Below are 71,496 nucleotides of genomic sequence, written 5' to 3' on the forward strand. Positions count from 1 at the left end.
ACACATTCCCAACAGGTCTGTAGATATTTTAGCCGAACCATTTAACCTAGCGGCAAAATGGTCCAACTTAAGATCCAAGCATCCGAAGGCCATGGGCTCTTCACGAATTTGCTTCGCCTTGGCACAAGCTTCACAATGACGCTACATGCCTTAGGAAATGAAGATTGAAAAGGATCCATGTGGCTGCACTGTCACATGTTTTAATCATGAGTGTACAAGAAAAGGACTTCTTTCTCTTTCGCTCACTATGTTTTTAGCTTTAAACATGAGTACAAGAAATGTTCTTTTCTTTCTCTTTCACAAATACTTTTCTTTCTCTTTCGCTCAATTTGTTTTTAGTTTTAAACATGAGGTATGTTTTTAGCTATCCTCTATACGTACTATGGTGCGAAAGTGGGAGACTTTCGCACTCGGGTAGCTTGCGCAAACGCATTAGCCATCTCTATAAGCCTCGGCTCATAGCTCTTCACCCCTCCATAGCAAATACCAAATGGGACTCCTAGTTTACCACATCCAGCAGGTAATACACTGATTCATGACAAGCCACCAATGGCAAGAACAGAGGCAACACTTCCATTTGGTGTCACAATAGCATCTCCAATCCGTTAGCTGACAGTTTGTTCATCAGTTCTTGGATTCCGGAATTTCGAAGGCACCAATGCCAGTATTGTTTTCAGACACGAGGAAGATAAGTTGCCTGAATTCTTTGAGCCTCTCCTGTAATAATTGGATCCTGAGTAAATTTTACAAGATCTCACTATATGACAAAAAAAAACTTTTGCAAGTTATACTTTCAGAAACCATTTTTCACAAAACAACAGTTTTCCTTCATATATTTATTTATCTATTACGAAACAATACACTTTTAAGAATACATGTGTAGCTCGATATTGTTGGTGCTAGTTTATTTTTGTGGTAGGAAAGAACACACTAAAACTTATGTTAACATTTATATTTATACACGTGAAGCATATGCTCCCTCTGCTAGGCCATCACATATTCCAAGGCTACGAAAGCGAGATTTAGGAAATGAGGATCAAATGCGATCCATGTAGCTGCACTGTACACACGTTTTAAACATGAGTACATGAAACCACTTCCTCTCTCTTTCGTTCAGTAAAATACGAATTTCTAACCTCTACTATGGACTATGGTGTGAAAGTGGGAGTCTTTCGCACTCGAGTAGCCTGCTCAAACACATAAGCCATCTCCATAAGCCTCGGCTCATAGCCCTTCAACCTTCCAAAGCAAATACCAAATGGGACTCCTAATTTACCATATCCAGCAGGGACAGTGATTCCTTGCAAGAACAGAGGCAGCACTGTCATTGCACTACTACACATTTTATTTTGCACAGCATTTCACATAAAGGCTTTGAGGCGGGCGTCATATTTGCCCGCCACGGTTATTCTGGGCCGGCTGAAGCCAGCCGGACAACCGCCTAGCAGGCAGTATAAAGTAACCGTCATAATTAATATCTATTAACCGTGGCGGACATTGTAAGCTAACCGTCACGGTTAATACCTATTAATCATGGCGGCTACTTATAATAACCGCCTCGATTAATAGCTCATTAACAGTGGCAGTTTCTTAACATTGCCCGCCTCGGTTAAGTTCGGGCTATAAACGCAGCCGCGCCCACCCTTCTTCCTCGTGGCTCCTCCACCATTTTTAGGGTTTTCATCTCAAACCCTAAAAGTGGCTATTTCCTAGAGAGGGAGGTTTTGCCCTTAGATTTCATGTGATTATTTTTCAGCTTTTATCCTATTGTTTATTTTATTTCTTTTTTTCTTATACTATAAATAATTATTAAGTTTGTTATATTTTATATTTTTATGTTTGTATTTCTTTTTCGTTTTTACTATAATTAATAATAATGATTGTTATATTTTATATTTCTTTATATTTATATTTTTTCATTCCTCTTTTGTCGTTTATTTCTATATATTTTTTATTTTCTATTTTACTATTTTACCTTACTTAATTATTTTTTTTATGTTTATTTTTTTATTTTTTATTCTATTAGATCCTATTTATATAGTATAGACATATTGTTCTATGATGTATTTTGTGATGTTCACGTGATGTGTAATGTCATGTTCTATGATGTTTGTTATAATGTTCATGTAGTACACATGTTACGTTCTTTGTTTTTTTTGTTTACGTGTTACATATGTGATGTTCTGTGGTGTTTTTTATGTTCATGTGATGTTCTATGATGTATTTTGTGATGTTCACTTAGTATACATGTGATGTTCTCGAGGTATCCATGTGATATTTTATGATGTATTTTTGTGATGTTCACGTAATATACATGTGATGTTCTCGTAGTATACATGTGATATTCTATAATGTTTTTTTGATGTTCTCGTAGTACATAGATGATGTTCTATGATTTTTTTGTGATGTTCACACAGTATACATGTGATATATTTAGTGATGTTTTATGGTGTATTTAGTGATGTTTTTTAGTATACATTTGATGTTCTATAGTATATTTTAGGATGTTTGAAAAATATCCATGTGATGTTCTTTTAAATTTTCTCTATTACGTGTTTTTATTTTTTTTCCATATGATTTACTCTATATTTTTATTATTTTTATTTATGTTATGTATATCTTTATTTACTATGTATATTATAATACCAATTTTATAAACCTAAAACTTGAAAATTGTTCAACTAAACCAAGAATATTATTCTATGATGTATTATATTGTATATGTGCTATATACGTGATGTTTTTATGTGTTTTTAATGTTCATGTAACACCCTAAAATTTACCCCTTTTGAAATATAGATAAAATTATTTAATTTTGTATTTTAGTGCTCATGAAAATATAGGAAAAATAATATTTTTCATTAAATTAAAATTTATCATAAGGCTTAGCAATATTATTATGCATACATGCTGGTGCATATGTTTTGATGTGATGCTTGTTGCTCCTTTATGTGTTGATAGTAAGAAAAATATTTAAAATACGTTTAGTAGATCGATCTTCCATATTCGACACGTATTTATCTTTTATCTACAACCAAATTCCTTGTTTCTAAGCTAAATTTTTATTACGACCTTCCTAAAATATTTTCTTTGTCACTCAAAGCACTTCTTTTAGTTCCTCGTCCATCAAGCACTCTCTACAAATTTTTCGGGAATTTTTTTCAGCTTCTGTTCTCACTTTTTTGTGAGCATGATCTAATTTTTAGATTCTCCAAACAATCTTCTCATGAGCTCCAAAAGCTTTATTTGGGTTCCCCATGTTCTATAATATCTCTGAGAATTTTTCCCGAATTTTCGAAGCTTTCGGAGTATTTTTCGTGGCTTAACTACTAATTCTAAACTTTTCTAGAATTATTTTATCAATGAAAATAATTAATTCCGAAAATAATAAATCTCTTATTATTTTTCCAACTCAAAGCCCATAATAAATCCCAAAAACCATGTAGTTATTTACTAATGGGTTTTAATAATTAATTAGGCCTATTAGTAAAGATGAAGGTTGCAAATCAATTAGTACCATATCGCTAGTTGACGTGGAGGTGGGGAGTTTTTCTCCCTATATATATGTACTAACCCCTTAGGCAAAGCACATCAAAGACTATCATATGGAAAGTCTCTAATTTGAGAATTCCTAAGGTAGTAAAATAAAATTTATATTTTCTTCTCTACAACGTGATCGCCATCGTATCGCCTATACACGACATCTACGAGCGGTCGGCTGCTCCGGCGTTGCTGTAGCTCCAAGAAAGCGTCACTGCCGGTAAACCTACTCTCTGTCCACCAACGTAAGCCCCAATCACTTTATCAGTTCGGTTTTAGATTAAAAATACGTTTTCACTATTTACAGAATTGCCACTGACTTTCTTTTGGCCGTAAAATATTCATCTTAACTCCGTTTTGACCCATTCAAATTGCGTTGGATTCGTATTAATGAGCTCTACATGTTAGTAACATTTTTTCTCAGTTTGAACTTTTTAATTTCGTGACCTTAATTAATTAATTACTTTTCTATCCAAAATCTTAGAAAATTAATAACTTCTCCGTTTTAGCTCTGATTTTCGTGATCTTTACGTCTGCGAGATCGTAGCGCCGCGTAGAATCATTTTATAAACTTTCCATACTGTTTTTATATGTATGTTGTCTATATTGAATTGCGTGTTGTTGATTGATGATCGAGATAGACGGTGAGCCGTACGTTGTTGATTAAGACCAAGCTTTTAAAGACATGCAGGCTCAGGAGAGCTTTGATCAAGGCAAGTATAATTGGAGATTATCCTTGTTACCTATACACAATTAATACAATATATATCATATGCATGTGTCCACCTTGATGACCTTAGCAAAATCATAGATGATTGTTATCCTGAATTCCTTGATACCTATTTGATACGCATTTGGGTAGTTCTTGCTAGTGCTTGATTTTAACCCATGATCTTGTAACATGAATGTTTGGATATACAATAAACAATAAAATAAGCTTTCTAGCAACTTGAATATAAAGGGTGGAAAGAACTCTGGCTTTTGCTGGATTGATCTTGACCCTCCATAAGGACTTATCCCTTGGTAAAAGCTGGGACAACTCGTACAACCATGAGGGCTATATGGCTCTGGCTTTAGTCAAGTATGAGTAAGCTTTTCTAGCTTGTTAGCGGTTACCCAAAAGGGCGCTAGAGGGGCTGAACTGTTTTGGGTATAGTGTGGCATATAGGCTGCGAGTCATTGTGCCATCGGAAGGGGGGCTCTATATCTGCGCGCGAAGGAAACCTTGCGGCCCTAACTTGTTAGACGAACCTTTGAAAGACTTCATAGTGAACCCTGCCGCCTTTTCTTGGAAGTGAGCTAAGAGGTCGACGGGCCTCGGGCGAAAGGGTAAATCATGACTCATGGGTAAAGATGTACAACATCTGCAGAGTGTTAAATCTGGTATACTAGTCGTGCCCACGGATACGGGCGGCCCGGAAAACTGCCGGAATAGATGGACACTGATGAACATGATTAATGATGATAAATGATGGATTATTATATTGTTTATATGTGTTATCCTTAATTCTTGTATACATTGATCATGTGGTTATGAAATTAATTATGCTACCTTGATATTTGCTATCCAATAATTAAATATGCTATCTACATATAAAAGCTAAATGCAGTCAAACCAGTGTCAGCTTATTGAGCCTCATGAACCCCTGGTTATACTTGTTGAGTACGATATGTGCTCACTCTTGCAATTTCCCCCATACCTCAGGAGGAGTTTAGGCTTGTGATCAACCAGTCAGTTGGATCCTGTAGAGTGAAGTTAATACCCGAAGTTTGGAGTTGTCTATCCGCTGTTTGCTATCAAAGGTTATCTCTTTTACATAATATTATGTACGTTATATATTTTATGCATTGTCTTTTGATATTACCCCTTACTTGTAGCTATATGTGAGATTTGACTTCTAAAACTCATATATGTTGCATATCTAGTTTTGTCCTTAAAATCGAGTATTACAAAGTGGTATCGAAGCAATGCTGACTGTAGGACGCAAGCCTAGTTAGAAATTTGTCGTCTTAAGGTTTTCGAATTGTCATAAAATCCTTTCTCTATAAACCTTGGTATTTTCATCCTTACTATATCCCTATCCTTGCTATTTGTCTCCACCTTGTTGCTTATTTATAAGTACATGTTCTCACCTTCACTCCTTGATTCAGTATGCTCTTAGAACCTTTTCTTACTCCCTTCTTGCGTCTTTGAAACATAAGTTTTAGGATCTTTGCCCTTAATGAAGAGAACGATAATATCGCAAGTTGAGTGAAGTGTGCTTAGTTGGTTTGTTCTTATGCTTATGTTTGATTTGGATCTTTGTAATGATTGCAATGATCTTGTGGAATTACTTCACAATTTCATTAGTTTATAGACCTAAGGCATAAGGATTAATGAAATAAGTAGTTGGGTTTGGCTATCTCTTGTTTCTATCCCTTGCTGATTTCTGGAGCAGTTTGCAATAATACTGGTGTATCTAAAGGTCCGATCGTGCAAAGTTTATCAAATTTTTCTGGGAACAACTAGACTTCAAGATCTTTCTCTGACCGCAAGAATCACCCTCATAGCTATTATGGTTTGGAAGTTACAAAAATCACAAGATGATACAGATGTGCTGTCTAGAATCTGGACCATTTTCGGGAACTTGCTGTTTGAGACAAATATAACTATAGAATTTGGAAACGTGTTCTGTAGAAAAGTTATAGACGACTTTCTAAGCTTTCCAACAGTATAAGCTGGAACTTATTTGGCTAAGTAGAACCTGAGATAAGATATTTACAATTGGATGTTTCTGTTCTGTATCAAAGTCTGGACAGTTTTGGTATTCCCTATTTTCGGCCAAGTTAAAGACAGAATCTGGGAAACCATTGTATACGAAAGTTGTAGAGGATTTCCCAAGATTTTTAAAAATGTAAGGATCATCTCCAGATGAGTTAAGTAGCTCGAGATATAATTTCTGGAATTTACTGCACCTTTGCTGAGACATTATCAGGAAGGATATTATGTTTGGTTATTTTACCTATGCTTAAAGACAGAACCTAAGGAGAACTTCTACATGAGAGTTGTAGGGAATTTCATAAGTTTTCTAACGATATAATCTGCAACTCTATTGGATTAACAGAATAAGAGTTATACCTGTTTTACTACGCTGGTATTTTTCATATCGCGAGGAAATTTCAGGATACCTGTTTGCACCACTGTACATAAGTTCTTTGGGATGTCAGAAGTTCTCAATGTTAACTTGTCTGGAAATTATGCAAGCTACCTTTCTTGGTCCCCTAGTTGACTTTTCTTAAGAGAGGTAGCCCAATTAAAGAACTACAAGGAGAAGAAGCGGTTAATAACTGGAACATCTACAAGGACATCAAGTGCTTGGTATGTTGGTTTGTTTCAAGATATCATTCTATTTGGAGTGTGCTAATACCAATGGAGGTTTATGTCATTACTGATACTCATGGATTAAGAGTTGTGTATGAGGATCATATGACACCAAAGTCTACAGAGTTGTATGTATAGTGTGAGAATGAAGCAACTTAAGTGTGATAAAGGTACCGATAATTGGAACTTAGTGATGAAACTAACCATGGATCAAGAGACTCGGTACAGCGAATTTAAAAGACTATATGATGTGTAGCATCTAAAAAGGATAGGAGAAATAAGTTTAAAGAAGGATCGTACCTACTACACTAGGTGTCTCGTCAATATTTTAGAAATACTTGAGAGGCTACTTGGAGTAAGAGATTGGAATCATTGCTATGAAGATATAACTACTCAAGAAAGTGAACAAGATTCAAAATCTACGTCTCTTTGATAACCGTCTTCCGAATCTCGAGGATGAGATTCATCTTAAGGGGTAGAATTGTAACACCCTAAAATTTACCCCTTTTGAAATATAGATAAAATTATTTAATTTTGTATTTTTGTGCTCATGAAAATATAGGAAAAACAATATTTTTCATTAAATTAAAATTTATCATAAGGCTTAGCAATATTATTATGCATACATGCTGGTGCATATGTTTTGATGTGATGCTTGTTGCTCCTTTATGTGTTGATAGTAAGAAAAATATTTAAAATACGTTATTCGACACGTATTTATCTTTTATCTACAACCAAATTCCTTGTTTCTAAGCTAAATTTTTATTAGGACCTTCCTAAAATATTTTCTTTGTCACTCAAAGCACTTCTTTTAGTTCCTCGTCCATCAAGCACTCTCTACAAATTTTTCGGGAATTTTTTTCAGCTTCTGTTCTCACTTTTCTGTGAGCATGATCTAATTTTTAGATGCTCCAAACAATCTTCTCATGAGCTCCAAAAGCTTTATTTGGGTTCCCCATGTTCTATAATATCTCTGAGAATTTTTTCTGAATTTTCGAAGCTTTCGGAGTATTTTTCGTGGCTTAACTACTAATTCTAAACTTTTGTAGAATTATTTTATCAATGAAAATAATTAATTCCAAAAATAATAAATATCTTATTATTTTTCCAACGTCAAAGCCCATAATAAATCCCAAAAGCCATGTAGTTATTTACTAATGGGCTTTAATAATTAATTAGGCCTATTAGTAAAGATGAAGGTTGCAAATCAATTAGTACCATATCGCTAGTTGACGTGGAGGTGGGGAGTTTTTCTCCCTATATATATATATGTACCAATCCCTTAGGCAAAGCACATCAAAGACTATCATATAGGAAGCCTCTAATTTGAGAATTCCTAAGGTAGTAAAATAAATTTTCTTCTCTACAACGTGATCGCCATCGTCTCGCCTATACACGACATCTACGAGCGGTCGGCTGCTCCGGCGTTGCTGTAGCTCCAAGAAAGCGTCACTGCCGGTAAACCTACTCCCTATCAACCAACGTAAGCCCCAATCACTTTATCGTTCAGTTTGGAAAACACAAACAGTTCGGTTTTAGATTAAAAATACGTTTTCACTATTTACAGAATTGCCACTGACTTTCTTTTGGCCGTAAAATATTCATCTTAACTCCGTTTTGACCCATTCAAATTGCGTTGAATTCGTATTAATGAGCTCTATATGTTAGTAACATTGTTTTCTCAGTTTGAAACTTTTTAATTTCGTGACCTTAATTAATTAATTACTTTTCTATCCAAAATCTTAGAAAATTCATAACTTCTCCGTTTTAGCTCTGATTTTCGTGATCTTTACGTCTGCGAGATCGTAGCGCCGCGTAGAATCATTTTATAAACTTTCCATACTGTTTTTATATAATTGGTGTACTGTTCTAATTGTAGCCTTGTTTGCTTCGTGTATGTTGTCTACATTGAATTGCGTGTTGTTGATTGATGATCGAGATAGACGGTGAGCCGTACGTTGTTGATCAAGACCAAGCTTTTAAAGACCAGCGGGCTCAGGAGAGCTTTGATCAAGGCAAGTATAATTGGGGATTATCCTTGTTACCTATACACAATTAATACAATATATATCATATGCATGTGTCCACCTTGATGACCTTAGCAAAATCATAGATGATTGTTATCCTGAATTCCTTGATACCTATTTGGATACGCATTTGGGTAGTTCTTGCTAGTGCTTGATTTTAACCCATGATCTTGTAACATGAATGTTTGGATATACAATAAACAATAAAATAAGCTTTCTAGCAACTTGAATATAAAGGGTGGAAAGAACTCTAGCTTTTGCTGGATTGATCTTGACCCTCCATAAGGACTTATCCCTTGGTAAAAGCTGGGATAACTCGTACAACCATGAGGGCTATATGGCTCTGGCTTTAGTCAAGTATGAGTAAGCTTTTCTAGCTTGTTAGCGGTTACCCAAAAGGGCGCTAGAGGGGTAGAACTGTTTTGGGTATAGTGTGGCCTCTCTCTGTATGTGTATAGGCTGCGAGTCATTGTGCCATCGGAAGGGGGTTCTATATCTGCGCGCGAAGGAAACCTTGCGGCCTTAACTTGTTAGACGAACCTTTGAAAGACTTCATAGTGAACCCTGCCGGCTTTCCTTGGAAGTGAGCTAAGAGGTCGACGGGCCTCGGACGAAAGGGTAAATCATGACTCATGGGTAAAGATGTACAACCTCTGCAGAGTATTAAATCTGGTATACTAGCCATGCCCACGGATACGGGCGGCCCGGAAAACTGCCAGAATAGATGGACACTGATGAACATGATTAATGATGATAAATGATGGATTATTATATTGTTTATATGTGTTATCCTTAATTCTTGTATACATTGATCATGTGGTTATGGGATTAATTATGCTACCTTGATATTTGCTATCCAATAATTAAATATGCTATCTACATATAAAAGCTAAATGCAGTCAAACCAGTGTCAGCTTATTGAGCCTCATAAACCCTGGTTATACTTGTTGAGTATGATATGTGCTCACTCTTGCAATTTCCCCCATACCTCAGGAGGAGTTTAGGCTTGTGATCAACCAGTCAGTTGGATCCTGTAGAGTGAAGTAATACCCGAAGTTTGGAGTTGTCTATCCGCTGTTTGCTATCAAAGGTTATCTCTTTTATATTATGTACGTTATATATTTTATGCATTGTCTTTTGATATTACCCCTTATTTGTAGCTATATGTGAGATTTGACTTCTAAAACTCATATATGGTGCATATCTGGTTTTGTCCTTAAAATCGGGTATTACGTACAGTTCACATGGTGTATATACATATTTTGTGATGTTTCTAGAATGTCCACATTATATAAATGAGATGTTTCATAATTATCTTTTTTTGTGATCCATGTTTCACAATTATCTTTGAATATTTATATAGTATCTGTGAAATGTTCTACGGTATATTTAGGTTGCTTAAGTAGTTTATTTGTTTTTCTATTTCTGTGTGATGTTCTTCGGCTTTTTTCTTTCCTTATATTTTATCAATTACTTTTGGTTACTACCTTTTTTATATGTATTATCTCTTACATATATTTTTTTATATTCCATGAGATGTCACATGGTGTAATTTTTTTTTCTAAAACGATACTCTTGTTTGATGAGATTTTATGCAAAATATTTAAAATAAATGTGACCATATGTAACGTGTTCATATGTTCATGAGCTCGTATTATACATAGCTACTAAAGAAGCATGCATGCATCTTCGCGCGTGCTAATAAATAAATACTCTGTATATAAGAGAAGCAAGCAAACATTTTAGCTTGGTCCATCATGCCGGACAACTTGTATATATGGTGTCAATATATTTTTCTCTAAAATTGCATACTCAAATATATACGTGAGTCGACTATACGGTTCAAAGTCTTCATTCAATGATATAGCTTGCTGATATATAAAGACCATAAGCTAGTTGATTTATTAGTCGTCGATTATTTATGCTACAAAGAAAAAAAGAAAACCGAAACTATGTACGTGTACACGTGCGTACTTGTGAAAATGCGTACAGCCCACCGTCAAATCAGTCTGCCCGCGCGCGCCGCGAGTGGCGCCAAAAAAAATTCGCTGCCGGCGCATGGATAGGGACGGAACGGCCGGACTCTAGCACAGCCCGGGGCATAGATGTATGGATGGTTTGTTAAGAGACTATCTAAATGTTTCTTTAGGTAGCTAGCTATTTTTGATCTACCTATATTTTACCTCCAACTCCAACAGCACTACCTAAAACATAGCTCCTAAATTTATTTTAACAGTCTATGACATAGATGACCCACATGACATCTTCTTTCTTGTTGCCATCGACCAACTCGGCCATGGGAGGTGGGGCCGCTAGCTGCCCTGGGAGCCGCGCCGATGTGAGGGGCTCGGTCGAGCCGGTGGGAAGGGAGGGGCACCATGCCTCGCAGCCGCGTGCCGATGCGACGGGAGGGGTGCTCCGTGCATGGGAGTAGTGCACCGGTGGGAGGGAAGGGCGTGCTATCAGGAGCTCCGTGCCTAGGAGCAGCGTGCCGTGGGAGAGGGGGTGCGCTGGCAGATGGAGCGAGAAAGGTGCCCTGGTGGGAGAGAAGGGGAAGCACAGTAGGTCGCCGCACCTGGGAGCACGCACGCCGTCGGGAGGGGAGGCCGCCAGGGAGGGTCGCCGCGATGGGCAGGACCGCCGCCGGGAAGGGCGGCCGCCAGGGAGGGTCATCGTGAGGGCCGGCGCAGGTGAGGGCGAGGCGCGGACACGAGCATTGTCGAACGATTCTCTCTGCTTCACGAAGAGAGAGACGACGGAAGAATAGGTAGTAGGATTTGTTGGTCCAACAGATGTAGGTATTAGAGGGGAGAATTTGTTGGGCCAACAAAAATAGGTAGCCAAGTAGGTAGCCTATTAGAATGTGTTCTCTGGCCTCCACTATCTAAATATAAGATAGGTAGTGAGTTTAGATAGTCTGCTGGAGATGCTCCTGTAGTGTTTTCGTCGTTTCCTCCTCCCCTCTGCATCGTGCTCCTCTCCACATCATGCATGCTGGAAGTCTCAGGCTGCCCTGGACCTGGACTACCGTTTCTTTTTTCCATCCGTAGAAGAGGGCCGTGTTTAGTTCCGCAACGAAAAAATTTCACGATATTGTATCACTTTCGTTTGTTTGTGGTAATTATTGTCCAATCATAGACTAACTAGGCTCAAAAGATTCGTCTCGTAAATTTCAACCAAACTGTGCAATTAGTTTTTATTTTTGTCTATATTTATTACTCCATGCATACGTCTAAAGATTCGATGTGACGGGAAATCTTAAAAAATTTAGGTTTTTAGGTGGAAGTAAACAAGGCCGAGATCGACACAAAAAAACTGCCTAATTCCTCAAACCAGCAACACTTGCACCTCATCCACGTGAAGCTCGCCATCATTGTCGGCACGAGGGGCGCCACAGCAGCCCTGGCTCTAAAACCTACTACGATGCATCTCTTCCTCCTCGGCTCCTCTTCTCGATCCACACCGCCCCAGCAACGTCGCCACCACCATATGCGACACCCTGCAACCAAGAGCCGGTGTGAAGTCGCGGCGACGACGATGACACCGAGTGGTGCCACAGTGGCCACGGCCTAAGCTCCTGCTGAGATGCCTCCTGGCATGGCACACTGGAACTAGATGGCTCGCCTGCCGCCTTTGTCATTCCCATGGCGTGGCATAGCAGCAGCGCCGGTGGCTCGCAACCGCACCCAGTGGCGAAGCTAGAGCAAATTTGAGGGTGGTGCAGTTGCCTTGTGTGGGTGCATAAACATGTGTGCTGAGTGGTGCATATATGGTGAAATTTTAGTCAATCTCACTGTTTTTATATTTCTTGGGTGGTGCATTAGCACCCACTGCTACCTACCTACCTTCGCCCCTGACCGCACCACCCCCGCCTCTTCCTATAGTAGGAGATGCCTGTGCTCTCTGACGTCCATGGGTTGTGGCACTGCACCACCACACTGGACCAGCTAGTGACTTGGTTGTGCCCACAGTCCTCCTGTGGCCCTGCCAGACCGTCGACCCAGTTGCGCCCTCAGCCCACCTGCACCCTCTGCTGGTCGCACAGCATGGCATCGCACCGCCGCCTACACCCTCTAAGGGTTAGTCAGAATTTCTGGATTTTATCTCCTTTTTTTGAAAATGTATATGCATGAATCAATTAAGATGTTTGGTTCATACATGAATTTTTGTCCTACTATGTGAACCTCAACCTACTATGTAGAAAAAACACTTCATAGACGCTTGTTTAGGCGCATCATAGATGCGTCCGCGCGCGTCGATAATAACATGTCTGTAATAAGCCTTATTATAAACACGTAGAATAAGCGTTTGTAGTAAGAATCTAATTATAAACGCGTGTACTTAAATGCGATTGTGATTCAAATGAATATGTGTCTGTGTAAATAACATAGTTCAAATGTGTGTACCCTCAACGGGTATGTAGTAAGGATACTACTACAGACATGTTGGGTGAGCGTGTATGTTTCAATGACCATGGTGAAATCCTAAACTAAGTTTTGAACAATTGATGAAACCCAAAGTAATAATCTCTATGCTAAGTATGTGTAGACTAGATGAGGTCGGTGCATTCTAATTGATGGAGCAAGATGAGATGATCAAGGTGATAGTGATGACCAAAAGATGATCAGGTGCTCAACTTAGAAAAAGAAGAAAGAGAAAACAAAATCCCATAAAGATCAAGGCAAAGGTATTAGTTAGAGTTTTGGTTTTGGTGATCGAGACACCATAGAGGGTGTGATCATACTTAGGATAGATAGCCGTACTATAAAGAGAGAAATTTTTTGGCTAAGCGGGTTATCAAGTGCCACCAGGTGATATTGTTTATGTGCATACATTTAGAACCTAGTGAGCTAATTTAACTCCTTTGAAGAAAATAATTGTGAAAATACTAACACACTTGCACACGATGGTTTACAAATGGTGGTGTTGGCATATTTACAAAGGAGGTAGAGTTTGACAAGTACAGAGGGTTTGGGTTTCTCTCCCCCTCCTCGGCGGGATTTGGTGTTTTTGGGAAAATGAAATGCCTATTTTTCATTGCGCCAGAGGCAAGATTTTTAGAGAAGTCATGGGAGTGTTTCTCACTGAAAAACACTCATCGGACGCTGCCCGTAGACTGATGTGTGCTAGCATTTTTGACGCAACACACAGTGTTGCACCAGCACGTCCGATGCTCTAGCACCAGATGGGGCTACAACTTTGGTTAGTGTCCGGTGAGCAGTGACGTCAGGAGAGTCACGAGCGAGGTTTTTCGATTGGTGTCCATATCAGATGCTAGCTGCGTCCTATGGCACCCGATTGGACGTGTATGATGTGTCTCCATGTATTGCGTTCGGTGAGAGGTAGGTGCGTCCGGTTGAAAGCCCTAGTTTGGTTTTAGATAATTGATGAAACCCTAGTACTAGCCTCCATACTAAGTGTGTGTAGACTTAATGAGGTTGGTACATGCCAAGTGTTGGAGCAAGTGATGATCATGGTGATGATGGTGATGACCATAGATGATCAAGTGCTCAACTTGGAAAAGAAGAAAGAGAAAAACAAAACCCTATGGAGATCAAGGCAAAGGTATTGCTTAGGATTTTGGTTTTGGTGATCAAGACACCATAGAGGGTGTGATCACATTCAGGATAGATAGCCGTACTATAAAGAGGGGAATTTTTTGGCTAAGCGGTTATCAAGTGCCACTAGTTGTCATTGTTCATGTGCATGCTTTTAGAACCTAGTGAGCTAACTTAACTCCTTCGAAGAAAATGATTGTGAAAATGCTAACACACGTGCACATGTAGTTTTACACATTGTGGTGTTGGTACACTTTGAGAAGGAGGTGGAGTTTGAAGGGTAGAAAGAGGATTCGGCGCTTTTTGAGAAAATGAAGTGCATATTTTCTATTGCGCCGGTGGGAAAATTTGGATAAGTCGCGGGAGTGCTCACCGAACGCTGGCCACTGAGGCACCGGACGCTGTGTCTGTGCGTCCGGTGTAGTCAGTGCCTGGCTCGGTTAGGGTTAGGCACCAGACGCCAGGCACCGGACGCAGGTTTGTCCCTGTTTGAGCGTCCGGTGGTATGCGTCCGGTGTGTGGTCCATTTGCGAACCTCCCTGCGTTTAAGTCCGGTGAGCACCGGACGGTTCGGTGCTAAGCGTTCGGTGACCCCTCGATCGTGCAGACCTCTCTGTGTTTAAGACCGGTGTGCACCAGACTTAGGAGCGTCCGGTGCTTTGCAGGTTACCGTTAGACTTCGATGCTGAGTTTCAAAAAGCTAACACGTGGCTGACTTTGGAGCACCGGACGCAGGTGTTGAGCGTCCGGTGCTCCCTGAAGAGCGTCCGGTGACCCCGTGTTTCGCCCAGTGAAAGAGCCAACGGCTCTATTTGTTTGAGGGGCCTATAAATAGTTGTTGGTCAGCTTGGGGCTCACTCTCTTGACATTCTTGACTACTAGACATCATTGTGCGCCTAAGCAAACTCCTCCCACTCATCTCCTTTATAGATTAAACATCTTTGTGAGATTGGGAGTGATTCCAAGTGCATTTGCTTGAGTGATTGCATCTAGTGGCACTTGGGGATCGATTTGGCTGCGGTTTTCTTGTTACTCTTGGTGGTTGCCGCCACCTAGACGGCTTGGAGCAGCGGAGGAGCTTTGGCACGAGTTGGTGATTGTTCGTGGCCATCTTCAGGTGATTGTGAGGGGTCTTGTACCTTCCCCGGCGGAAAGCCGAAAGGTAACTCTAGTAAAGTGCTCGTGTCATTGAGTTACCTCACTTGTGGGTAGGTTCTTGTGGTGTCATAGTGAGGACGAGGTTCGTGTTACACCTCTTAGCCACCGAACCACCATGTGTTGGTCGACACAACGGGGATGTAGCGTGCCGGCAAGCACGTGAACCTCGGGAGGAAAATTGGTGTCTCAGTTGTGTTTGATTGGCATTCTCCCGGTGCTTGATTGTTTATATTGGTGATTGGTTCATCCCCTACACAGCGGTATAAATATCTCATCCTATCTTTACTTACCGTAAACTAGTGTAATTAGTTTAGTTGCTTTCTTTGCCTTGTGTAGCATAGGTCACTAGTGTAACTTGTAGAGACTTAGTTCTTGTGTGCATAGTGATTGTAGCAACTAGAATTATTGGATAGGTGGCTTGCAAACACCCCTTCAGAGCTAGAGCAAAAAGCTTCGCTTTGTTATATACTAACCTCTTGGTCTAGTAAGTTTGTAGAGTTTTAAAATAGGCTATTCACCCCCCTCTAGCCATATTAGGACCTTTCACCGGTGTGTGACACTTGACGTGTCTGATGCCTCCTGACCAACGACTCATGTTTAACTGAGGACCCATGGCAGCAATCAAGAGTTGCTGACAGAGTAGCATCGGACACTAAGGCACGTCCGATGCCGATGCATCAGAGCATATGACGCCCTCGGTAGAGGCTATTTTTCATAGCCTAATGGCTCTATTTGTTGGGACCCTTTTAAATATGTGATGGCCAGCTCTTGGGTGTCTCTCTTGGCACTTTGACTTACTCGACATCCTTGTGAGCCTGGAAAAACACCTCCCACTCATCTCCATCATTGATTCAACATTTTTGTGAGATTAGGACTGAATTCAAGTGCATTTGCATGAGTGATTGCATCTAGTGGCACTTGGAGACTGTTGTGGCTGTGGAGTTTTTGTTACTCTTGGTGGTTGCACCTCCTAGACGGCTTTGAGCAGCAAAGGGGCATTCGCACGAGTTGGTTATTGTTTGTGGCCATCTCTTAGTGATTATGAGAGGTTCTTGTGCCTTCTCCGATGGAGCACCAAAGGCAACTCTAGTGAATTGTTCGTGTCATTGAGCTACCTCACTTGTAGGTTGGTTCTTGCAGTGTCCTACGTGAAGATGAGGTTCGAGCAACATCTTTTAGCCACTGAACCACTAAGTGTTGGTCAACACAACGAGGACTAGTGTGTCGGCAAGTACGCGAACCTCAAAAGAAAAATTACGTATCTCAATTGTGATTGATTGGCATTCTCTGGATGATTGATTGGTTCATATCTTGGTGATTGGTTTATCCCTTATGCAGTGTTATAAAAATTACATCTCACTCTTTTACATTTCCGCAAACTAGTGTACCTTACTATCTTGTATAAAAACTTTAGGTTGCTCTCTAGTGTAAGTAGTGACTTAGTCATTGATTGAACATAGAGATTATTGCAACTAGACTTGCTTGGATAGGTGGCTTGCATCTCTTATAGAGCTAGAGCAAATTTGCTTACGCCATTTGTTATACTAACCCTTTACTCTAGTGAGTTTGTAGTAAATTTTAAATAGACTATTCACCCTCCTCTAGCAATATTAGGACCTTTCATATGGTGCAGATACATGTATTCTACGCACATCTGTAGTTAGGATACTACTACAAACGACTTCTATAAATGTGTTTGTATGAATGACCATAGTACCGATACGTGTACACTTCATGTGTTTGTACTTAGGATACTACTACAAACGATTTTATTATGCATCTGTAGTGAAGAGCATATTGCAGACTCTTATTATGTACTCCCTCCGTCCCAAAGTAAGTATCATTTGCGCTTCCGAAGAAATAACTTTAACTAAATATATAGTAAAAAATATTAATATTTATAGTACATAATTAGTATGATTGGAAAGATCTTTACGTCTAGTTTTTAAACAAATTTATTTAGAGACACAAATATTGCACATATTTTATACAAATCGAGTCAAATTTGTGGCACGAAAACCTAAAACGACACTCTTTTTGGAACAGAGGGAGTACACAGGTATATAGTATTATCCTAACCATAGACGCGTCTAGTCTATAGAGACCCATCTATAGTAAGGAAAATACTACATATGCGTTTCATTCCTACATGTCTGTAGCCTAAAAAATATCCCCCCCACAACATTGATATACACAGATATCATAGAAATAACATATATATACAAGATCAATCAAGCTGTTCATCACATAGTACACAAATTATTGTAATTATGTTTGCATACTAAACTGAACTGTTGAGCACCCCTGTATGATATAATCTTCAGTTGCCCAGACAAAAGTGCATGAGATCAGGACCAGCAATCAGTGGATTTGTGCTGCCTCTGTTACCTTCCGTTACCACCATAATCATGCCAGCAATTTCCAAAAAAAAAGCTTTACACATGTCCTCTGAGATACCTCTGCATATGCATAATCTTAAATGATGTCCACATCTCAATAAGAGAAATTTTTAGGTGGTCTCTGTGGCTTACTGATACCACTTTTCCATCGTTAACATTGCAGGATATTAAGACACTTGTGTGTTGTTTCATCCGAACACCACACCATCTAAGCTTTAGGTATCACATAATTAATTATAGCTGTGACACATCATACACAGATCTGAAACACCATTGCACTGTGTCTTGTTCTTATGCTCTGTTTATCATGTTGTGATACATAGAATGAAAAAAAAGTCCATTGAGCAAACGGCCCATGTTTGTGCACCCAGGTTAGCTATCTCTGTATTTCTACCTTCAAATTTCCCACTTTCCTTTTCCCACGGATATATTAGATCTATTTAGTATCTGGTACTTATACCGCTACCGGCGGCCAACAGCAGGGCGAGCACGGTGGCACCACAGCAGGGCAGGGTCGCGGGTGGGGAAGGAGCTCGTGGGCTGCATCGTCGTCCTCGAATCTCTATCGCGGATGGGGTCGTGGGTGGGGAAAGGTTTGAATCTCCATGGTCCTGTGTCGTCGTCCTGCCCGCGGAAGGAGAGTCGTAGATGAAGCCGCAGAGAACTAGAGAAGTCACCAAGTACATGCCTAGGTGGTGAGGGAACGACCACGCGAACTAGCCCAAACCAGGCTCCACAGAGAACGGCCGAATCCAACATTCAACCCAGGCCAAGCTTAGGTGGTATGGTATGGCTGGCCAACCCAAGCTAGGCCCTAGCCCCCTTATAGGTAGCCAAACATGCTAAAATTGGCTCCACTAAGCTAGGCTAGGGACTAGCCACCCAACCAAACTGTAGAAAATTAGTAGAACACCTTACACCCAATTAGGGGGGGTCGTGATCTCTGTGGAGGATCACGCGCATGGAAGGGGATCACGGCTACGAGAGTTGATGAGCCGTCGTGGAGTCGGCTGCGCGGGTTAGAGCAGAGGAGGGAACCTGAACTCTAGATACCATGTGAAAAAATTAGGAGAACACCTTATATATACATAGTCAAGATACAACATGAGATACAAGTAATATGATATACATGTGTTAAATTATACATATCTCTGATACAAACATGCTCATAAGGAATGATATTTGCTTGATCCCAACATAATCTCTTCGATTTTTTTTTTACAACAAATGCCCTTGTCCCATGTAGTAACTGTTAGGCTAATATCTGAGTGATCTCATCTCCTCGGATACTTCCCCTAGGGTCTATCTTAACAGCTCGAAGGACGAAAGGAGGTTCCCATGAAGACCGGTTTCCCCACGGGCCTTCTCCCCATGACTCCGTATGTGTTTGTGAAGACCAGTTCCCTAACGGGCATGCCCCCCACGACTCGATCGCAGACTTGATTACTTGGGGGAAGAGTTTCCTCTTACCCCGACTCTATATAAATAGCCGATCAATGGAATAAAGAAATCACACCCGAGTTTATTACTTTCTCTCTATTCTCGCACTTTACAATTTTACTCGCAACAGTAATGACATCCAAACGACCAAACCTGACAACTCTAGGTGTTGTTTAGTTATAGCAATGTAAATGACAATACGAATGGGATCAGATTAGGCCTTGTTTAGTTCACCCCTAAGACCAAAAACTTTTCAAGATTTCCCGTCACATCGAATCTTGTGGCACATGCATGGAGCATTAAATATAGCCAAAAACAAAAATTAATTACACAGTTTGTCTGCCTAGTTAGTCCATCATTGAACAATATTTACCACAAACAAACGAAAGTCTACAGTAACCTAAAAATTTTCTTTTCGGCAACTGAACAAGGCATCAGTTTCAAATGGTTTCAGGGAACACAAAAGCGGTGACTGTTTGTTTGATTTTTCTCGCAACTGCAGGACAGGGTGTGGTAAGTGGTAACACTTCACGAGGTGTGTTCTATAGACCCTAATCATTCATATCGTGATCCGTTACAGATAGATCCAACCAAACAGCATCAATGGAATCAGATCAACCTGCTAACTGATAAGGCCAGTCTCAATGCATAGTTTCATGGCACAGTTACCAAGACTATAAACTAGGTAATCGAGCCATAAAAGTTTCATGGGGATGAAAGTCCTCTCTCATCTGATGAAACTCCTTCATTTAATGACCCTGTCAAGTCAGCAATTTTGCTTATGTGGCACCTTATTTAATATGCATGACACTTTCATGAAACATGCATTGAGACTGGCCTAATGATCCAAAATACCAAAACCAAACAACACCTAAATTTGTTGCCACAAAATATTATTTTTAAATTTGGGGAAGGGACGAACAATTACTGAGTACAGAGTGGTCGAGCCCATAGTGGAAGTGTAAAACCGAGAGAGTTTTCCTGTATGTTATTATGAAAGTTGCACCTAGCCGTTGTCTCTCTAAAAAGTTAGTCGTCCCTTCCGTGCCATCTGCGAACTTTATTCGTGCCCTCCATACCATTTCATCGATGTTCTATTTCGATTTTACGGTTTGGCAGCTCTGTCAGGTGGGCCCGAGATAACAAAATGTCGTTGTTGTCCTTTCAATTACTGGCATGCGACAGACATCCTCCTGCTCTTCTTTCTCCTGTTCTGCTGCGTCTTCATCTTCTGGAGAAAAGACAAGAAGGAAAGCTCGCACCCCAAGAAGGGCGCCAAGGAGGTGACCACGAAGACTGTCGGGAAGGCAGGCTGGGGCAAGGTTTTCTTTTTCGGTAGAAAATTTTTTCCGACACCTACAGATAAATAAGAAATTTTGGAAATTTTGGGAATTTCGAATGAAATTTAAATAAATTCAAATTGATTTTTTTAAAAAAATTGGCATCATTTTACTGGAAAAACTTTATAATCTATCACTATCACAAATTTATATAATATCAACGAAATAACACAATATATCATTGTGGTAGTACAATGGGCTGATGGTGGGCAAGTGTCACGGAATATGTGAGTGAGAAAATTAAATAATTTTGAAGGAATTTAGGGCTTTGAAAAGACGAGAAGATATAGTGAGTCATTTTATTGTTGTTTGGAATAATTTTGAAGCGAAACATGAGTTTAATCAAAAATTTAACCAATATAATTTTTTTCGGACCTCACCAAAAAAATACACGAAATTTTGAAAATTTCGGCGAAATTTCACCGGAAAAAGAAAACCCTGCGGCTCAGGCACTGACACCGGTGGGGACGGCGGCGGCAAGTTGGTCCACTTCGACGGGCCGCTCTCGTTCACGGCGACTGCAGAGATCCTGGGGAAAAGCACGTACGGGACGGTGTCCAAGCTGAAGAAGGCCAACACCAAGACCGACATCTACAGCCTCGGGGTCTGACTGGCAAGTCGCCCGGGGACACGACCAACGGCCTCGACCTGTCGCAGTGGGTGGAGGAGTGGACCAACGAGGTGTTCGACCTGGAGCTCATGAAGGACGCGGCCGCGGGATCAGAGACCGGCGAGAGGAGCTGGTGAAGGCGCTCAAACTGGCACTGCATTGCGTCGATCCTTAGCCACCAGCGGGGCCGAGGCGCAGCACCTAGCACAGCAGGTGCTGCGGCAGTTTGAGCAGATCAAGCCTTCAATTGCTGTCTCTGCCGCCTCGTCCTTCACCGGCGAGCCGAGCCACATACTACCGCGACAGCTACCAGTGTCACGGACGAGACAAAATCTACAGTTACAGAGTAGTCGCGACTGTCCGCTGCAGTCACTTCATTGCAGACTGAAATTTACAGTGCTCAGTTACTTCAGGTTTTTAATAAAGTAGACTTCAGAGAGTGTATTCGTGTTTTTCAGTCTGTACAGTACAGGTGTAGGGATTAGGAGAATTTTGGTTGCGATGTCATTCTTTTTTTTACAAGAAATAACTTAATTATCAGCAGCAACGAGCTGCAATGATTGTTACATTGATTAAGTCTACAAAGTGTAGAACTTGAGTAAGAGGACATTCTATTTTATGGTGTTCATGCGAGCATGAATACTGTATATTGTTGCTCTGAACAGTCCTATGTAGAAAGGCTTCTCGTGCCAGAGTATCAGCTATTGAATTAGAGCTCCTTTTGACTTTGAAGATCTTGGGTTCCCTGGAAATGATATGGTTGGAAAATGTTTGGGTGAAATGCTTGATTCTCCAATCTGGGGGGTCATTATGGTGTGTTTGATTGAAGAAGTGAACCAAAAGTTCACTGTCCGACAGGAAGCTGACTCTATCAATGTTCAATCTGTCAATGATAATGGAAGCCAAAGCAAGGCTTGCAGCTTCAGCCATTAAGACTGATGAGCAGGCTTCCAATTTTGCCTTGATATAGATTCCTTGAGCTGGTTGTACTCTCGTGTTAAGAAAGAAAATTCCTAAGCCCGCCTGTCTCATAGACATGTTTGGTTGATCCGGCAAAGTGGAGGCATCTACATAGCATCTTGGTGTTTGGAGTAGAGCTGGATTGTTGGCATGATATGTGTTTGTCAAGTGTAGTTGCTGCATAGAAATGTTTATACCTATTGTAGTCATCGTTGGAGGCTCAGGGGCTCGCTCATTGTTCGTCATGATCCTCTGATGAGACTGATCACCTGCAGTAAGATAACTCATACCTTGTTGACCAAGTAGATTTGTATCATTGCCAGTGGAGTTCTCGATAATGGGTGGCGTAGGTTGTTGATGCAGTTGCTGTTGGTCGTGGTTAAGACACGGTGCCTGTTCTTCCTCGGTCTCCTGGCACTCGTTGTTGATCCATCGAATCATAGCAGCTGCAGCTGTGTGTACCTGTATAGGGGTCCAACTTTTCCTTTGGAAGCAGTTATCATTTCTTGCTTTCCAAATAAACCGTAAGGTGATCAGCATGGTGGATAATAAGTCATCATTTATATCATTTGTGATGATAGTTTGAAGGATCAATTGAATTCCATCATTATCAGGAGGTAGAAGCTCAGTTCTTAGGGAAGGAGTAAATGAGAACCAAACAGCCCTAGGTAGACTACAAAGGAAGAAAAGGTGAGCATCGTCCTCAATTTGCCCGCATGTTGTACGGTAGGTAGTAAGTCGACCGGCATGATTAAGTTTGTTGGCTTTAACAGTAGTGAGCTTTGCTAAGAATTTGTTATAGATGAAAGCATAAGCTTTATTTTTGTCTCTATGGCTAAAAATAATCGGATGACCCAGATGAATGGTATTATGGAGTAGATTGGGAACTGGAAAAATATTCTTAATTTGGGTCTTGGTGGCATTATCAACATTATGGCGGAAGTGGATGGAAGATTTACTCATGTTGGGAGTCTGACCAGAGCTGTAGTAGAAGTCATTAAGAATGTTGTTGATGGTAGTAGCTTCATAAATAGTGGCTTCACCACATAAAATGAGGTCATCCGCAAAGAGTAAGGATTGAATAGGAGGGCAATTGGGGCCCAAAGTGATTCCAGTAAGATTGGCATTATTCATTGCATCATGTAAAGCGATGGACAATTCATTAATAGCTATTGCAAAGAGAAAAGGGGAAAGGGGACAACCTTGGCGAATACCTTTTTTGGAAAAAAAATATCCAGTGGGCTCACCATTGATAAGAACTGCCATCGACGGAGTAGTAAAGCAAGCTCGTAGAAGGTTGATAAAATGCTGATTTAAACCAAGACGTTGAAGAGCTTGCGTTAGAAAATCCCAGCTTAGTCTGTCAAAGGCTTTTGCTAAATCGATTTTAAGAAGCTGCAATTCCAATTCTTGAGACCAAAAGAGTGAATAATTTCTTGAGTGATAATAATGTTAGAGGAAATATGCCTATCCTTAATAAAAGCCGCCTGCTCTTGATCAATGTAATTAGGCAGATGGGGTTTTAACCTATCAGCTAGAGTTTTAGCTATAAGTCTGTAAATAACATTGTAAAGGCTAATAGGTCTAAAATCTTGAGGAGTAATAGGCTGCACTTTTTTTTGGATGAGAGTAATGTAAGTTTGATTGATTTCAGTAGTAAGTAAAGCAGTCCTATAAAAGTCACTTACCAGGTTATGGACATCGTTAGAGATCCAAGGCCATGCCGTCTTAAAGAAAGCTGCATTGAGGCTATCTGGGCCTGGGGATGCATTATTGCGCATACCTTTGATGATACTGTGCAGCTCCTGCAAATTTGGAGTTGAGTTAGTAAAGCAGGAGATGTCGTCTGCCGCATTGGTGTGCCTTGAGTCGATGGTTTGATGATGGTGGTCGATTTCCTCTCCTTGTCGCATAGAGTGATGATGTGATGCCTCCTGAGGTTGAGGCTGTTGTGAATGAGAGGCTGTCAGTATCTGCAATGAGGAGGTCTGTAGAGATTGATGATTAGTCTCATTAACAGCAAACAGTTCATGAAAATAATGGAGAAGGGTTGAGGCAATTTGGTCAGCAGTAGTGGAATCAGTGCCATCGGGATTGTGAAGATAGGCGATTGTATTTTTTCTATGCCTTTTGACAATGGATTGATGAAAGAAGGCAGTGTTACGATCACCAAGCCTAGCCCAGTTCTTTTTGGCTCTTTGAAGATGGAATTCTTCATCTTTGGTTAGAATATTTTGGTGCTGAAATGCAAGGTGCTGCTGGAGGTCGTAGTCCTGTTCCTGTGGTGGTTCGGATGGCTGGCTAAGCATTTGGCTTTCAATGATATTAATCTGGGTAGAGAGATTAGGCTTGGCCATCCTCCATTTTCGAAGATCAGTAGCTAAGTATTTGGTCTTTTGGTGAAAGGGGCGATTGTAGGATTTCATCCAGCTCTCTTTGGCCACCTGCATATAGTCCTGTTCCATAAGCCACCAGTTTTTAAACCGAAAAATTTTGTTATTGTGATGACGAGTAGAATCAAGCATAGTGAGGATGGGGGCATGGTCGCTACGCCTCATAGGTAGATGATACACTGTTGTTCTCGGATAAGCCATACACCATTCAGCATTTGCCAAGCAACGATCAAGTCGCTGAAAAGTGGGAGTTGTACTGAAGCGCTTGTTTGTCCATGTGTACGCCGGTCCACTGTACCCCAAATCCAAAAAGCCACACTGCTTTACATAGTCACAAAACATATTAATACGTCGAATATCAGCTTTACCCGAACCACATTTTTCATTAGCATTCATGAGTTCATTCATGTCCCCCATAGCTAAGATAGGAAGGGTACTATGATTTACCACAAAATTAAGTACCCTGGTCCATATAGTAGTGGTGTTACGGTGATGAGGATCACCATAGATACAAACTAAACCAAACTGCTCAGAAGTAGTAGTGCTATTACACAAAGCTAAAATATAGTGGTAATTGTGATCTATTATAGTGATGGAAACAGCTTGGGTCCAAATTAACCAAAGACCACCTGACTGACCCTGCGCTTGAACTACGAAAGCATCCAAAACATTAAATCGATTAACAATAGCAGTACGAGAAATTGAAGTATTTCGAGTTTCAGATATGAAACAAACCTGAGATTTGGTAGATGTTATGAGACGGGCAAGATGTTGCATTGTTGAACTACGCAGGGAGCCGGCTGATCCCTGGCAGTTCCATGAGAGCAGATTCATGGTGCACCCGACGCCCTTGAGGCTGGCGAGTCTGTCCAGAATAGGCAGGCCCCCCGACAGGAATCTCAGGGAGGCCATGGAACTGATGCGGAGGCAGGTCGTTGGCGATGAAGATCTGGCTCCTCTCAGTCAGTCGAAGTAGATTAGGATCCAACGCCAGTAGAGTTGGATGCAGCTGCAGAGTGGTGCGTACGCCTCCAGATTGCGAAGGTAGTCGAGCCTGAGTGTCGACATAGTGACCCGACGTTGTTCGTCGTTGCTGGAGCGGGGGTCGATGCAAATCTCCGAGGGTGCAGAACAGAGGCGACGGTGAATGGGCCTGGCGTTGGCGGATGTCAGCCGATCCGGATCGAGCACGGACCAGCGATGTCGGAGGGTGTTCTTTGCAGATGGATATGGGTTCATTGCGCTTGAATCGGTGGTTAGTTTGATGCTTCCATCGATGGGAACGCGGGCGCGGCGGCTGGAACCAGATCGGATGCTCCGCCGAGACATCGAGTAGCGGAGGCGGCCAGGGGGTCCGGTGGTGGAAGCTGCAGCGATTGCTGGCGCCTGCGTAGCTCATGCCTGACAGCCGACGGCCGACAACTTTGGGTGAGGATTGACAAGGCATGCAGGTTTCGCTGTTGCCCGCTGCCGTTGACAGCGCTTTGCTCTGGAGTGGCGACATTGGCAAGCTAGAGGCAAATCAAGATGGGTAGTGACTTCGACCCCCGCAAATTCCCGTCTGATGGAGAGAAGAATCCACTGGACAGTAGAGCGGGCGTCGATCTACTATTGGAGTATAGCAGATTTGGATTTGGAAGGAGCTTGAAGTAGATTGACGGGGATGATTTGAGGTAGGAAGGGGGAACACGACATATCTTAACTTTTCTCCAAGAAGAAAAGCTGCAGATCACAGAGGAGCCTGAGGAAGCTGATGGTCAATGGCAAGTTTAGATCGAAGAAATTAGATGGATTAAAGCGATGGGGATCGATGAGGGAAATTGGGAGGTAGGAAGGTAAGTTACGGCATAACGCCCAGTACTACTCGGAGCATCCCATACAAGGCCTCACTTTGATGATTTCAGGCTGGGCTCCGTTGCGATGTCATTCTTTAATTCCTGAATTCGTTTGTACCTGCCAGAAGCACTCCATATTATCGGAAGATGATTTGGGAGTGCTGGCTTCTGATTAAGTTTCAGTAGAACCTTTGCTGCTTTAAACTTTTTTCCTTTCGAGAGAAATGTCCAATTCCGGGGCTGTTTGGTTTCCAGACATAATTTACTAAAATTAACATAGAGTAAATATAGCAAAACATAAAAAGTGTGGCAAGAAAATTTAGAGCCTTTGCCGCCAACTCAATAGTGACCGCGGAATGGCACAGAGGAAAGAAACAAACTTTATCACCCTACTGTACACAAAAAATAGGCAGGTCATTTAGAACAGCTGTGAGGCACTGTTAGCATCAAAACTTGACGGAATGGCATGGAGAACACGAATAAAGTTCGCAGATAGTAGAGAAGAGACGACTAACTTTTTAAAGACATAGCGGCTGGGTGCAAATTTTATAATGGCATAAAAAAGGCTGTAAAACCGAAGCCGTCCCAAAGTCATCGTCTACCCGTCACCGTCTTCTCCGGCGGCCGCCAGCGGGATCCCTTCGCCGGCACCGTCTCCGCTGCCTCTAGACTGGAGACGACGCCTGTCTCCTCGCCACCCTCAGCCGAGTAAGAGCTTCCTCCTCGCGGATCCAACTTCATTTCGGCATCGATGTGAATCGCTCGCTCATTGCTGCAGTTTTTGCATTCGTCCCGGTGAATATTGTGTCGCTTCATGTGGCCGCTCCTAGAATTCCATCGATCTGGGCTTCCTTGTAGCCGTATGTACTGGGATTGTAGTATTTCGGACCAGCCGAAAATTCTCACCCATGTGGGATTAGTAATGCTTTCTGTACTCCGCTCGTGCCAAGAACCAGGCAATAGGTTTTACAATTTTGTAGCAGCTTGTTGTTCACCACGGTCACTATAATTCTTTCTGTGACTGCTTGAAATCTAGTCTGCATTATGAGAAAGGGTAAATACTGAGACTGATGGAATAGTTTTAATTATTAATATTTGATGCAAAATCACTGACTTATGGTCAACAAGTAGCATATCGATGCAAACATTAAATTAAAGAATCTTAATGTGTGAAGGAAGCTTAGTACAAGTAAATGGTTCAATAATTTAAAACGGGTAGAAAATGAATGGTGAATGTTCTTGATGAATCTTAATCAGATTCGTGGAACCATCAGGTACCCATTTTGTAGTTCAAGTGAACTGGGTAACCCAAATCAAGAATATTGGAGCTCTTTCATCATGTCAGCATGATGTTTGGCTCTGCATTGTACCAGATAGATGCTAAATCAAAACTGCTTGCTGTCAGTGACCACCATTTGGTTTAAATACAATGCCTAAGCATGGCCTTTTGCGATGGTGCCCTCATGTATCCAGCCTTTTTAGAACATGGATATTTAGACATTTGTCTCATTTGGTTGCCATATGCCTCTAGCCTAGCCTTTATTAGGTCAGATTGTGTAGATGCAGTAGTTTGTTTTGTTGGCTGTATCAACTAAGAGTGGCCATAATGTATCCTATCTCTTTAGAATATGAATAATGATGCATGTTTTGTTTGGTTGCCATACGCCTAGCCTAGCCTGTATTAGGCCAGACTGTGTCAATGGAGTAGCAGTTTGTTTCGTTGGCTGAATGATATAATAATTGGCCATAAGGGATGGTATTTCGTTGCCTGCATAAATACATGCTGCAGAGATAAATACACTAACCATCAGTTTATGGAATGTTCATCTTCTTTGAGGTATTATGATAGACAGAATCTGCTTCGTCTGGTTGACCTGTCAAGGATTAGAGAGAGAATGTGAGTGACAAGATAAAGAATATTCATATTTTGATATCACTCTTCATATGGTAGCTGTAGAATTCTTGAAGGAACTTAACTTACCTAAGTATCTTAACTGGCTCAGCCGTAAGCCTACTAATGTGCTTCTGCAGTTCTTTCCCGATACTACGCTGACAATGTGACTGCAGAATAAACCCCTGTAAATGGTATAGTTTGAATAATGATTTGGGGATACTGGTGAATATCCTGCTGTCACATATGTCGAGATACCTAAGGTGGACCAGAGGTTCAATATTATCTGGCAGAATACCATCTGGATGTTGTAGTACCAGCACACGCAAACTCCTTAGCTCATGTAGTGTTTCTTTAAGAACATTGTTGAAGTTATCTGGAGGGATTCTTTCTCCAGAAGGAGCATGGTGTTTGCATATTATTAGGCTCCTTAGATTTTTCTTCAAATCCTGGGATTCTACCAAACTCTCCTGTGATTCAACCAAACTCATGTACACCTTAGAAATATTGCTTGCATTGACATATAGGTGTCGGACATTTCTTGGAATAGTAACATGGAAATCATCTTCAATTCGAAAATGTTCTCCATTGGAGAGTGATTCTGCCAGATCATGTAGCAAGTCATGGACTACATAATGGTTCTCTAGATTGGCTGCTTTTTTAATGAATGAAAGCTGCAAGAGATCATCAATATAGCGATATGCATTTTCATCTGATGTTTCCTTTTGAATGTAACCATGGGCTCGCCACATCTGTATGAGCACGTCACCCCGAAGTTGGTAGTTCTTCGGAAACAACGCAAAGTAAACAAAGCACTGCTTCAAGTGATCTGGAAGATGCTCGTAGCTCAATCTTAATGCTGGCATAATATCATCTTCTGTCTGTTCAATCTGCCACAATTTGAGCTGGAGAACAGCCTTCCAGTGGTCTTCGTCTAGCTTCAGTTTCAGTTCACCTCCTACCGTCTTGGCTGCTAATGGTGAACCAGCCAATTTCATTGCCAATTGTTCACCAATTTCCACCAATCTTGGAAAATCTGATGGTCTTGCATTGCCAAATGCGCATTGCTGAAAATGATCCAAGTAATCTTTGCGTTTCAAGCCATCTAAATGTATAATCTCTGTTGCTCCATTTATCTTTGCAACCTTTTGACTTCGAGTCGTAAGCACCACTTTGCTGCCCATACTGGCAAACTGGAGGGGCTTCAACAATGTTTCCCATTTGCTGCTCATTTCGTTCCAAACATCATCAAGCACTACCAAAATCTTGCTCCCGTTCAGCTTTTTTTGAAGTTTTCTTTGAACTAGATCTAAGTTGCTGATGCTGTTCAAGTCTGCTGATATGGAGCCATCCCATGAAACCCTGCTGGTACCATCTCTTTTCCTTTTAAGTCTATGGCATTTCTGTGACTGTACCATCTCTTTTGTGAGGCGTTTGACACCAAATTTTTCTGAGACATAGAGCCATGCCATGATATCAAAATGTCCTATATCACGAAAATGGTTGTATACTCTCTGCAGTAGCGCAGTTTTACCAACACCAGCAACTCCAACTATTGCTATGACAGAATATGGTTGTCTGTATTCATCATTTGTTTGTTCTAGTAGTTTCTTTAACTTTGTTTCTTCACCACCTCTACCAAAAAAATTTGTGGCACCTAGAATAGAGGTTGTTCTCCGCCACTGAAGTGCCTTTCCTGGTTTTCTATCCCTTGGATCAGCGAGCTCTAGGAATGTTTGCATCTCACTAGCAATCTTATCAAACTTGTCCACAATTGCAATTAACTTATTAAGGTCTTCATCAGAAAAAAAGAGACGTTTCAGAATACGAACTGACCGTTTTACTGTTGAACTGCTGCTTGTGCTGGTAGAGGCAGTGGTGTTGGTTGTTGCAGAGATAGTGGAAGAGGAAGGACTAACAGTAACATAATCAGATGAATTGGCCATCATGTCTTCAGCTTTTGCTTCTAAAAAACGATAGTCAAATAAATCAAGAACATCTTCAGCCTGGTAAGCGGCACCTTTTATACTTGCTAGCCAACTTTTCATACTTGGATCTTTTGCTGGCAGGCTTGAAGCTGTTTTCAGCACGAATGGGATCTTCTTGAGCTTGGCTAGTTTATCCTTCGCATCATCCATTTGGTATTCAAACTGATCTTCTAGGTAAGAGCACACTTTGCTAACCATCATGGCGATGCAGGCTGATGCCATCCATTCTCCTATTGCTATAGGAGTCATTATACCCAAGATGCAATAACTCCAATATACCAATGCCAGGATTACTCACAGAAGGAAATGGGTATTGAGTTGAGAAAACTGGTGCTTTATATAAGAAGAGTAATGATAATGAAGCTAGATTATTATATGGAGTTAAAAACAAATATTGTTATCAGAAACTTCCCCGAGTTGCATCGTCCTAGATGTCTCCAAAAGTGTGTTGCTTTGTTGCCTAGTAGTTTAGTAAAACGTCACATGTGTTGCTTTGTTACTACCATTTTATTTGTTGTTCATCAACTCTATTAGTCTCTCACCAATCTCGTTTATTCCGCTGTAACTATTGATGTTGACCTGTTATGTGATACTTGAATGTTGGATCCACGTACTATTGATGTTGACCTGCTCTGTGATACTTGGGCTTTGTTTAGTTGGTGAAAAATTCTAGGTTTGACTACTGTAGCATTTTTGTTTGTATTTAACAATTATTGTCCAATCATAAATTAACTAGACTTAAAGATTCGTCGCGCACAAATTACAGACAAATTGTGCAATTAGTTATTTTTTATCTATATTTAATGCTTTATACATGTATCTAAATATTCGATATGATGGAAAATTTTGAAAACAGGGCCTTGGATGTGTATAAATGTTCTGTAGTATTTCTTAATTTATTCGTTTTTTAGAAAAAAAAGTACTCTCTCTGTCCTTGAAAGCTACAACTTTTAGAGTTGTTCTAAGTCAAATTTTTAAAACTTTGACCAAATTTATAGAGAAAACAATAAGGTTTATAGTACAAATTAATATCATTAGATTTATCATAGAATATATTTTTATAAGATGTTCATTTTATGTTATAGATATTGATGCTCTTTTCTATAAAGTTAGTCAAAGTTAAAAAAGTTTGACTAGTACGGATTCTAGGAGTTGAAGCTTTCAGGGACAGGGGAGTATTTCTTAATTTATTCATTGTTGGCAGCCAAAGGAACCTGAGATTCCTGGCAGCTTCCTTCCTAACTTATTTGAGATCCTTTGAGATCCTTCGGGTTAAACACCATTAAAAAAAAACTTTTCCTCGATGATTGCTGTGGAGTTAGAAGAATATAATATTCTCTCATGCTGCAAGGTTTTTATGAGGAAACTCTGCCTTAAGGCCTTGTTTAGTTCACCCCGAAATCCAAAAAGTTTTCAAGATTTCCCGTCACATCGAATCTTGCGGCACGTGTATGAAGTATACGAAAACAAAAACTAATTACACAGTTTGTCTGTAAATTGCGAGACAAATCTTTTGATCCTAGTTAGTTAATGATTAGATAATATTTGTCAAATAAAAATGAAAGTGCTACAGTAGCGAAATCCAAAATTTTTTCGGAACTAAATAAGGCCAAGTTTCTAGATGATGGCGGCGCTCTATGTTGTATCCTTTGTAAAGGAGGCATCTGTAACATCCTACACTTCCTTGTTCGATGTGGGTCTGTGTGATGAGACGTTTACTGCTTGTCTGCGAGTCTTGGTTTTTAAGACCAAGCCGGGCTCTTTTGGGTAAACTACTTGCTTGCCACGTGTATGGCTCTTCTAGAGTGGATCTGCAACGTTGAAGATGGTAGCTACTTTTGTCGTGGGATGCAACAAAGCTCAGCAATGATGATGGCATGCTGCGTTAACTTTTCTTAGAGGGTGTTTAGGCCCTGTTTGATTGCTCTTGTTTTTTTTAACACCCATCATATTAAATATTGACACATATATGGAGTACTAAATATAGATAATTTATGAAACTAAAAACACAGTTAGAGAATAATTTGCAAGACGAATCTTTTAAATCTAATTAGTCTATGATTAGACACTAATTACTAAATAAAGCGAAAGTGCTACAGTACCTGTTAAACTTTAACACCTCTAACCAAGTCAAACACCCTCTTAAATATAGGGACTAAAGTTTAATAAATGTCATATCAAATATGGTCCATGGAATATTTGGTTACTAATAAAAAAAATAAATTACAGATTCTGTTAGTAATCCACAAGACAAATTATATGAAGTCTAATTAATCTATCATTAGTATATTTTACTGTAGCAATCATGGATTAATCTATCATTAACTATGAACTAATTAGGCTCTAAAATCCGTGGGCCAACTGCTGATGATGGGTCCGTGTAAGCTGCTCAGGATTAGTTGCTCAGCTATCGTAATAGCGTAGGTATGGGCATTTGGGTACCTGATTTTTTTGGGTCACATAATTTGGGTAATTTAAAATTCGAGTAATGAAAATTGATATCCGATATTAGTTCTGCAAAAACATTATTCATAATTTCAGGTATCGATAATTTAGGTTTGAGTATTTCTGATATACCTGAATTTAAAAAAACAACAAATTACATAAAATTTTAGTAGTAATTTATATATACTTTCAGCAGCAATTTGTAAAATTTCAATAGCATTTCGTAGAGAATAATATATTATAGTCACTTGTTCAAATAGAGAGAATTATACTTCTAATAAATTGATACGTTCAAATGCTCAACTAACAACACATGATAAATACAAAAATAGACAAAAATTTGGGTAGTTCGGGTAGTTTGCGTACTGGGTGATATTACTCGAATTAACCAAATTAATTTTGGGTAATCAAAATTGCTATCCGAATTTAGGATTCGATACCTTAGATTCGGGTAATTTGAATCCAGATTTGAGTAATTTATTAGGTATGAGTAATGAGTATAGGGTATTTTACCCATGCTTAGGTGTCGAAGTGAATACAAACCACGATACGGGGAGGCGGCGGAGGGGCGACGGACGGCGCACGAGACTGCAGCGGCGTGCCGCGATTGCGTTGCGGCACAGGCAGCCTGTGGCGAACGCCCAGGGAAGGAACCAGTGGTCTTGCAAGTGATTCACCTTTGAAGTTTTTTTATTGTAGTTATTAGGGTACTCTTAATGTAAAAATCATCATAGTTTCTATAAACATTAGTTGTACTACCGCCTAAGCATTTTGCTAATATGGCAAGGTAGTTATTGACCGGGTCTAAGTTATAAACCATATGTACAACCAAGACACGAAGGGATATGATTGGTAGAGAACGAAGATAGAATATATGTGATTGGATAAAAAAATTGTTGCGTAGAAACTATCCATTAGAACTATAGTTTCTATATGTAGTGTCTATAAAAATTAATAGACATATAAACTATATATAATATCTAGCATTAGAACTGCCCTTATGACGTTTCATCTCTTTATATTTTGATTTGGAGGTTTGTTAATTGACCACGGCTTCACAAGGTATGATCTACTCCCTCCGTCCTAAATTATAAGTCACTCTAATTTTTTTTGAGAGTCAAAGCATCTCAAGTTTGATTAAATTTATATAAAGTGATAATATTTATGATATTAAATAAGTATAGTTAGATTCTTTTTTAATTACATTTTATAGTATACCTATGTGATGTTATAAGTTTTTGTAATTCTTTTTATAATTTTAGTCAAATTTGAAATATTTTAACTCTTAAAAAAGTTGGAATGACTTATAATTTGAGATAGAGGAAGTATATAATATTATCTTGTTCTTGTTGTAGAGACATCCACAACTACAATTAATAAACTTAACCGAGACAGGCAAAATTGATTTTTCATGACGGGCACACAAAACGCCTCGGATGAAAGGTAACGATTAATGAGGCCTTTTCCAAGGCGGTTTGGTGCCTGCCTCGATAAATTAAATAAAAAATAATAAAAAGAAAAAGCTCAGTGAGCCCGTCCATGGGCCTGCCGAGCCCATCCACACTGCTAGATTTCTCTGGCGGGCTTCTGCCACCGCTGGATCCACGCTGCTCTACACCGGGAGCGCTGCTAGATCTGCTGCCGAGGAGGAGGTGGAGGTCGTCCGGATCTGCCGTTAGGGGAGGAGGTCGGGGCCGCATCCACCACCGAGGAGGTGGAGGCCAAATTTGCCACTAGGGCAAAGGTGGGTGCTGAATCAGCCACCGGGGAGGAGGTGGAGGCCGGATCTGCCTCCCCACGCGCGTTGTGGGGTGAGATGGCCAGTGCTCACTGCCATGTTGGAGTCGTGCCACCATGATGCGAGGGAGGAGGGGCGCCGCCAAGGTGGCTGGAGGGAGAGGGATGAGCCACCTGTGTGTGTGAGAGAGAGAGAGGAGGAGGAAGGAGGCGCGGCGCTCGCGGTCTGATGCACAGAGGAAGGAGCATGCGGCGCTCGCAGTCTTGCGTGTGGAGTAGAGCGACGCTGAGGGAAGTCGGGCTAGGGCCGGTAGAATGGGGAAGTGAAGGAGTGAGTTTAGGGTTCTGAGAAATCATTTATATACACTGAGCGCCGCCTTGGGCCGAGATGGGCTCTCTGGGCTCCGAGTTAGGCTGGTATTATCCGAGGCGGGCTTTATAACATAACCGCCTCAGCTAATATCGATTAATCAAGGGGGCATTTTAAGGTGTCCGCCTTGGTTAATGGATTTTGCGAGACAGTTATTTGTAACTACGGTTTATACTTTAACCGAGTCAGTTGAAAATCTTACCTACCTTCGAGGCCTATTTCGAAAGGTCACGCAAAAGATTTTTTTTTTAGTACTGATCATTACATTCTTATTATATATGGAAGATAATAATCTATACAAAAATCAGTTTTGCTTGGTGAAAATATACTATGTATTATTCTTTTTTCATGCTCATGTGGGGCGACCCTTCTCAAAATTTTAGTTGAAGAATTTGATGCGTACTAGAACAACTTGGCTATTAATGTATGGACTTGTCAGACGTTAATTTTTATTTCGTCCTGCGCCACTGTTTGTGAACTTGTGATGATAAGCTTGGTGTTAGTAGGTTGCTTAGGATTAGTTGTCCAAGTTGTCGTGTTTAGATTCTTTTTTTGTAGGTCTTATTGAATAAATTAGCTATGCTGTTTGTGTACATGTAAGGTTTTTAGGCTCAGTTTTTCCTATAAAGGTTTTTAGGCTCAGTTTTTCCTATAATCTAGATCAATTATGGCCTTGTTTACTTACACCTCAAAATCCAAAATTTTTCAAGATTCCCGTCACATCGAATTTTTAGACACATGCATGAAGTATTAAATATAGACGAAAATAAAAACTAATTGTACAGTTTGGTCGAAATTTGTGAGACGAATCTTTTGAGCCTAGTTAGTCTATGGTTGGACAATATTTGTCACATACAAACAAAAGAGTTACTGTAGCAATTTTGCAAAAAAATTCCCAAGTAAACAAGGCCTATATTACTCTTTAATTGAAAAGCAAAACTTCTCCCATAGGATTAAAAGAAAAGGTTATCATCTAACCCAACTGGCTAGAAAAAGCTTAAAATGATAACATAATTTTGGTAATGACCACAGCCATCACCATCACCATCACAATCACAATCACCATGAAAGTTTGAGGCGTGAGTAGTTTCTTAATCAAATAATCTTGTAGCATCACACCTCATTACTGGTCACATTGGCCTGCTTTAGCATATATGTATTCATCAGCAAGATTCATCAGTTAACTCAGTCCTGCTGTACCTGGTTCTGGTTCCAACTGATGAAAAATCGCTCTACGCTTTATATATGAGAAAAAAAAAAGGATACACTCAGCTTGTTTTCTCTAAGGAGTTGAAAAGGCCAGAGGTTGCCAACTCAGTATAGCAGTAGCAGTAACACGCATGTTCTAGTTCTTGAACATGGGAGGCTTCCTTGCTTTGGTAGCCTGCTCAAACGCATAAGCGATCTCAATCAACCTCGGCTCGTAGCCCTTGAGCCCACCGAAGGTGATCCCGAAGGGTGCTCCCTGCTCATCGTAGCCAGCCGGAACTGCGATCCCAGGGAGGCCACCGATGGCGAGGACCGTGGCCAAACTCGAGTCCGGCGCCACGATCGCATCCAGCTTGTGTTGCCGCATCGTCTTCTCCACACCATTCGCCGTCAGCTCGTCCAGCTGCTGGATCGCCGCCTTCTCTACCGAGCCGATCCCACTGGTGTTCTGGGACACCAAGAAGATGAGCTGCCCAAACTGTTTCAGCATCTCCTGCCATCCATAAAAGTGTTCTGACTATCAGTGAGTAATTTGATCTCAAGCAAAATCAATTAATCACTGAATGCTAACCTCATCTGGATGCGCATTGTTGAATGCTATTATTTCAGCCAGGGAGGCAACGGGAGAGCGTGACAGATCAGACGACAAGTAGGCATTCAGGACGATCTTGAACTCTGCTGCTAGAGCAACCAGCTCCCCACTCACAGTGGCGTTCAGTATCACATCCAAGTTTGCAATTGAAAGGCTCTCTATCACAACCGCTCCATTTCTCCTTTCAAAGATCAAATTGATAAAAAAAGTAGTATATAGACTAGTTAGTTACTCGCAAACCCAAACCCTTTGTTTCATTGTTTGGCTGGAGCTCTAAAAACAAAATAAAAAAACAGCCAGAGTCCAGAGAATCATGCACCACTCACCTGAGTGTGTCGAGGTGCTGATGATACACCTTCTGCCTGACAGATCCATCTGGGAAATCGAAGAACACATTTGGAACGCCAATTCTCTTCCCCTCCAACCCATCAACCTTGAGGAACTGCGTGTATCCACCGTCAGGGATGTACTTGGACGCTGCTCTGGTAGCCACCGCGTCAAGCTCGTCGTAGCCCACAATAGCATCCAGCACATGGACAGCGTCGGCCACTGTGCGGCAAATTGGCCTGTGCATGCGTTTGTGAAATGTGAAAATAAACAATTTCATTTTTTTTCTTCTTTTTTGTGCTTAATTAACTGATCATTATAGGTTTATCATCATCATGAAATCAAACAGTCAATACATATGCTTATTGCTTACCCAACTGTGTCCTGCCTGGGAGAGATGGGGATGACGCCGGCCCGGCTTGTCAGTCCCACCGTCGGCTTGATTCCTACAACAGAGTTCAACGAGGATGGGCAGAGTATGGATCCATCAGTTTCTGTTCCTAGTGTCACTGCTGCCATGTTTGCCGCTGCTGCTATCGCCGGGCCGGTGCTTGAACCACAAGGGGGCGAGGATAGAACATACGGATTCTACATGTATATGAACATCAGTAGATGAATTCAGCATAATGAGTGCTTACATAATATTTACAACACCATGGTTTGAGAGTGACAGTAATTTTGTAAAATTACTGAAAGAACTGGAAAACAAAATGTGTCCATTTCTAATATTGGGTTTTTTTTCCTTATTGCCGAATAAAAATTTTGAAAGCACTTACTTATAAACACAGCCAGTTAGGCCTTGTTTACTTGGGAAATTTTTTGCAAATTGATACAGTAACTCTTTTGTTTATATGTGACAAATATTGTCCAATCATAGACTAAGTAGGCTCAAAAATTTCGTCTCGTAAATTTCAACTAAACAGTATAATTAGTTTTTATTTTCGTTTATATATTTAATGCTGCATGCATGTGTCTAAAGATTCGATGTGATAGGAAATCTTGAAAATTTTTGGGTTTTTGGGTGGAAGTAAACAAGGCCTTAGTAAATGGTGTCATAGCATCAATGACAAAAGACTGTCTTATGCTTCCCGCGGTGTTCACTAATACAATGTCTTGTCACAAGTTCATGGGAAGGGAAAGCCACAAAATTATACAGAAGGAAAATTGCCACAGACTAAATTCATGTCAAATTTACTCTGAGCTGTAATAGAAAGATCGATTTGATTTCGTTCAATGTTTGCTCACATTTCCAGCAAGCAGCAACATCAACAGCAATATGTCAACACATGATTTACCTGCACGGAAAGCTTGCATATTTAAGCTGTTCTTACCAATATAATTCTTGGAAGGAAAGCGGGACGAAGACGACAGCACTAACCTTGCCCTGCCCGCCGCGCGGGCTCCACCCGCCGGTGCCGATGGCGCTGCGGAAGTTGGCCCACTCATCCATGTTAGCCTTTCCGAGCACGACGGCGCCGGCGCGGCGGAGCCTGGCCACCACGCCGGCGTCACGCCTGACCACCGACCCAAGCAGCGCCAGGGAGCCGGCAGTCGTGTTGAGCCCATCGCGCGTCGCGATGTTGTCCTTGAGCAGCACGGGCACGCCGTGCAGCCCGCCGGCGATCTTGGCGTCACCGGACGACGACCGCCGCCGCTCGGCGTCTGCCTGCGCCGCCTGCCGGAGCGCGTCCGGGTTGACCTCGATGACGGCGTGCAGCAGCGGGTTCAGGCGGCTGATCTGGCTCAGGTAGTGCTGGACGAGTGCCGTCGACGTCAGGCTGCCGTTCTTGAACCCCTGGTGGATGGCGTCTAGGGTGGCCTCCTCGAACTCGAAGCTCCGGCTGGTACCGGCGCCGGCGGTGAGCGCGAGGACGGCCGCGAGCAGGAGCAGCCGTAGCCAGGCCATGCTCACACTGTTCAGTATTCTGTTCAATGCCGGCCGGCGACCACGTTGTGCATATGATATATGACTCGTGACTCTGATATAGAATTCTGTTCCTGCTTTTGTGTTCTTCCATTTGGCAGGCCATGAGCATTGGACCTATTCGATGAGAATGTTAGATTCCTTGTAGGAAAACGTTGATCCCTCTCATGAACTTCCAAAATCTAGTAGTGGCTGCTAGTCCTGGTACCCCATTCCTTATCACCATCACTGAGGACATGCATGGTTACCACTTACCACAATATAGCCTTTTTTTTCATATTTGGAATGGAATAACAAGAAGAAGCTTTTCAGAGTTATTACCTGGTAGAATTAGCCATTTAGGGCATGATTAGTTTCTAACATATTTATCTCTACATAGGTTTAGTCCCAAGAACAAATTTGACAATTCAGTAGACTAATTTGTGGATAAAATAAAGAAAAGGATAAAAAAGTTGTGGAATGGCAGGGAAATACAAGAAACACATGTACTGAATGGTGATTATGCAAAATCCACCGTTAGTAATGGCAAATTTCTAACGTGAGCACCGGGATGGTAACATTGAGGTCTCAAATTCGAATCATGAGAAGTACATATTTTCTGATTTTTTTACCACTTTCATTGCCGGTTCTAGACCCGAATCCGCCATTTTAACAGTTTGTGCTAGTCTTGCGTACCATGCACGATGTACAGAGTACAATTTTGCATTTCAAACATATTGAAAGAGCATCTAGGCCCCTAAGTGATTTCGGTGTTTAATGACATTATTGATTACTACGACTAACGTGTGTTTTGCAGAGGCAAAGTCATAGGTAAGGTCATGGTAAATAGGTACTCGATGAAGAGGGACGTACAAGCCTACTTAACAGTGGAAATCGTTTTGGTTTCCAAAGGATGGATGGACATCTTCAAGACTAGACTAGGTCTAAGTGCCATATGGTGAAGAAGGGCACTTAGAGTAGTTTAGGACTTTGTTTTCCTTTGACCGTACTATTAAGAGGGGCTTTGATCTAGTAGCTTTACTTAGGCAAGGCTTTAGGTTTAGGTGTGGTGCACACTTGGTAAACCTAGCACTAGGCAGCTCAGAGATAGTCCTTAGATCGAGAGGAACCAACTTCGTTTTGGAGCGATCGTGTTTCGACGGAGTTTGGGTGCCCAAAGGGGCACCGGACGCTCAGTGAGTGCGTCCGGTGAGGTCCTTAGCCGTTGGAACAGTATGGTGCTTAGGGTTAGGCACTGGACGCTAGCACCGGACGCACCGGGTAGCGTCCGGTCCCATACCCAGGGAGGTTGCAAGCCTTCTCTGAGCACCGGACGCTAGCACCGGACGCACCGGGTAGCGTCCAGTCCCATGCGCAGGGAGCTTGTAAAGTTCCCTCGAGCACCGAACGGTGCACCGGACGCTGGGAGTTAGCGTCCGGTGACCTGTCAGAGAGAAGTACAGGTAGCCGTTATGAAGCACCGGACGCTCGGTGCAGTGCGTCCGGTGCAACATAATGTGCGTCCGGTGACCCCGTTTTCAGTGGAAAACGGTTGGCCGACCTTTGGACTTCGTGGATAGTATTTATACTCCTCCACCTCGTCCATGAAAGGTCTCTTGCCCTTTTGAACATCAGAGAAACTTGTTGTGGAGCAAGAGAGTTGCAAGAGCCTAGAGAGGATTGAGTTTTGAGTGATTTCTTGAGAGAATCCTTCTCTAGTGAGTTCCAAGAGTCAAGTGTGCATCCACCACTTTCTAGAGCCTTGTTTGGGTCAAGTGAGAGTTCTTTGCTTGTTACTCTTGGTGATCGCCATCACCTAGACGGTTCGGTGGTGATTGGAGGCACGAAGACCGCCCGGAGTTCTTGTGGGTGGCTCGTGTCAAGCTTGTGAGCGGTTTTGGGCGATTCACCGCGACGGAGTGTCGAAGAATCAGCCCATAGAGAGCACTTGGTCCTTGCGCGGACCAAGGGGGAGCAAGACCCTTGCGCGGGTGCTCCAACGAGGACTAGTGGAGAGTGGCGACTCTCCGATACCTCGGCAAAACATCGCCGAGCAAATTCTTCCACTACTCCTTTACCTTCTAGCTTTACTTTGTGCTTTTACATTCTTAGAATTGCCTTGCTAGAATATGATTGGAATTAGGTTGCAAAACTTTTTATCCGATAGCTCTCTAAGTCACACTAGGCACAAGGGGTTGAATTGGAGCTTATATGTTGCTTAAATTTTTAGAGAAGCCCAATTCACCCCCCTCTTGGGCATCTTGATCCTTTCAATTGGTATCAAAGCCTAGTGCTCATTATTTAGGCTTCACCGCCTAGAGAAAGATGTCTAACGGGGATGGACCGCCACCCATGTTCGATGGGGATGACTTCCCGTACTAGAAAATACGGATGGAGTCATACCTTGAGGCATGCGATGTAAAGTGCCTAAAAGCCGCGACCGAAGGGTTTGCCCCTCCAGAAAGAGCCACAGCTCTTACTCCACAAGAGCAAGAAAACGAGAAGTGGAATGCGAAGGCCAAAAGCCACATCTTTAGAGGCCTTTGCAAGGAGGTGTTCAACCGCGTACGGAGCCACAAAACCGCCAATGCTCTTTGGAAGGAACTTTGTGCGCTCCATGAGGGATCAAAGAGTGAACGCGAGGAACGCTATAACTTAGTGATGAACAAGCTTAATACATTTGAAATGCTTCCCAAAGAAAATGCTAATGAAATGTATTCTCGCTTGAATGTCATTGTAGAGGAGCTAAATGGACTTGGACTCACTCAAATGAGTGCGGCGGATGTAGCAAGGAAAATACTATGTGTGCTTCCCATTGAAAAATATGGGCACATAGTAACGGTGCTTCATCAAGGAGATCTTTCCACCGCTACACCAACCGCCATATTGGGAAAGATCAATGCTCATGAGATGTACATGCACATGAACCCCCAAGATGGCTCCTCATCGGCCAAGAAAGAGAAGAAGGACTTGGCTCTCAAGGCTTCTCACAAGGGCAAGGCTAAGAAGAATGAAGTTGAGTCATCAACTTCAAGTGATGATGATGCATCTATGCCCTCATGGTGAGAAGAACCACAAAGATGTTGAAGAAGCTCAACAAGAATGGAGTCAACTTTGACTCCAAGAAGAAAAAGTTCTTCACAAGTAGCAAGAGGAAGCCCATCTCCGAGATGGATTGCTACAATTGTGGTGAGCTTGGTCATCTTGCTCATCAATGTCCAAAGCCCAAGAAGGACAAGTACAAAAAGAAGAACAAAGAGCAAGATGACTCAAGTGATGATGACAAGAATGAGAAGAAGCAATACAAGAAGAAAGGTGGCAAGAAGAAGGAGCACTACAAGAAGAAGAATGGCAAGGCCTACATTGTTGGTGATTGGCTCACCGACATTGAAAGCTCAAGTGGTGACTCCTCCGGCAATGAAAGTGATGATGAGAAGGTTGCCGCCATGGCCATCGATGCTCCATCACCATCATCTTCACCACCATCTACATCCTCTACACACCTATTTCTTATGGCTAAGGGTGACCGGAAGGTACAAAGTGAGGATGAGAGTAATGAAAGTGATAGTGAATATGAATCACCTTCTTATGATGAACTTGTAAAATTGCTAAACAAGTACACAAAAGTCATAAGAAAATCTAGAAGTGAAAATGAAAAGCTTGAACTTGAAAATGAAACACTTCTAGCAAAGCTTAAGTCTAGTGATGAGCTTAGAGACCAAAATGAGATCATGACCACCAAGCTCAAGGAGCTCAAACTCTCTCTAAAAGAGCTCAAAGAAAAACATGATAAACTTGAGAGTGTTCATGATGAGCTTATCACTAGATATAGAGCAATGAAAGAAGAGCTAACAACTCTAAAAGCAAACTATGACAACCTTGAGATTGCTTATGAACTTGCAATTGATGAAACACATGTTGCTACTAACAATGTTGCTAAGCTTGATGTAGCCACATCTTGTGATGACTTACTTGTGGAAAGCACAAGCAAATGTGTTGATTGCAAGGGCAAGAAAGTGGTAGTGGCCGAGAGCTATGAGGACACTATCAAGCTCAAGGATGAAATTGTCATGCTGAAGAAAGAGTTGCAAGACCAAGCCAAGCACAAGACCATTGTGATTGAGTCACTTGATCAAGACAAGAAGCTTGCATATGAGAACAAGTTACTCAAGGAAGAAAATCAATATCTCAAGCTTGGTTTAATGTATGACAAGCAAGAAGAGGATGAGACATTCATCTTGGATGAGTTAGCTAGCAACAATGACCCAATCATCAAAAAGCTAACTCAAGAGAACAACAAGCTCAAGAAAGAGAAGGAACACCTAACCATGGGGTTAGCAAAGTTCACAAAGGGGAAGGACCTTCAAAGTGAGCTTTTCATGAACACCGTCATGAAGATGGACAAGAGTGGAATTGGCTACAAGGCTCATCAAACAAAGCTCATCAAGTCACTAGCCACTCATGATCAACGAAGCAAGCCAAAGCCAAAGAGATGCTTTGAGTGTGGTCAAGAAGGACACTTTGCTCATGAGTGTAAGGCACCACTACCACCACCCTTGCCCAAGCATGCAAGACCATTTGCCTTCAATGCTCACTACATTATAAGGAAAGACAAGAGTGGCAAGGTCAAGGTTAGCTTCATGGGGCCGCCCAACAAGCAAAGGCCAAAGAAAATTTGGGTGCCAAAGCAACTAGTAGAGAAGATCAAGGGCCCTAAGCAAATGTGGGTCCCTAAATCTCAAGCTTGATCTCTTGTGTGTAGGTGAACTACAAGACCGGTGGATCACATTGGGTAATTGATAGTGGTTGCACTCAACATATGACCGGAGATCCCCGAATGTTCACCTCTCTTGATGAAGATGTTGACAACCAAGAGAAGATCACATTTGGTGACAATTCAAAAGGGAAAGTCAAGGGACTAGGAAAGGTTGCTATATCAAATGACAACTCCATCACAAATGTGCTCTATGTGCAATCTTTGAGTTTCAACTTGCTCTCGGTTGGACAATTATGTGACCTTGGATTTGAATGCCTATTCAAGAAGAAGGAAGTAATTGTGACCAAGGAAGATGACAATGAAGTGATTTTCAAAGGCTTCCAGCACAACAACTTATATGTAGTTGATTTCTCATCCGATGAAGTTGATGTCAAGACTTGCTTATTCACCAAGACTTCACTTGGGTGGTTGTGGCATAGAAGGTTAGCACATGTTGGAATGGGCACACTCAAGAAGTTGATGAAGAAAGAATTGATTAGAGGCTTGAAGGATGTGACATTTGAAAAGGACAAGCTTTGTAGTGCATGTCAAGCGGGCAAACAAGTTGCAAACACTCATCCAACCAAAGCCTATCTCTCTACTTCAAGAGTGCTTGAGCTACTTCACATGGACTTATTTGGACCAACCACATATGCTAGTCTTGGAGGCAACAAATATTGTTTGGTCATAGTTGATGATTTCTCCCGGTACACTTGGACATTCTTCTTGCAAGACAAGGCCGAAGTTGCATCAATATTCAAGAAGTTTGCAAAGAATGCCCAAAATCAATTTGATGTGAAGATCAAGAAAATTAGAAGTGACAATGGCAAAGAGTTTGACAACACCAACATTGAAGAGTATTGTGATGAAGTGGGAATCAAGCATGAGTTCTCCTCAACATACACACCACAACAAAATGGGGTTGTAGAAAGAAAGAACCGGACATTGATTACCTTGGCAAGAACAATGCTAGATGAGTACAACACTTCAGAGAAGATGTGGGCCGAGGCAATCAACACCGCATGCTATGCTTCAAACTGGCTCTTTCCTCACAAGTTCCTAGAGAAGACACCATATGAATTGCTCAATGGGAAGAAGCCCGATGTCTCATTCTTTAGAGTGTTTGGATGCAAATGCTACATCTACAAGAAGCGCCAACACTTGGGAAAATTCCAAAGAAGATGTGACATTGGTTATTTGGTTGGCTATTCATCAAAGTCCAAGGCATATAGAGTCTTTAACCATGCCACAAACATGGTTGAAGAAACATTTGATGTTGAATTTGATGAAACTAATGGCTCCCAAGGAGCAAGTGATAATCTTGATGATGTAGGTGGTGAACCATTGAGGGATGCCATGAAAAACATGCCGGTGGGAGACATCAAGCCTAAAGAAGATGATGATGATGTGCAAGTCATTGAGCCACCATCCACCTCACAAGGTCCACAAGATGAAGACAAGGATGTGAGAGATGCTCATGAAGACACCCAAGTCACTCATGAGCAAGCGGTGGCACAAGCACAAGATGTTGATGCTCCCCAACCAACCCCTCAAGTGGCGCCAAGAAGAACATCACATCTCCTTCAAGATCACTCTCAAGATCTCATCATCGGGAGTCCATCACGTGGTGTAACTACTCGTTCTAGACATGCTTTATTTATTGAACATCACGCTTTTGTGTCTCTTGAAGATGAACCAAAGACTATAGAGGAAGCTCTTCGTGATGCGGACTGGATCATGGCCATGCAAGAGGAGTTGAACAACTTCTCTCGCAACCAAGTATGGACACTTGAAGAGCGACCCAAAGATGCAAGAGTGATTGGAACAAAGTGGGTCTTCCAGAACAAGAAGGATGATCAAGGCAAAGTGGTGCGCAACAAGGCAAGACTTGTGGCAAAAGGCTTTTCACAAGTGGAAGGTCTTGACTTCGGTGAAACCTTTGCACCGGTGGCAAGACTTGAAGCAATCCGTATCCTACTTGCATATGCATCTAGTCATGATATCAAGTTATTTCAAATGGATGTGAAAAGTGCCTTTTTAAATGGTTATATTAATGAGCTTGTCTTTGTTGAGCAACCCCCCGGTTTTGAAGACCCTAGGTACCCCAAGCATGTCTACCGGTTGTCCAAGGCTCTCTATGGTCTCAAGCAAGCTCCTAGAGCTTGGTATGAGAGGCTTAGGGACTTCCTCATTGAGAAGGGCTTCAAGATTGGGAAAGTTGACACAACACTCTTCACCAAGAAAATGAATGGGGAAATCTTCATTTGCCAAGTTTATGTTGATGATATTATCTTTGGCTCTACTAATGAAGATTTTTGCAAGGAATTTGGTGATTTGATGTCCAAGGAGTTTGAGATGTCCATGATTGGCGAGCTATCCTTCTTCCTAGGATTTAAAGTCAAGCAAATGAAGGAAGGGGTCTTCATCTCTCAAGAGAAGTACACTCAAGATCTTCTCAAGAGGTTCAAGATGATGGATTGCAAGCCAATCAAGACTCCCATGGCATCAAATGGGCATCTCGACTTGGATGAGGGAGGTAACCCAATTGACAAGACTCTCTATCGCTCCATGATAGGAAGTCTACTCTACCTCACCGCATCTAGGCCCGATATAATGTTTAGTGTGTGTATGTGTGCAAGATATCAAGCAATGCCTATGGAATCTCACTTGATTGCGGTCAAGAGAATTCTTAGGTATCTAAAATACACACCTTGCCTAGGCTTGTGGTATCCCAAAGGTGCAAGATTCCAACTTGTAGGCTATTCCGATTCGGATTATGCCGGGTGCCGGATTGATAGAAAAAGCACATCTAGAGGGTGCCATTTCCTAGGTAGATCACTTGTCTCTTGGATGTCAAAGAAACAAAATAGTGTTGCCTTGTCAACGGCCGAGGCGGAATACATTGCCGCCGGTGCTTGTTGTGCACAAATACTCTACATGAAACAAACTTTGCTAGACTATGAAGTAGTACTAGATAAAGTACCTTTGTTGTGTGACAACAAAAGTGCCGTAAAACTTGCAAACAACCCGGTTCAACACACCCGCACAAAACATATTGACATTACCACTTCCTTAGGGATCACGTTGCTAAAGGTGACATATCTCTAGAGAATGTGGGAACGGAAAATCAATTGGCGGATATCTTCACAAAACCCCTAGATGAAGCTAGGTTTTGTATGTTGAGAAATGAACTTAATGTGCTTGACTTATCCAACTTCACTAAAAGATAAAAGTTGTGTGTTGAATCTTGTAAATAACTTTTGCTTTGCATATCATGCATACTAAATCTAAAATCCAACTTGCATGTAGGGCTTGTCTAACATGGTTAAGATAACCCCCCTTGTGTGTGTGAAAAAGCTTAACCTTGGATCAAACTTGACAAGCATTAGTTTACTTTCAAGTATTGCATTACAACTCATATCATTTGCATGCTTGTTAGTTGTCCGTTTCTTTTCGGTTATTCGTTGAGCATCCGCTGTGTTCGTCCATAGATAGGGGGAGCATTCAAAGCTCATTGTGATTTAAACCCCTAGCTTTATGGCCATACGATGCTCCTTGGTGTTTTTCTCGAACTATTTTCATAAAAACTACTAAGCCTATGGCTAAATATTTGTGAAAATTTGAGAGTTTGAGAGAAGTCACTCATACCAGTTCCATTTGGTGTTTAATTGTGTGCTTTTGGAAATGGAACTTGGTTGGGTCAAAGTCGGACGTGGTGCTTAGTTGGAAAAGTGCTCAAAGGAGCACCGGACGATGCACCGGACGCTGTTTCTGTGCGTCCGGTGCGGTGACTGTGCCAGACTACACTCACCGGACGCAGGAACAGTGTCCCTGCAGCGTCCGGTGTGGTGCGTCCGGTGCTCACCTGGCGTGACCAGAAGCACCGGACGCTAAAGCCAGCGTCCGGTGCCCATCGTCCGGTGCAATGCAATTTTTGCATATCTCTCTGCAAATGAGTCCGGTGGTCACCGGACGCATCTGGTGCCACATTAAGAGCATCCGGTGACCCCGCGGCAGGCGCTTAAAGCCCGCGCCCAGGGGATTCGCGCGGCCGTTTCTCTTTCTTCCTTCGATCTCGCCCGAGCCGTGCCCTTCTCCTCCGTGCCCTAGCGCCGCCGCCCCCATCCGTTCGTCGATCCTCGGCGCCTTTGAAGTTCTCCCCACGCCAGATCTGCCCCTGATCTTCTCCTCTCTCTTCTCTTCGCGTGGTTCTCCAAATCACGCAGAGATTCAAGGGTGTGGGTGAGTTCTCTGCGCTACGCCCCTAAGGTGTTTGGCTTTATGCCTAAACGAGGTTAAACGTTGTTTTTGACAATGTTTGCTCTCGTTCATCTTTCATAGCACCTTGTGGAGAGGATTCGTGATCTCCGGCAGTTTTCGATCGCGAGTTTTCATCCGAAACGCGTCTCGTCCGTGGATCGTAAGCAATTCGCTCCCGTACCTCGTCTACTCTTGCGATCTATAGGGTTTACTCACCTCTAGTTGTTATAATTTCTTATATATACCCTATCTTGTCTATTCTCTGCAGCGCGTTGTTCTCCATTGTCAGTTAGTTGTTTGTCGGACGCTTGTTTTGCAATGGCTCGTACCAAGAACGTCAGTGGTCCGGCAGCTGGCTCAGGAGGTTCCCCAAGAGGTGATGGTGGAGGTGATCCTCCCCGTCGCCTGTCAGCGGCAGAGAAGGGGAAAGACAAGAAGCTGGCCACCAAGAAGCGGAAGGCCAGTGACAGAGATGCAGAGGTCGCAGAGGCAGTTGCAGCAGCGGCTGAGGCAGCCGAGAGGGGTGGTCGTTCAGGTGCCCTGAGCATTGGGGATGACCTCACGCCACGGCAGCGGCGTGCAGTTCTTGAGACAGAGGCATTCCATGGATCCCCTCCAGGCACCGTGACGATTGGAGGACAGCTGATTAGGCTTGTGGTCAGGGATCTAGCTCAGGAGGATCCAGAGACTGAGACAGAGACCCAGGCAGAGGGTCCAGCACAGGAGCAGGAGCAGGAGCAGACCCTCAGGAGGTCGACTCACGCTCGTAACCAGGCCACTCCACGGACTAGTACGCAGAGTCAGTATACCTCCACTGCTCGTGCCACACCAGCTAGAGGCACTCCAGCTTCACGACAGAGGCCAGTCAAGATCCACAGGGATCTTTCTCTTGTGTCAGCAAGAGAGATCCAGCAGCTGCAGTTTGTTCTGTTTCCTACATGGTTCCCAGCTGCTCGGGATCCCAGAGCCGGTGCCAGGTTCTACACTGTCGTCCAGGAGGACATCTACGAGGCACTGGTTCGCTCTCAGGCACAGTTGAGGGAGCACAGAGTGATTGACCTAGAGATTCTGGGGAACGTGGTCGGGGCAGATATTCGTCAGTATTTCACTTACCTCCACGGACTCCCAGAGCTGCTAGCACTCCCTGGTACTTATTGTGAGCAGTGGGTCAGAGAGTTCTATGCGTCAGTGTGGGTGTCTCCAGACCATAGTTACATTCACTACGCACTGGCGGGGACAGACTACAGAGTGACAGCTCAGAGGGCTAGAGAGGTGCTTGGACTGCGAGCCTCTCCCACCAGGATTCACCAGCTGTGCTACGGGAACGTGGATCCCCCTCGTCGTCCTCACAGTGGTGAGATACCACCGGTTGACTTCGTGGCTCCCTGTTTCTGTCCACCTTTTGGGGAGGGCTCCAGCAGGACAGTGGGAGATTTGACACGTCCAGCTAGGATCCTCGACTTTGTGTTGAGAAAGACTCTTCTCCCCAGGACAGGCTACAGAGACGGCTTCACTCGTATCCAGCAGTGGCTCGTTGCTCACCTCATCTCCCAGACGCAGTTTGATTTGTGGGATCTGATCGTCTCAGAGATAGAGGACACCATCTCCGAGAGCTTCAGGGGACGGCGTCAGTTGTCATACGCACACTGGATTACCCTGCTGATTCTTCGTGCCAGGCCACTACCCCTACCAGCTCACTTGCAGAGGGAGTTGACAGAGTCAGACATCGTCTTCCCTCACTACGACCCCAGGCAGATGCTGCGAGCACACCACGACCTCAGAGCTGCACCTCCTCCTCGTGCTCCACGTGGACCGGTGCCCCCACCTTCTCCTAGGGGCACCCGCAGTACAGCTGCAGTTGCAGAGACAGAGGAGCAGCAGGACATAGTGATTGGAGCTTTCGCCGATGCAGAGGCTGAGGGAGAGTGTGATTTTGCGTCAGACAGCTCAGATGATGACTATCAGCCGCCAGTGACAGATCTCCCTCCCAGAGCACATGACCACGAGGCAGGCGGTTCTTCGAGTGCTTCAGACCCCGCCCTGCTTGCTATCTTAGAGGGAATGAGGGCAGATCAGCGCCGTGCAGCTGAGGAGCAGGCGAGGCGAGACAGGGATCAGGCTGCCATCAATGCAGCCATGCAGGCCAGGCAGGATGAGCTCCAGCGTCAGCTTCTCACCTTTCAGGAGCAGCAGCTTGCTTTCTAGGCCCAGCAGACAGCGATGATGGCCGCTCTCATGGCCGCCTCAGGGATTCAGCTACCGCAGATTCAGCTTCCAGGCACATCGACTGTCAGGCCGCCTACTCCAGCACCTCAGACTCAGAGCCAGTCTCAGCAGCCTCTCCAGCTACTAGCTCAGAGTCAGCCGTTCTCGACGCCACAGCACCAGGTCTCTCAGGGTGCTATTTCTTCAGGCTTTGAGCAGGTACCTCAGTTCACTCCTTTCCGCTCCGGCTTCACTCCTCAGTCAGCTTCAGCGTCACAGCTTGTGTGGGACTCGCAGACAGATCTGCACCTCAGCTTCACCTACAGTGCTCTGACTGGTGACCCTACGCCTCCTCCTCTGCAGGCCCTTGCAGTCTTTACGGCACCAGTTACCACTACAGAGCTTCTGTCGTCGTCTTTAGCGTCGTCCGAGCAGCTTGCACCGTCTTCTACAGTACCAGAGATGACAGCTACCGCGACCGAGCCCGTGCGTGCTTCGTCAGCCAGACTCGAGCAGCCAGCACAGCCTGTGACAGCTCCAGAGTAGACCCAGACCGCTTCACTAGCTCCTGCAGCTTCAGAGGGTCACTCCACCTCCTCTGCCTCGACGGCCGACAGTTCAGATGATGCAGCTCGCTTCGTGGCCGTGCCGAGGGACTCCACTGCTCCGCCTCCTCCACCGGCTTCTTAGGTTTTTGGCGCTTGATGCCAAAGGGGGAGAGAGTGCGTATGAGAGTTAGGAGTTAGGGGGAGCTAGAGAGAGTGTTTAGGAGTTTATTCTTTTGAGATACTTTTTATGTGTGCTACTTTATCATGCATCACGTTTATGAGTTTATTCTTTTGAGATACTTTTTGTGTGTGCTACTTTATCATGCATCACGTTTACTTTCATGCATTGCACTTGTGTGAGACACCTTGGTTGTGAGACATGACTTGTGCTTAATGTGATATCTTAATGTCATGTGTTTTGGCTCATATTACCTTTGCTTCCGCGTTGTACTCCGATGTACTTGTGAGCCTTATGTTTATATCCTGTCATATACCACTCACATATTTGTATGCAGGGTATTGGACTTGGTTGATATAAGCATGACTAATCCCTTTGTTCTTATTGTAACATGCTTATTGAAACCAAGTCACTTTAAAAACCTCAACTCTTTTCATACTCGAGGTTGTCATCAATCACCAAAAAGGGGGAGATTGAAAGAGCATCTAGGCCCCTAAGTGATTTCGGTGTTTAATGACATTATTGATTACTATGACTAACGTGTGTTTTGTAGAGGCAAAGTCATAGGTAAGGTCATGGTAAATAGGTACTCGATGGATAGGGACGTACAAGCCTACTTAATAGTGGAAATCGTTTTGGTTTTCAAAGGATGGATGGACATCTTCAAGACTAGACTAGGTCTAAGTGCCATATGGTGAAGAAGGGCACTTAGAGTAGTTTAGGACTTTGTTTTCCTTTGACCGTACTATTAAGAGGGGCTTTGATCTAGTAGCTTGACTTAGGCAAGGCATTAGGTTTAGGTGTGGTGCACACTTGGTAAACCTAGCACTAGGCAGCTCAGAGATAGTCCTTAGATCGAGAGGAACCAACTTCGTTTTGGAGCGATCGTGTTTCGACGGAGTTTGGGTGCCCAAAGGGGCACCGGACGCTGCACCGGACGCTCTGTGAGTGCGTCCGGTGAGGTCCTTAGCCATTGGAACAGTGTGGTGCTTAGGGTTAGGCACCGGACGCTAGCACCGGACGCATCGGGTAGCGTCCGGTCCCATACCCAGGGAGGTAGCAAGCCTTCCTTGAGCACCGGACGCTAGCACCGGACGCACCGGGTAGCGTCCGGTCCCATGCGCAGGGAGCTTGTAAAGTTCCCTCGAGCACCGGACGGTGCACCGGACGCTGGGAGTTAGCGTCCGGTGACCTGTCAGAGAGAAGTACAGGTAGCCGTTATGAAGCACCGGACGCTCAGTGCAGTGCATCCGGTGCAACATAATGTGCGTCCGGTGACCCCGTTTTCAGTGGAAAACGGTTGGCCGACCTTTGGACTTCGTGGATAGTATTTATACTCCTCCACCTCGTCCATGAAAGGTCTCTTGCCCATTTGAACATCAGAGAAACTTGTTGTGGAGCAAGAGAGTTGCAAGAGCCTAGAGAGGATTGAGTTTTGAGTGATTTCTTAAGAGAATCCTTCTCTAGTGAGTTCCAAGAGTCAAGTGTGCATCCACCACTCTCTAGAGCCTTCTTTGGGTCAAGTGAGAGTTCTTTGCTTGTTACTCTTGGTGATCGCCATCACCTAGACGGTTCGGTGGTCATTGGAGGCACGAAGACCGCCCGGAGTTCTTGTGGGTGGCTCGTGTCAAGCTTGTGAGCGGTTTTGGGCGATTCACCGCGACGGAGTGTCGAAGAATCAGCCCGTAGAGAGCACTTGGTCCTTGCGCGGACCAAGGGGGAGCAAGACCCTTGCGCGGGTGCTCCAACGAGGACTAGTGGAGAGTGGCGACTCTCCGATACCTCGGCAAAACATCGTCGAGCAATTTCTTCCACTACTCCTTTACCTTCTAGCTTTACTTTGTGCTTTTACATTCTTAGAATTGCCATGCTAGAATATGATTGGAACTAGGTTGCAAAACTTTTTATCCGGTAGCTCTCTAAGTCACACTAGGCACAAGGGGTTGAATTGGAGCTTATAGGTTGCTTAAATTTTTAGAGAAGCCCAATTCACCCCCCCTCTTGGGCATCTTGATCCTTTCACATATCTACCAAATACATAGTCAAAAAAAAGTGTGTGTATTTAGTATTTTGTTACCCATGTTTGAACCAAGGTAATGAGAAATACACCCAAACTCACACCATCAGACGGCTTTCATGATGATGTATACGTTCTAATTCTTCAATGTTGGAGGCTTTCGCACCTTGGTAGCCTCTTCAAATGCATAAGCCATCTCGATCAACCTCGGCTCGTAACCATAGGCGGAGCTCCCCATGCTTGGGCCCTCGCCTTCAGCTTGGCGAAGGACTAGGCCTTCTAATTTTGGAGCCTATAAGGGGTTTAATCCCCTACTGGAATTTTAATAAAAAGTAAAAAGAGTTACAAAGTTAAATCAAGAGACAGAAAAAAGTCAATAGAAAATAGCTAAAATTACACAAAGCCTTCTAGCTAGCCATAAATCTATAAAAGGGTGAAGTGTTGCTTTTTCTTTTAAAATAACTAGCAAATATGTCCGTGCGTTGCAACTGGATATATAGGTTTTGATATTGGAGAGAACAAATGATCATAAAAATATTCATTATTTAAATAGTATAGTAGGCTACCATAGTTAAAATTTATGGCACTAAATCCATAATACTAACATAAGTTGTTTGGGCGCCCTTCTTAAAAATTATGATGTTTCTAGTTTCAAATTTTATTACCTTGAATGAAGGTAATCAGTTTTCTAATTTGTTTTTAGTAGCATCTCTGTTTGCTTCCATGCCCATATTGTGATACTGTGGGTCTCCACATCAGTTTTTTTCCATTGGGAAAAACTGCCAGCTCCAGTGATTCTCGCTGCATGTGGCACATGCGACCTGTTCATCAAGGCCCCCACAAGCCACACGTCCGCAAAGCCGCACACCAGCAACCGCACAAAACCTGCTCTGCAATTCACCAACTCGCAAAAACAGTCCACTGTCTCTTCTTTTCTCTTCTCTCTCAAATCTTTTCTTTTGCTCTATCGGGTCTACAATTTGCCTAGGATGTATGGATGGTGCTTGGTCTGGCATGCGATAGCCTGTGTCCAAGCTGGTATGCCGAGAACTCAGGAACCCGTGATCACGTGACGTGGGGACGAAGAACCCAACAATAACCTAGTCAACTTGGGCAGCCACTGAAAGCCCTAGTTTGGTTTGGATAATTGATAAAACCCTGGTACTAACCTCTATACTAAGTGTGTAGACTTAATGAGGTTGGTACATGCCAAGTGATGGAGCAAGTGATGATCATGGTAATGATGGTGATGACCACAAGATGATCAAGCCTCAACTTGGAAAAGAAGAAAGAGAAAAACAAAACCCTATGGAGATCAAGGCAAAGGTATTGCTTAGGGTTTTGGTTTTGGTGATCAAGACACCATAGAGGGTGTGATCACATTTAGGATAGATAGCCGTACTATAAAGAGGGGAATTCTTTGGCTAAGCGGTTATCAAGTGTCACTAGGTGTCATTGTTCATGTGCATGCATTTAGAACCTAGTGAGCTAACTTGACCCCTTCGAAGAAAATGATTGTGAAAATGCTAACACACATGAACATTTTGGTTTACACATTGTAGTGTTGGCACACTTTGAGAAGTAGGTGGAGTTTGAAGTGTAGAGAGAGGATGGGTTCCTCTCTCCCTCCCGCCGAGCTTGCGAGGCGAGATTCGGCGCTTTTCGAGAAAATGAAGTGCATCTTTTCTATTGCGCCGGTGGGAAATTTAGAGAAGTCGCGGGAGTGTTCCTCACATAGAAACACTCACCGGACGCTGGCCGCTGAGGCACCAGACGCAGAGGTTGTGCGTCCGGTGTGCTGTGGTGCTAGGGTTAAGCACCAGACGGTGAACACCGGACGCAGGGGAGCTCATGTTCATGCGTCCGATGCTATCTTACTTTGGCCGGTGTGTTTGACTGGAAGCACCGGACGCTCAGGGAGCGTCCGGTGGTGTGCGTCCGGTGGGACGCTCAGGGAGCGTCCGGTGGTGTGCGTCCGGTGGCCTGAGCGTTTTGCAGAGCTCTCTGATTTTAAGTCCGGTGAGCACCGGACGGTCCGGTGCTCAGCGTCCGGTGACTCTGTGTTTCTGCAGACCTCTGTTTGTTTAGGACCGGTGTACACCAGACGCGTCCGGTGGCATCTTGCTCAGCGTCCGGCGCTCTGCAGGTTACCGTTAGACTCTGACATGTGGCTGACTTTGGAGCACCAGACGCAGGTGTTGAGCGTTCGGTGCCCCTTTAAGAGCGTCCGGTGACCCCGTACTTCGCCCAGTGAAAGAGCCAACGGCTCTATTTGTTTGAGGGGTTATAAATACATGTTTGGCTGGCTTGGGGCTCACTCTCTTGGCATTCTTGACTACTAGACATCCTTATGAGCCTAAGCAAACACCTCCCACTCATCTCCTTCATAGATTATTCATCTTTGTGAGATTGAGAGTGATTCCAAGTGCATTTGCTTGAGTGATTGCATCTAGTGGCACTTGGGGATCGTTCTAGCTGCAGTTTTCTTGTTACTCTTGGTGGTTGCCGCCACCTAGACAGCTTGGAGCAGCAGAGGATCGGAGCTTTGGCACGAGTTGGTGATTGTTTGTGGCCATCTTCCGGTGATTGTGAGAGGTTTGTGCCTACCTCGGCGGAGAGCCAAAGGCAACATAGAGAAACAAAAGTGTTACAGTGTCAAATACAAACGAAAGTGTTACCGTGTCAATTTCCCAAAAATTTTTAGAACTAAACAAGGCCATAGAGAAAAATAAGAAAATGCTTACGAGACCCACTTGACTAGGTGGCGGTGACACCTACATTGATAATTGGGCCCATATGCTAACTTGAAAAAAATGATTACACTCTATCCTTGTCTTAGATTTATGACAATGACAATTTGACCATTATAACACGGCAAAGATTGTCATGATATGGAGTTTGAAAACATTGACGACATTTTTTGTGACATGAAATCATTTACGTCACTAAGTTGAGATGGCTTTCAAAAGAACGTCATAAACTCATCGATTTAGTGACATTTTGATCAAATGTCATGCTATAATCGTCATAAGATGACACATTTCTTGTAGTGATTAGTGGATTGCTCGTGTCATTGAGCTACCTCACTTGTGGGTAGATTCTTGTGGTGTCCTAGTGAGGACGAGGTTCGTGCTACACCTCTTAGCACCGAACCACCAAGTGTTGGTCGACACAACAGGGACGTAGCGTGCCGGCAAGCACGTGAACCTCGGGAGAAAAATTGGTGTCTCAATTGTGCTTGATTGGCATTCTCTCGGTGCTTGATTGTTTATATTGGTCATTGGTTCATCCCCTACACGGCGGTATAAACATCTTATCCTTTCCTTTACTTACCGCAAACTAGTGTAATTAGTTTAGTTGCTTACTTTGCCTTGTGTAGCTTAGTTCACTAGTGTAACTTGTAGAGATTCAATTCTTGTGTGCATAGTGATCATAGCAACTAGAATTGTTGGGTAGGTGGCTTGCAAACACCCCTTTAGAGCTAGAGCAAAAAGCTTCGCTTTGTTATTTACTAATCTCTTGTTCTAGTAAGTTTGTAGAATTTTTAAATAGGCTATTCACCCCCCTCTAGCCATATTAGGACCTTTCAGCCACGCAGGGCGCAAAAACGTCTGTGTCAGCCCGGCTCGGCCTAACTACAGCCCACTATTCCACCCGTATATAATGTTTCATCAAAAAAAACCCTAGGTCTAATATTTCCTCATCAGTTGTCGCCGCACCTGTACATACATCTGCTCCTCTTCTCCTCCACCCTTGGGCGTCCTCTCCTCAATCGCTGGTTGCCATCCCTGCTCCTCTCCGCCATAGATAGGCTTTACAAGCTTGGACAAGCTGTGCGGAGGCGCACCTTGCTGCCGTGCACAGGAGACTGGCCGATGGCGTTGGTGAACCTGGTGGAAGCAGCATTGACGTGGTCCCACTCACCAGACGCGTGCAGCCAAGTCTGCATGATGTTCTGTCAACCAGCTCCCAGCGCACGCACGGGAACTTCATGCAAAACTCAAGCTTGCGCCGCTCGTCACCTCCGCTCTAGGTGGCAGCCCCCTTCCTCCCGCACAACTCTCTCTCTCTCTCTCTCTCTCTCTCTCCGTGTGAGCCTTCTAGATCCGACATCTAGATCCAACGAGGCCATGGTGGAGATTGCCCCAAACTTTGCTGGCTCGGATCTCTATGCCTCTCCACCCCTATTTCGTTCTCTGACTTGTAGCTCCACTCATGGACGATTGGGGGCTTACCGAGCTATTAGGCGACACGCCATTACCTTGCTCTTGTGCCACAGCGGTGGATCCCCCATGCCGATAGCCAGCAGCGTCCTCGGGTCCTCTCTAGCGCCACCCAGAAGATCTCCCACGCCATCATCCTCGTCAAGGGCATCGGTAGCTTGCTACTATTTGTTTCAATTTTTGCGATGTTAGATTTGATTTCTACTTGATTCGGGGGCTGATTCTAGGAGTGCTAAGCAGAGAGGATTTGTTATTATATAGAAAACAGAGGTAAATCCAAAGGAAAATCTTGGATTTCTTTTTTGATTTGGGTTCGATTTGTAATTCTTTTTGTAAATCTTGGGTTCTTTTTTGTAATTCTTCTTCCTTCACTTGTTTGCCCTATTACTTTGTACATGTATAGGTTGTACATGAACTTTGTTTCCAATCTCTACTGAAAATGTATAGGATTAGATAAAAAGAGGCTAGGCCAGACGAAAAATTTAGCCAGACGAAAAATTTGGCTTAAATTTTGCCTCTTTAGTATTAGGTATAGACTAGAGCAAACTCTTTCTTGAAGACAGGCTTGCATCTTTGAACTGAGTGAAAGAGATTATTGAAAATGATGTCACTGCACATAATCCATATAGCCCAACACATCAATAATTATTTCTATGAAAAAAATTGATTTATCTTATCTTTGATGCTTTCCAAGATAACCAAGATATCATCAGAGTTTGGCAAGTAAACATTGAAAGTGAACCAACATGCCTTGGCAAAAGGGCAATGGAACAAGATATGAAGAAGACCATCCTTCATGTTCGACATACAGAAAACATAGTTATAATCTGGGAGGTGCATATGTCGTCCTCTATAAAGAGGATCTAGTGCTCAACTGATCCTTTAGAATGAGCCGGAAGAACTTTCTTTTGTTTTGACAAGCCAAAGTCCATAACCATTTATGAACCTTGTCCCATAGAATGGTGTCCAAAGGTGCTTAAAAACCTTTTTGGAGGAGAAAAAGGAGCATCCCTAAATATATATATAATCAGACATCATGAGTTTATTGCATTTCTTTGTTTTGAAGAGTGAACTGAAGCTCTTGAAATTATGCATAAGCTTCACCAGAGAGCCAAATGAAAGAGGTCTTGAAGGGAGCTTGTAGAGACAGCCACCCTAAGAGTTATCTGTTGATTATTAGCATAGGAAAAGTGCTCTGGAAAAGCCTGAGAGCAAAGTGATCCCTCCCAGAGATCATGCGAAAAAACACAAGATGAGACATTATTCATAGAGTCCATAGCCATACCTTTGAATTGGACTTGTAGTTTAAGAATATCACGTCACCATAAAGATTCTCATGAAGAAGTTCTCCCAAAATAAGGCAGCCTATCTCTTATTATAGAATTTGTGCAAATTTTTCATCAACAAGCTTTTTTTCTGGACTAACAGAGCTATAACTCCCAAACCACCTTTCAACTTAGGTAAACAAACCATTGTCCAAGCTGCTTTTGGAGGCTTTCATTGTTTAAATCAGCACCTCTCCATAAGTAGTGTCTTTCTAAACTTATCAATCTACTTGATGATTATTTTTTGTAGTAGAAAGGTTATAACGCTCCAGAGTCCAAACGGCTCAAATCCACTCTGCACGCAAAGCGAACCACCCATCATCCCACTTACGTTTTCGTCCTCGCTTCGCGTAAAAGAATTAACCCAAAGATGTTGGGGTGGACACTAGAAGCATTATATGTTGATCTAACCCACCCTTAACAACTAAGGTGAGACTAAACCCTCCACAGTTATCTCATAATATGCACATAGGCCACCAAGGGTTAAATTCCAAATTGGGCCGGGTGTGACAAAGGTACATATTGTAAAGGTTGGTCAAAGAACAATATTTGTGAGTTGCATGCGGTCCGCATCACAAAGAAAAGAAGAAAAAATGCTAATCTTTTCTCACACTTGAAGACTAGAGGCCAAAAGTCAGCTAAACAATGCCTGGTTATGCTTAATGGAACGCCTAAGTAGGTGAAAGGTAGAGAATCTAGAGAACAGCCTAGAGTGTTGGTTAAAATGTCCAAACTTTTGTCACTCATATTGATAGGAACCATAAAGGATTTATCAAAATTTACTTTTCAAACCAGTAGTGCAAACTCAGCGGATATCATTCTGTTAGAATAAATAAAATTTACTTTTCAAACCAGTAGATTCTGCAAACTCAGCGGATATCATTCTGTTAGAATAAATAGGATAGTATCATATTGTGTACCCACATAAGCTGTTAGTCCTATATATACTATATAATCAACTCATGAGGCCCAATGCAATATATCAAATATTCCACAAAGTATACTCTCTTTCATGGTATCATTCGCCTAGGTTTAGATCCTAACCCTAGCCGCCACCGCTTCTGCACTGCGTGCCCCCGTGGAGAGGTCGATCTCCACCGGGGGCAGCGCCCCTATTTAGGCGCCCGATCTTATTGATCCGGCTGCTATCGTCGTCGTTGCACAGCAGATTGGGATCTCCCCTATGTCATCGCCAGGCTACCACCGCCGCCTCATCCCTGGCTTGCCACCGGTTGTCGCCATCAACACCTGATCTTCATTGCATGGAGGCTGATGGATCTCGCCCCATCTTGTGCCACCATGGTGGCGGTCAGGGCTGGTCACATGCCTCGACCCTACGCTGCCATGGACGCAGCCAGATCTATCGTGTCGCTGCTATCGGGAGGATCTGTCCATTTCCACCTGAAAGGTCCTTGTTTGGTTTTGGTAATTGAGTGACAACTTAGGTGGACTAATAGTGTTTATGTGAGATACAGAGGAGATTAGTCCACAGGTGATGATGGAGGAGCTCATTGCATATGAGACATGACATGGAGTCATGTGACCAAGGTGGAGAAGATCAAGATGAGGCTTGGCTTGATGGACCGGTTGCAAGAGTGAAGGGCAAGTCGGAGGCTTTGAAGCGAGGGACCGCGTGTGACGGTGAAGCTTGAGCAAGACTTGGCGCCGATGGACCGAGGCAACGGTGAAGAGCAAGTGAGGTCAAGATCGATGAACCAATACGGTCACGTGATGATATGAAGTGGATCTTATCATTTGGTGATTGGTTGGTGCATGTGTTGCATCAACATTGGAGGAGATAGAATGGAAAGCGCAAGGCAAAGGTATAACCTAGGGCATTTCTATTTCACCGGTCATAGGTGTGTAGAGAAGTTTATGACTGGATTTAGGATAGATGGCCGTACTATCAAGAGGGGCAAACTTGTTTGCATATCGGTCATCTAGTGCCACTTGAGCGATCTAACTTTGCATACGTGTTAGGATCGAGTGGCGTGGCAAGTTTGAGAGGCTAACTCCTTTGGGAAAATGTTTGTGAAAATGCTAACACACTTGCACATGGTGGTGTACACTTGGTGGTGTTGGCACATTTACAAAGGAGGTGGAGTTCCTAGGGTTGAGAGGGGTGTGGGTTCCACGATTCGGCGCTTTTGAGAAAATTAAGTGCATATTTTCTATTGCGCCGGTGGGAAATTTGGAGAAGTCTCGGGAGTGTTTCCCACTCACCGGACACTGGCCTTTAGCGTCCGGTGGGCTGTCGGGTGTAGAAGAGTGCACCGGACGCACCGGAGAGAGTTCGGTGCTCAGCGTCCGGTGTGCGGGCGTCTTGGCGACCCTCTCTGCGCATGAGTCTAGTGAGCACCGGGTGCGTCCGGTGGCTCGCGTCCGGTGACTCTGCGAGTTTGCGGAGCTCTCTGCGCACGGGTCCGGTGTGCACCGGACGCGTCCGGTGTGACGCAATAGAGCGTCCGGTGGTGTGCAGGCGCGTGTGCGCAGTAGCCGTTGGCGGCAACGGTCGAGTTCAAACGGCTAGTGACACGTGGCTGACGCCTGAGCACCGGACGCTGGGGGTTGAGCGTCCGGTGGCTCCTTGTGAGCGTCCGATGCCCACGTGTTTTGCCCAGTGAAGGGGCAACGGCTAGTTTAGCCCTTGGGGCTATAAATAGAAGTGGTGGCCAGCCTTGGCTGGTGCTGAGCACCCTTGGAACTTAGTGTCCATGCTTGGGGAGTGCTAGGAAAGCCTCTAACTCACTTGTGCTTGCAAGAGTGCGAATCAATAGCGAGTGAGTGATTCTAGTGCGTTGCATTGAGAGGTTGCATCGAGTGGCACTAGGTGCTCGTGTTGCAAGCCGGTGGTGCTTGTTACTCTTGGAGGTTGCCACCTCCTAGACGGCTTGGTGGCTTGTGACTCCGTCGAAGCACGCAAGGAGATTGTGCGGTGCTCCGGAGAAGAGATTGTGAGGGGTACGGTGCTCACCCCGTGGGGATCACGAAGAGCAACTCTAGTTGAGCGAGACGTGAAGAGCGACAAGTGGTCCGGCCGGGTCAAGTGCTAGAGCTTGTGGTTAGCACTCCACGTGGAAGAGTGTGACTTGCGGGTCACTACTAGCAAGAGGACTGGCGGCAACCTTGGAGCTTGTCTCAACGGGGACGTAGCTTGGTGGCAACCAAGTGAACCTCGGGAGAAAATCATCATGTCAACTTTGTTCTTCCCGTTGGTTTGCAATTCCCTAACACAAGCTTATATTTACATTCATATACTTGTGCTTGTGTAGTTTCTCTTGTAATTAGTTAGCTTGTGTAGCTTGCTAGTTACCTTCTTGCTTGTGTAGCTAGAAGTAGTTCCCTTGCGTGACTAATTTGGTTTGTATAACCTTGTTAGTCGCATTGCTTAGTTTGTGTAGCTAAGTAATTTGTGCTCTCTAATTTGGCATTGGTTGCCTTGTTATTGAGCTTGCTAGTGAGCTTAGGCTTTGTGCGCTTTGCCTCACTAGTTTGTGTAGGAGCTCCCCGGTTTGCAAAATACTAGTTGCATAGGTTTGTGTGACCTTGCTCCTAGAATTGATTAGGTGAGCTCTTGCTAAGGTAGCACCTTGTTTGCTTGTTTAGGATCTTTCACAAGGTGCTAGAGAACTTAGATAGAGGGGTGTAGTCTTGGCTAAACCGATAGTTTTAATTCCGCACTTATTTTGGTTAGCCGGCGCGATAAGTTTTAGAAAGGACTATTCACCCCCCTCTAGTCCGCCATCTCGACCCTTCACCACCTCATCGATCTGTGTTAGCGCCTTCGACCCCACATGTTCGTGACCCGCCGTGTGCCTTGCACCGCCCGATCGGGGTGCACCGCCGCCGTCGTGCCGTCTTGCTGGGTACACCTGATCTCCTACTGATCATCTTTTTGGTTTGTCCGATCACTTATCAGGATTCAGTCACCCACTGCTCGTTAACCTCGTGCGTTCTACTTTGACACCGAGTACTACGCGCATCTTCTCCGAGGAAAAGGGCTACTATTGTGTCGCCTCATCGGGCCACAACACCGCCGTCCGTGTGTCCGCTTCGCTGTTGCGTCTATATCGCCGTCACCTGTGCATTTACAACCGTGTCGCACAATCCCTGTTGTGCCATCCGTCTACACAAGGTCTACGTTCTGCTGATTGGGTCTTCGTTATCAAGCTGCCACTACCGGTGTCATCACTGAGGCCTGCTTGCCGACGCGTCTTCTACCGCATTGCTTCTTCTTTGTCCAGCAGTACCACATGGTTGGGGCCCCCTCCCTTGTACGCTCGGCTAGATCTAGCAAATCCAACTATGCCTCGGCGCTCAAGTGGCTTAATTGCATCAACTTCGGCAGCGACCCTCCCATTCTCATCCTGTCTTTGATCGTTGCCTTTCTTCTACATCATACGACGGCCCTGAGTGCGTCGACTTCGGCATTGCCCCCCTCCCACGACGACTGCCTCAACGTGTCTCTGTCATTACGATAGCGCCCCTTGTGCGTTTGCAGCTCTATCAACATGCAACCCAACCACAACTACGTCGACCTCGGCCATCTTCAGCACGACTTCTTCGACCACGCTACTGCGTCCTTACGCTCGGCTACCTCGACCTCGGCACAAAGGGCTACCGCCTTGCATGAGGACTCATCGGCTCTTCTCTAGCCACAGCATACGCGGGGCATCGACTGTTAGGACTGCATGGGATGTTATTTATCATCTTCTTCTCCAGTCTTACCATCTGTAGCTCTCTCACTGTGACTACGGGAGGATTAGAGTAAATAGGAATAGTACTATATTGTGTACCCATATAAGGTGTTAGTTCTATGTAGGGATAAAAACGGATTGGATATGAACGGATATTATCGATATCATATTTGTTTTCGTATTTCTGGTCGAATTCGGATTCGAATACGGATAATGTCAACTATGACGGATAAAACACGGTTGGATGTCGACATCATAAATATACGATTTAAGTACTCGGATACGGATACGGTATCGAATGTTGAACATTCGGACTCGGATACAGACTGATCTGAATCTCTCTAAACAAATTCGGTCTCGAATACGGTTGGAAAATATCCGTACCATTTTCATCCCTAGTTCTATGTACCCTATATAATCAGCCTATGAGGCCCAACGCAATATATTAAATATTCCACCAATTATATTCTCCTTCACCTTCAGAAGATGATTCAACTGAGCACATCAGCCTAAATTAATATGAGATCATCATCTCCATATTTATAGAATGGGAAAATTCTCATCATTTGACAGAGGTATTGGGAGGGGCAATAGATTATCCTTCTGGCTAAATTAAGTACTGAAGAAGATCAACAGCTATGGCAAAAAGTAATGGTGACAAAGAATCACGATGTTTAACCCCTACTTTGGAATGAAAAATTCCCTAGCAACTCCGTTCAAAAGAACAGCAGAACCAAAAAATAGCTTCATCTAGTTTAACTATTTTTTAGGGAAGCTTTTATGTTCCATAATTTAGAGCATCCAACTGTGTTCCACTTTATCAAAAGCCTTTACAAAATCAAGCTTACAAATAATTTGCTCTCTTCTAAATTGGCGACACATATGCAAATGCTCTAAAGCCCAAGCTTTATAATCTGTTCAATGCTTAATAAAACCCTATTGATTCTTATATACCAGTGAGGGTAGAATCTTGAAGACTGTTGGCCAAACGCTTGGTTAAAATTTAAACTGAAGTATTCAACATGGAGATTGGTCTATAATATGCCTACTCTGAGTGCATCATCCTTCTTAAGAATTGGAGTGATGGATGAGGCATTTATTCTTTGAATAAGACATAGTACTTGTTTCGAGTAAAAAGTATCACGTATACGTATCTGTAAGTCTTCACAAATTTTGCCCAACATTTTTTTTTACCAAAATCTGTATTGAAACTTTCTGGGCCAGATGCCTCTCTCATACTCCCATTCAGTCAGGTTGGGAACGTGGCGTCCACGATCTAGCTAGTCAGTGGTCACCAGTTAAATCTACTGCTTAGGCCTTGTTTAGTTTCCAAAAAATTTTAAGATTTCTCGTCACATCTGGTACATGCATGGAGTATTAAATTAAGACAAAAACAAAAACTAATTACACAGTTTACCTGTAAATCGCGAGATGAATCTTTTGATCCTAATTAGGGCTTGTTTAGATGCAAAAACTTTTTGGATTTTGACACTGTAGCACTTTCGTTTTTATTTGACAAACATTGTCTAATCATGGAGTAACTAGGCTTAAAAGATTCGTCTCGTGATTTACAGACAAACTGTGTAATTAGTTTTTATTTTTATCTATATTTAATACTCCATGCATGTGCCACAAGATTCGATGTGATGGGGAATCTTGTAAAGTTTTGGGTTTTTTTGGTGCATCTAAACAAGGCCTTAGTCAATGATTGAACAATATTTACCACAAACAAACGAAAGTGCTACAGTATCCAAAATCTAAAATTTTTGCCAACCAAACAAGGCCTTATTAAACACTGCACGAATATCCACTCCACCCAATCGAGTCTAGATTCCAGCTGGCAGCTGCTGGTCGATCGGCATGATCGAGGATTCCATCCTCTCCTTCCCATCATGGAGCCCTACTACTCGCTGGCACGAGGAGAGTTTACCCATCTAGTCTAGTATTTAATTTTGTTAACGTGCAACATGTATCAATAGCTAACTATTATATATATTATATGTATTAGCTTTTTAATTTACTATACATATATGATTCGTAACAGCATAAAGTAAGGTTTGGCTGATTTGTTATGAAAAAAAAACACGGCTAAATAAATAGCTAGCAAATTTGGCTCATAAGCTCAAACAAACAAGGTAGGGTACCCTATATTATTCGGCTGACAAGGCCTTGTTTAGTTTAAAAAATTTGCAAAATCGACATTGTAGCACTTTCGTTTGTATTTGACAAAAATTATCCAATTATAGACTAACTAGGCTCAAAAGATTCGTCTCGTCAATTTTGACCAAACTGTATAATTAGTTTTTATTTTTATCTATATTTAATACTCTATACATACGTATAAAGATTCGATGTGACAGGGAATCTGAAAAATTTTGCAAATTTTTTTAGAACTAAACAAGGCCTATATTAACCATGGCCTAGGAGGCTATATATTCCGGGTTTCAACAAGCCCTAGCTAGGGAAGCCAAAAACAAAGTCGAACACAGGAAGCTCTGTGTGAAGGCCAGTCTATGTTGAAAATAGTATAAAATGAGTTTTATCTCTATAAAATTCATTTCATCCTATGAATTTTTATCATCTCACTCCTCATTGATTTAATGCTATCTCAGCTTATTTAATTCAATGCCATGAAACTATCGTGAAACAACGGCGATCCACGTAGAAAAAAATCATCCCGGGGGTGGAGTGCTTGAGTAATTAAACACTAGTTAGTGGGCGTTCACTTCTTCTTTTTATCGATAGATCTTATTACCCGCTTGAATGATGTTCCAAGCTAGTAAGTAATGTTTGCACACACATGCAAGCACACAAACATTACTTAATTAACCGAAATCGTCTATTCTACATAAAAACAGCGAGTTGTCGGTTAGGTCTAGTACGTATATATAAGTTCCTTATAAATAATAATAATATTCTTCTTACTAACATCTCGATGGAGGTGACATATAAAAATACTTCAAATACTTAATGAAATAAACACTAAGCGCGTTCTGAAAAAAGATACTTTTAAAGATTGAAATCTTCATATAAAATCCCGGAGGAGCTACATATATATCCAATGTCAGGTGGCAGAATCCATCAGCACACAGTCTGGCAGGCAGCATGGCTTGGCAGAGATTGCTGCTCCTGGCCGCGGCCGTTGCTCTCACCGTCACCGCCGGCGGCGCCGCGTTCCAGTTCGAAGAGGCCACTCTCGAGAGCATCCAGCAGGGCTTCAAGAACGGCAGCCTGAACTCGACGGCGCTGGTCCGCTACTACCTGGACCAGATCGCGCGGCTGAACCCGAAGCTCCACGCCGTCATCGAGGTGAACCCCGACGCGCTCGGCGACGCGGCCCGTGCCGACGCCGAGCGGGCGTCGTCGAGCGGCGGGCGCGGGCTCCTCCACGGCGTCCCCGTGCTGGTCAAGGACCTCATCGCGACGCGCGACCGGCTGAACACGACGGCCGGGTCGTTCGCGCTGCTCGGGTCCGTCGCCGGGCGCGACGCCGGCGCCATCGTGCTCGGCAAGTCCAACCTCCCTGAGTGGGGCAACATGCGCAGCGCCATGGGACTCCACGGCTGGAGCGCGCGAGGCGGACAAGCCATGGTATGATATGACTAGTAGCTTCTTCTTCCTCAATCACCATCCATGGTATGCCGCACGTTGTTCCTCCGTTTCAAATTATAAGTCGTTACTAGAATCTTGCGGAATTAAAACATTTTAAATTTAACTAAAAGTATAGAAAAACTTACAAAGGTTGATGACATTAAATAGATTATTCAATATAAAAATATAATTAATGAAGAACCTAATGATACTTAGTTGTTATAACAAATATTATTATATTATGATATAAATTAAGTTAAACTTGAGGTGATTGACTATTCAAGAATTTTACAATGACTTATAATTTGGAATGGAGAGAGAGTATATAGCTCCGTGTCACATGCATATCCTATTGATTTACGTCGTGCTGCAGAACCCTTACGTGCTGAAAATGGATCCATGCGAGGCAAGCACCGGTTCGGCCATCGCTGCGGCGGCAAACATGGCAGCCGTGACACTCGGGACGGAAACCATAGCTTCCATACTCTGCCCGGCGTCGGCGAATGCAGTGGTCGGGATCAAGCCAACAGTTGGCTTGACGAGTCGCTCCGGTGTGATCCCCTTCACGCTTAGGCAGGACACTGTCGGGTAATTATTAAGATGTGACTAGCTAGCAAATCCGTAAATGTTTAACTTGCAATTAGTTTCTTCATTTGTGTGTGTTTTGAGAGGAACGAAATTGGCCACGAATTAAGTGCACTAGTAAAAAAAAAAACCTCTACACTGGCGGTGGAGCATAATCTTGTGGAAAGAAATCAGTTTACCCGACTTAAAAACAGCATGTAAAAATTAATTTTCACTTTCTAAGAAAACCGTCAGTAGAAATAGTACATTTCCACTAGTAGTTTTCCTAACAAAACCACCTGCAAAAACCATATATTTCTACAGTCAGTTTTTCTAAGGAACCGCCACTAAAAATTATATTTCTACACACAGTTTATTAACAAAACCGCCTATAGAAAAAATTTGAAACTGAACTTTTTGAGCTTTTCAAATGATCTCGTTTGAAAAAACCACCAAAATAAAAGTTGTAGGTCTCGAAAAGTTGTGAAACTTTGTAGTTGATAATTTTTTCATTTGAAATCATCTTGTCATCGAAAACTACGATTGAATTTCTTAAATTTGAAATTCAAATTTTGTAAATGACCTCGGATGGAGAAACTACCAATATAAAATTATAGATCTTGAAAAGTTGTAAAACTTTGTAGTTGCAACTTTTCCATTTCAATCCGTTTAGGGCCTCAAACATCCAATGTATGCTCGGTTCAGGATAATATGTGGGGAACTAAACTCTAATATAGACACAACTGAGTGATGGATGGAGTGGTAGAGGAGGCTACACGTGAGGACGAAATTAGCCTAGGCCTTCCCTAGAATTAAAATCTTTTTTTCTTATTTTTAAAAGCCGATTTCATATTTTCTAGAAAAATGTTTTCACTCATGGTTGCTTATTTTTAAAAGCCGATTTCATATTTTCTATAAAAATGTTTCTACTTATGGTTGCTTATTTTTAAAAGCCGATTTCATATTTTCTAAAAAAAAATATTTTCACCGGTGGTTGGCTAAGAGAACCGCCTATAGAAATTCATTTTCTACTAGCGGTTGTCTTAACAAATTGCCTGTGAAAATATATTTCCACAGACTGTTCTTACAAAGATTTATTTCTATTGGTCTCTAGCGCCCGCGGTTACGAAAAATACCTATAGAAATGTGTTTACAACCACCACTATTGAGCTTTTTCCTACCGGTGGTGATTAACACGTTGATTTTGCTCCCAATTCAACCCTCCAAATGCAGACCATTGTGTCGCACCGTAGCAGACGCTGTCCACGTGCTGGATGCTATTGTCGGTTATGATGACCTTGACGCTGAAGCCACAATGGCAGCGTCCCAGTACATCCCTCAAGGCGGGTACAAGCAGTTTCTGAAGATTGACGGGTTACGTGACAAGAGGATTGGTATACCAAATGGCTTCTTTCACTTCGAAACTAAGACAGGATTGGTGTACAAGCAGCATATCGAAACAATGAGGTAAATACATAATTTACAATAGAGTTACACTTTACATAAATTCTTGAAGAGTCAACAGGATTGGTAATAATTTCCTTTTCAATCATAATCAAAGCAATCTAGTTACTCAGTTTCTCTTGTTTTAAGACGACTTGGAGCGAACGTGATCGAAAACCTGAACATAGAGAATCTGAGCGTGTCACGGAACACCACCACGAGTGGATTCGCGGTTGCAGCGCCAGCAGAGTTCAAGATCAACCTGAACAACTACCTATCAAACTTATCCTACACTCCAGTCCGCTGCCTAGCTGACATCATAGCTTTCAACATCGCCCATCCTGACGAGGTTTGTTTTAAACTTTTAATCAGTCTGAACCTTTAACTTTTCAAATCAGTACTGATGAGTTATTGTACTTTCTCAACCCTAGCTTCTTTTTGAATCTAATCTAACAATGTACTGAAATTTGGACTGCTGCAGGAGAAGCTGATAGAGTACGATCAGCAGCTCCTGCTGTTATCTGAAAGCACCAGAGGAATCGGCCCGTTGGAGAGAGCTGCGATACATCGGATGGAGGAGTTGTCGGCAAATGGGGTGGAGAAGATGATGAAGGAACACTGTCTCGACGCCATTTTTACACCTGATTCGAGCGTCGCCACCGTCCTTGCCTACAATGGCCTCCCTGGAATCGAAGTGCCGGCTGGATACGACGAGAATGGTGTCCCCTTTGGCGTTACCTTCGGTGGGCTCAGGGGATATGAGCCCAGGCTCGTCGAGATGGCATATGCGTTTGAGCAGGCAACCAAGGTGCGAAGGCCTCCCACCATATGAAGGCTTAGAAAGCTCCCTAGAATGCACACAGCTGGTCGCAGTCCACCTCTTTGCCACTACTTTGTTTCTATATAAAATGTTGTCTGTATACTTTTAGTAAAAAGATTCTAAAAGCATGTTCTACTTGAGTATAAATGCAATACGTGGGTCAAATACAATTTGACGATACAACGGCGGTGTTGTGCTTAATTATTTTAGTTATTAATAATTTGCATCACTTCGCTTCATCTGGAACCATTCATACAAAAAATTTTAAAAAAATAATTACATAAGAAATTTTGGGTTACAAAGTTGAGGTAATACTCCATGAACTACAATGGTAAACACAGAGAGAAAATAATACATCCTCGGATCACAAACATAGTTTGAATCTAGTGATGCCAATTGGGTTACCAAGTTGTGGTCGCTTCTACTACTAGCACCATCTTGCAGAGACATGAGTACGTCCATCCAACCTAGGTTTAAGCCGAGTCATTTTTTTTCTTCAAAAACTTTGGCTAATAAAAATGTCACTTGAATTAAAAAGAGAGATATATTTTTAAAACTAGTTTGAGTCTAGTGGTGTCAATAGGACCCGACGAAACTTTTCTTGGTCTGAGCCCGGTCGTGGCCTTAACACGAGCCTGGCTGTGGGCCGGGCCGACAGCCCTGCAGCACACCACACACATCAGTTTCTCAATGGAGTGCAGTTGGATGTAGAAGGCCAATAGGCAACGGCAAAGAGGATATCCATCAGCTCTCCTGTACTCTTCCCTATCCCTTAACTAAGAGATTGAACAGCTCTAGCAAATTTTCTATCACCTTTCCCTATCCCTATATTTTTTTAGAGATCTCCTAAATCCATTGTTATCCATAATGTGATGAATAAGGGCTTATTGCTTGGTACTGCTTCAAGAGGCGCTTCACCAGTACGTAGATTCATCTGTTGTCCAACTAAGGCCTTGTTTAGTTCATAAAAATTTTCAAGATTCCCCGTCATATCGAATCTTTGATCGCATGCATGGAGCATTAAATATAGACGAAAATAAAAACTAATTGCACAGTTTATCTGTAATTTGTGAGATGAATCTTTTGAGTCTAGTTACTCCGTGAGTGGACAATGTTTGTCAAATAAAAACGAAAGTGCTACAGTAGCCAAAAAGCAAAAATTTTGCAAACTAAACAAGGCCTAAAGTGGTCTCCCATCGGTCCGCTTTGTTTCAGGAAGTCGTGGAAAACATGCTCAGAGATGAGAGGAGAGAGAGAGAGAGAGTAGAAGCCAAGAAATGTAGCGAGATCGACTTCTTTCTAACGCAAGTGGACCCCAACACGGGTATGGGTAGATTTACCCCCATTGCAAGGCCAGCGCTAGTCACCAGGGACAAGGCAGGAGCAGAGTCGCTAGGGCCTTGTTCAGTTCCCAAAAAATTTTACAAAATTTTTCAGATTCCCCGTCACATCGAATCTTTAGACACATACCAGCGCTAGTCACCAGGGCCAAGGCAGGAGCAGAGTCGCCAGGGCCAGGCTGAGAGCGGAGTCACTAGGGCTGAGACAGGAGCGGGTCAGTTAGCGCCGGGCCGGGGAAAGAGCGGAGTCACCGAGGCTAGGGTGGGCGCGCGTTCAGAAAGGCAGTGGCCCGCTAGTATAGAAAAGTTTTTTAGGAAATACCCCCTTTTTCTATCAAAGGCTGTTAAATAAGCGCGTCACCTTTAACATTGTCAGGGAGCATTGACGATTGCTGAAGATCTATTTTCACGGCGGTTCCATCTTCTAAAAATGTATTTACTATTTT

At 43.0% G+C, this 71,496-nt stretch overlaps 4 protein-coding genes across 8 annotated transcripts; 1 reads left to right on the forward strand and 3 right to left on the reverse strand.

The window, feature by feature from the left end:
• LOC8083452 lies at positions 21,231-26,792 on the reverse strand. 5 transcript variants are annotated; one of them, XM_021463080.1, is made up of 3 exons: positions 25,522-26,785; positions 24,082-25,104; positions 21,231-23,701 (listed from the first exon to the last, which is right to left on the reverse strand). In XM_021463080.1, exons 1-3 carry the CDS (start codon positions 25,696-25,698, stop codon positions 21,971-21,973), a joined length of 2,931 nt encoding a protein of 976 aa, XP_021318755.1. In that variant the 5' UTR covers positions 25,699-26,785; the 3' UTR covers positions 21,231-21,970. The 5 variants fall into 5 exon arrangements, with proteins under 5 accessions (XP_021318755.1, XP_021318756.1, XP_021318753.1 ...); XM_021463081.1 differs by having other exon boundaries at positions 24,082-25,436; XM_021463079.1 differs by having other exon boundaries at positions 21,437-22,500; positions 22,591-23,701; positions 24,082-26,789.
• On the reverse strand, positions 27,625-30,749 carry LOC8083453 (putative disease resistance protein RGA3). The gene is made up of 3 exons (XM_021463500.1): positions 29,923-30,749; positions 28,603-29,877; positions 27,625-27,658 (listed from the first exon to the last, which is right to left on the reverse strand). Exons 1-3 carry the CDS (start codon positions 30,747-30,749, stop codon positions 27,625-27,627), a joined length of 2,136 nt encoding a protein of 711 aa, XP_021319175.1.
• On the reverse strand, positions 36,177-39,169 carry LOC8083454 (putative amidase C869.01). The gene is made up of 5 exons (XM_002447488.2): positions 38,559-39,169; positions 37,554-37,768; positions 37,180-37,419; positions 36,833-37,034; positions 36,177-36,754 (listed from the first exon to the last, which is right to left on the reverse strand). The coding sequence occupies exons 1-5, from the start codon at positions 39,084-39,086 to the stop codon at positions 36,398-36,400; spliced, it is 1,542 nt and encodes a 513-aa protein (XP_002447533.1). The 5' UTR covers positions 39,087-39,169; the 3' UTR covers positions 36,177-36,397.
• Positions 66,353-69,890, forward strand: LOC8083455 (putative amidase C869.01). Its single transcript, XM_002446111.2, has 5 exons — positions 66,353-66,883; positions 67,257-67,471; positions 68,681-68,914; positions 69,041-69,239; positions 69,372-69,890. The coding sequence occupies exons 1-5, from the start codon at positions 66,398-66,400 to the stop codon at positions 69,720-69,722; spliced, it is 1,485 nt and encodes a 494-aa protein (XP_002446156.1). The 5' UTR covers positions 66,353-66,397; the 3' UTR covers positions 69,723-69,890.

This window comes from Sorghum bicolor, chromosome 6, assembly GCF_000003195.3.
Source record: "Sorghum bicolor cultivar BTx623 chromosome 6, Sorghum_bicolor_NCBIv3, whole genome shotgun sequence".
Classification (NCBI taxonomy): Eukaryota; Viridiplantae; Streptophyta; class Magnoliopsida; order Poales; family Poaceae; genus Sorghum; species Sorghum bicolor.

Excerpts from the sequence above, each read along its gene's own strand:
- LOC8083453 (XM_021463500.1), bottom strand. The coding sequence starts at position 30,749 with ATGACTCCTATAGCAATAGGAGAATGGATGGCATCAGCCTGCATCGCC. Across the intron at positions 29,878-29,922 it reads CTCACAAAAGAGATGGTACA|CAGGGTTTCATGGGATGGCT; the intron begins GTCACAGAAATG and ends AGATGGTACCAG. Across the intron at positions 27,659-28,602 it reads GAGCCAGTTAAGATACTTAG|ACTAGATTTCAAGCAGTCAC; the intron begins GTAAGTTAAGTT and ends CTCATAATGCAG.
- LOC8083454 (XM_002447488.2), bottom strand. The coding sequence starts at position 39,086 with ATGGCCTGGCTACGGCTGCTCCTGCTCGCGGCCGTCCTCGCGCTCACC. Across the intron at positions 37,420-37,553 it reads CCCAGGCAGGACACAGTTGG|GCCAATTTGCCGCACAGTGG; the intron begins GTAAGCAATAAG and ends ACGCATGCACAG. Across the intron at positions 36,755-36,832 it reads ACAATGCGCATCCAGATGAG|GAGATGCTGAAACAGTTTGG; the intron begins GTTAGCATTCAG and ends TATGGATGGCAG.
- LOC8083455 (XM_002446111.2), top strand. The coding sequence starts at position 66,398 with ATGGCTTGGCAGAGATTGCTGCTCCTGGCCGCGGCCGTTGCTCTCACC. Across the intron at positions 66,884-67,256 it reads CGCGAGGCGGACAAGCCATG|AACCCTTACGTGCTGAAAAT; the intron begins GTATGATATGAC and ends GTCGTGCTGCAG. Across the intron at positions 68,915-69,040 it reads CAGCATATCGAAACAATGAG|ACGACTTGGAGCGAACGTGA; the intron begins GTAAATACATAA and ends TCTTGTTTTAAG.
- LOC8083452 (XM_021463078.1), bottom strand. The coding sequence starts at position 25,698 with ATGGCCTCCCTGAGATTCCTGTCGGGGGGCCTGCCTATTCTGGACAGA. Across the intron at positions 23,702-24,081 it reads CTAACGATGTCCATAACCTG|CATTTTATCAACCTTCTACG; the intron begins GTAAGTGACTTT and ends GGTTTAAATCAG.